This window comes from Schistocerca cancellata, chromosome 3 (genome assembly GCF_023864275.1).
Source record: "Schistocerca cancellata isolate TAMUIC-IGC-003103 chromosome 3, iqSchCanc2.1, whole genome shotgun sequence".
NCBI lineage: Eukaryota > Metazoa > Arthropoda > Insecta > Orthoptera > Acrididae > Schistocerca > Schistocerca cancellata.
Genome location: NC_064628.1, coordinates 28,789,009 through 28,861,097, shown reverse-complemented (window position 1 = coordinate 28,861,097; position 72,089 = coordinate 28,789,009).

Genomic DNA, 72,089 nt, shown 5'->3' with positions numbered 1-72,089 from the left:
ATCAGCACGACGAGAGCAGCAGACTTACCGTCGAATCCTCCTTAAAATACTTATAACTACGGTCGCCAGCTCTGAAGGAGCAAAAGAATAAATCAATTTTTGGCTCGTGAAATGGCTTGAGTTGAATTTAAACTTAATTCTGAATATTACTATTTCTGATCATTCTAGATGATTCTACAAAGCAAATACTCTCTCAATTTCTGTGAGTTGGCTTGGTAATTACTACCAAGACAGTTTATGCAACTTGGGTTAAAAAAATTCTATCCTTCAACTTATTTAATGATTTTGGATATTACTCTTTGGACAATTGATACAGAATTAGTTAAGTGACTTTACTGGAAAGGTTACTCAGAAAAATTTAAATAACTATAAATAGGCGACTCATTCTGGTGTGACCATTGCTCTTTTCAACATTCTTATACGCTAAAGTATTCTACAAGCAAAAGAATTGTAAATGAAAGAGGCGATGGTGGCCTCAGTCTGATTTCACTATACTATGTTTGAGGTTACTACACTTTACAATGAACAACATGCGTCGTAATTTTACTCATTACTATATTCTGTCCTCTGCACTTGCATAAAAGAAAACTGGTATTCTCCTTTTACATGTATACAAAGTTCGACTTAACAATTGCAAGCAGTCTTGCCTTGGATAGACGTGTCGGTGCTGGTGGTGAGATGCATGTGGCTAACGCAGCTCTTCACGCCTCATGCCCTTAATGGCGGCTGGAACTACGAGCTGTAGCACTCGTATAAGCTACTGCACGTCCGCCATAAAATCTGGGCGCAGGAACTCTTACAATCAGCCCCAGTGGCATAGAGGCGGCTTCAACAACCATTCGTCGCGTTTCACTCCAAAAACGGCGACGATATTCGCCTCTACTCTGTTGCACAATCACTTTTGCGTGAGCACAGTTACGCACGTCCGATCACGTCAACACTCCCCAGGCCATTCCATTGTTCAGTCCCTGTGTCTCCAGCTACCCCTAGCTACACTCGTATCACCAAGATTGGGGGCGTTCCCCTACCACCTTTTTACCGAAATCATTTGGTATTTAAGAATATTTGTATTTATTACCCTGGAGTTCATACCAGTCATAATGATTTACTACTAGCGCTTTACAACATTAAATTATACAGTAATAACTTATAATTACCAAGAAAAAGAATACATTTGACTCCGAGAGCTTAGTGCATTGTCTGACAGGTAGCGTTAATTCCCAGTTTCGCCAATAGATGGCATCAGGGTGCACTCCCTGGCAGTCTCACACAAGTGCGCCCGTTTCTGACGCGCGGGCTCCAAATTACTGTCAGCCCACCATCATTTCAGTTCCGTTACAAACACTGGAAATAAGAGGTACCAAGAGAACTGTATCAAAATTTTGACGATACAGACGTCAAGAAGACACTTTATGAACTGTGGGAGCGGAGGTGGCCGGGAGCGCGAAGTTTGTTATGCTTTTGTGTGACGGTTGTCGGCGCGCCATCTCACGTTTCACAGATACGAGGGGGTGGTAGCGGGTAACGTGGTGGCCGAGCGTGGTCGGCCGCAGCGGCAACAGCTTTGTACTTCGTTCGCTAGATATCGGCTCTCCATGAGCTCTGCTGTTTGAGCGAACACCATGTATGAGATATTCTGATGCCAGCTGACGACTAACTCACTCTGAAAGGACGTGGCCGGTATTCACAGTGCTCGAAAGCCGTTGGGGAGAAAAAAAAATGTTGGAAAAGGGCGCCATGAGAGACTAAAGGATCTTTATAACGACTGAAAAAGCGGATATGTTCTAGTAATATGTGAACTCAAGTCAGATAATCGAAAGGCAGTACCACAGAAGTAAGGGGAAAATTATATCAATTACGAGGGTACCAGTATAAGTGCGCCCTCGGTGTGATGAATAGTTTTTAACTTATTCTGTGTTAAAGAGCTAACAAACTGTATGAACTTGAAAAATTGTGATTCGGTGATAAGTATACTGATTCTCATAAATGAAGTGTCAATGGACAGGTCTCGTAGAAGCCTGTCAGAGAATTAAACCAAAATTGTGATAAAGATTTTGAAATTGTAGGCCGGATTGAGTGTTCAGCTGCGAAAAAATAGGCAAATGGGCAGCGAGATCGTTCTCTCGTGAAAGTATTAAGATTTTTCTAAGTGCAGAGTTATTTTACATTTAGTAATATTTTCGAGCAGTTGTCTTTGAGTACTTTTTCTTCAGGGGACAATTCCGTAATGTGAAATTTTACTGGCGATCTGGAGTGTTGATTCGAAGTTGTCATCTTTGCCGGTCGTCATCTGAGAACTTGATTCCGATCCAAGTTGGTCTTAGAATTTTTCAAGGCTTTGGAGCAAGTGCAAGACCTAGCTGAGACAGCACCTGGTTATTTACGTTCTCGTATAGGAAAAGAGTTTATCCCTGGAAGTTGCAGGTCATAAAGAAAACAAATGTAACGATTTCGCCGGCCACGGTGGCCGAGCGGTTCTAGGCGATTTAGCCCGGAAACGCGCTACTGCTATGGTCGCAGGTTCGAATCCTGCCTCGGGCATGGATATTGTAGTGCAACGACGTAAGTTCTTTATAAATGATTTTCTTTCGACATATGACCATGTGTAGACTTCGTCACCTACGTCAGTTACAACCCACTTCAAAATTATTTGTATTCTTTTTAACTTGTCACAGAATGGTTCTTGAACGAAACTGTAAAACATCATTTGAGTCGTATGCACAGAATTACGTCACTCGGGTCAATTGGTTTTTCGTAAACTTTTTCAATTTTAGATGTCGTTTGTTTCTCCTCAGAAATTATATTGATACACGTTATCTGATTTAATCGATCTTAGAACCACATTGAATAAACTATTTGAGATTCAAAGTTGCGATGAACGCTGTCAAAATTCAATAATCTTGTCGAATATATTATTAATCCATTCACATAATTCTTCATAAATAAATCCTCAGAACACGTATTTCAACTTTAGTTGCATCCACTAGTTTATTATCTTCCTACATACAGACGTGAACCTGAGCCTTGACAAGATAGGACTAACATTTTCAATAAGATTAAACTTCCTATGATATCATTGTTGTACAAAACATTAAAAAATCTCTTTTTTTTATTTTTTAGAAGCACGACGCAACAACTCTGTTCCAGGATATTCTGTCGCTCTTTGGCTGTCGACCCGCGACGTATAGTGGCACGCAATTTTCTCTCTGGTCCCGGCAGCGAAGATGCTGTCTCCGTTCGTTGCGCCGCCCTCTCCGTACATGAAACATATAAAAAAATACAAAAACTTTAGACAACTCACAACCATTACAAAATATTACAAAAAATACATAAACAAAACACTAAATTAACTTACATTCACCTGCAAACTGGGCTGACACTGGTGGATGGGTGACGCTTCAATTTCGCGTCCCACTACAATATGTGTGATGTCCTTAGGTTAATTAGGTTTACGTAGTTCTGAATTCTAGGGGATTGATGACCTCAGATGTTATGTCCCATAGTGCTCAGAGCCATTTTAACCATTTGTAACGATTTTGTGAAACTCAAAGCGTTGTGAGTTGAAAGAGAGAGGTGGAGCATTGGTTAGTAGATGCATTCGAGAGGACAACAGTTCAAACCAGCGTCCGGCCATCCAGATTTCATATTTGTTCAGCACATTATTTCAATTTTACGTTTACATTTTAAACTTACCTTGTGCATAGAGGAATTAGTGGACACTGCAGTACAGTCGCAACATCAACTGACACCAAAGCCTTAATGCATTGCCCGCATCTCGTGGTCGTGCGGTAGCGTTCTCGCTTCCCACTCCCGGGTTCCTGGGTTCGATTCCCGGCGGGGTCAGGGATTTTCTCTGCTTCGTGATGGCTGGGTGTTGTGTGCTGTCCTTAGGTTAGTTAGGTTTAAGTAGTTCTAAGTTCTAGGGGACTTATGACCACAGCAGTTGAGTCCCATAGTGCTCAGAGCCATTTGAACCTTAATGCATTCGTATACAATCATGCCGACTGTTAATCTGTATGGTAAATTGGCTTGAAAGTTATTTATTGTGATGCGACAATATGTAGGTGCCCTGCCCCTACGATTCTTTTTCGTGTGCGTGACCTTGCAAGAGCGGTAGGGAATATACAGGGCTATTACAAATGATTGAAGCGATTTCATAAATTCACTGTAGCTCCATTCATTGACATATGGTCACGACACACTACAGATACGTAGAAAAACTCATAAAGTTTTGTTCGGCTGAAGCCGCACTTCAGGTTTCTCCCGTCAGAGCGCTCGAGAGCGCAGTGAGACAAAATGGCGACAGGAGCCGAGAAAGCGTATGTCGTGCTTCAAATGCACTCACATCAGTCAGTCATAACAGTGCAACGACACTTCAGGACAAATTTCAACAAAGATCCACCAACTGCTAACTCCATTCGGCGATGGTATGCGCAGTTTAAAGCTTCTGGATGCCTCTGTAAGGGGAAATCAACGGGTCGGCCTGCAGTGAGCGAAGAAACGATTGAACGCGTGCAGGCAAGTTTCACGCGTAGCCCACGTAAAATTGGCTCATGCCACAACTGGAGACCGACAGCGCCGACTTCATCTTTCAACAGGATGGTGCTCCACCGCACTTCCATCATGATGTTCGGCATTTCTTAAACAGGAGATTGGAAAACCGATGGATAGGTCGTGGTGGAGATCATGATCAGCAATTCATGTCATGGCCTCCACGCTCTCCCGACTTAACCCCATGCGATTTCTTTCTGTGGGGTTATGTGAAAGATTCAGTGTTTAAACCTCCTCTACCAAGAAACTTGATAGAACTGCGAGCTCGCATCAACGATGCTTTCGAACTCATTGATGGGGACATGCTGCGCCGAGTGTGGGAGGAACTTGATTATCGGCTTGATGTCTGCCGAATCTCTAAAGGGGCACATATCGAACATTTGTGAATGCCTAAAAAAACTTTTTGAGTTTTTGTATGTGTGTGCAAAGCATTGTGAAAATATCTCAAATAATAAAGTTATTGTAGAGCTGTGAAATCGCTTCAATCATTTGCAATAACCCTGTATGCGTCACGGCAAGTAAGAGTGGGGAAATGAGTGTTAGAGAACTACAACTACGGTATGAGCACTGCTTTTGGGCAATAGCTGGTCAAAATAACTTTTTCTTGCTTGATTTCTGGCCTGCTTATAAAAATCACACTCCCTAGAGCAAACTATGCGTCCTGAAAAGTGTGTTACATTGCAATTTTGCAGTTCATACCACCTGGAACCGCTGGACAAATTCAGCCTCTGGATGTTTGTTTTTCCGTACCTATAAAACAGGTAACAGAACTGTCTGCAGCTATGCCTTAAAGGATTGTCAGTTACACGATAAGCTCCACTACAGACTGTATTGCATTTGGTTGCATGCCATCTCATTTCATCAGCTTTCATCAGCCCATTACATCAATATGAATTTATATGTATTCTTTAAGAGTGGATATCTAGCTAAACGCCCTGCTCGGTTTGTAACTCCCGAGGATTTCGCCTTCGATCTTGGTGGTGCAAACACTCGTGTTCACTGTGGTACGACTTTTTTCATTCGGTGTGCATGGTGCAAGTTAATGGTTTGTTTTGAACATTTCTCGGTTTGTAACTCCCAAGGATTTCGCCTTCGATATTGGTGGTGCAAACACTCGTGTTCACTGTGGTACGACGTTTTTCATTCGGTGTGCATGGTGCAAGTTAATGGTTTGTTTTGAACATTTCTTAAACATGCACGAAGTGCGATTTGTGAAGTGCAAAACACACATCCCATAGAAGGTTGATCTCTGCAATTCTCGGACACTCATTTTTGTCGCCCTTCTGATGCACGTGGTGAGTTATTAGCAGCTAATATTTTGCTTGTCATAACTGTTACTAAAGATTGAACTTGGGACCTCGCACTCCAGAGGTTCCTTGTGAGGTTCAAATGGTTCATATGGCTCTGAGCACTATGGGACTTAATATCTGAGGTCATCAGTCCTCTAGCCTTAGAACTACTTAAACCTAACTGACCTAAGGATATCAGACACATGCTTGCCCGAGGCAGGATTCGAACCTGCGACCATAGCAGCAGCGCGTTTCCGGACTGAAGCGCCTAGAACCGCTCGGCCACAACGGCCGGCTCTTTGTAAGGGTTCAGCGAACCTAACACAAGGCTGCTTTTTATTTAAGAAAAGAAGGCTGCAGTTATTAGAAAACTAGGGCCCACCATCTTATAAATTTTGTGCGGGCCGTAGTGCTCCAGCCAATTCTCATAGCCGCTATCAACGGCGCACACCACGTACAGAAATTCAACTATGCAGCTGATGTCGCTGGCGCTGTTGTCCATGCGGCATCACATGGAGGTGGGGCTGCCCGCAGATTTTTTGAGCTTTCTGAATGAGATGCAGCTGTGATTAGTTCTGTAAATAATAATACATGACAATTCGAGATGGAAAATTATAAAATAAAATAGTTTTTAAGAAAAGTAAAAAGAGACAGGATAAATTAATGTTTAGAAAAAGTTTTCTTTTCACTGGCTGTGATTAAGGACTTGGTCTCGGACTGTCATCGAGCCCGACATGCCTGGGCAGCGCATCCCATTCTTAGTTTGTTACACGAGATGATTCACGTCTCGGATGTCACAAACCGATCGATATCTCGGATAACTGTTCTAATGTCTACTTTTTGTTAGCAGTTCTATGCTGTATGTGTAATAATTAACTAGATTCCTTACGACACAATTTTTCTAATGTTAATGTAATCTAATTACAGGTTTTACTTGGCGCCTGGTGAAATATCTGGCCACGACCTATCTTACCGCGGGTTTACAGGTTTCTATTCGAATTTCTTATATGATACTGTTTAGTCATTTAATATCATGTATGTATCATGCACATATTATTCTTCTTTACTCGCTGTGCTGGAGTCTTCTTCTGAACTAATCCATTCTTCCCATTGTCGTCTAACTCCATGTCGATATGGTTTCATTTATTTATGGATAGTGTGTTCCATTGTGCAGATTTGATATGTGTGTTAGTTTAATAGTGGCCATTTGTCTGCAATCCTCAGTGTTTCTCGTAACGTCTCTGTAGCAATTCCTGACATTTTTTTATCCCAGTGGCTGTACCGCTCATAGTACAGAGCCAACTGTTCTGGAGATCCTTATTCCCCATAATGACAGTCACCACTGTCAGGAAGTTAAACGCGTTGCAGATGCGCTGGATAGTTATTACTTCACAGTGCAACGCATTCTTAATTAAGATAGTGAACTTGTGCGTCGAGGCTGATAACAATTTTCCGGTACAACCACATTTTACGCATCTTCTCATTCTTTGGAACACTCAGAAACAACTTTTCAGGAGTTTTTATAGATGTTTTTGTACAGCATGGAATTACACACCATTTGTAACCCATTTTCCGAAACATTAGCATTATGACCGTAGAAGAAAGGAGCTAGCCAATGACGTCACGGGCATCACATGTCTCGAATGGAGCGCTTTAGCGGGCTTTCAAATTATCTGCATTTCATTTCCATTTTTATAATAGTATACTGAAATTCATAATGAAAAAAGCAAGTTAGGAACATAAAATGACATAATTAACCATTCAAGACAATTACCAGATAATAGTCAAATATTCTTTAGATCTGTGTGATTTATCATATAGCCGAAATTTAACGGATTCGTTTTTCGTACTCATGAGGATGACTACACAATTTTGGGGCTTTAGAGTCAATTGCTGCTTGTCGCACCATTCAGATACCTTGTCTAAATCATTTTGCAGCTCGGTTTGGTCATCTGAGGGCTTTACATGACGGTGAATGACAGTATCATCTGCAAACAATCTAAGCGGGCTGCTCGGATTGCCTCCTAAAGCGTTAATGTAAATCAGGAACAGCATAGGGCCTATAAAACTTCCTTGGGGAGCGCCAGATATTACATCTGTTTTATTTTATGGCTTTCCGTCAGTTATTACGAACTATGACCTTTATGACAAGAAATTAGGAATATAGTCGCTCAACTGAGACGACACATGCTTCAAAGACACGCAATTTCATCAGAGATCGTTTCCTAGGAACGGTGTCAAAAGCCTTCTGCACATCTAAAATTATGGAATCACTTTGATATCCCTTGTCGATAACATTTATTACTTAGTGAGAATTAAGAGGTAGTTGTCTTTCACAAGAAAGATATTTTCTAAATCCGCGTTGGCTATTTATCAATACATCGTTTTCCTTGAGGTTATTTACAGTGTTCGAATACGATAAACGTTCCAAAATCGTACTGAAAGTCGACGTAAGCGATATGGTTCTCTAATTCAGCGGATTACACCTGTTTCCTTTCGTGTGTGTTGGTGTGACTTGCGCAACTTTTTAGTCTTTGGGATCGGATCTTTCGGGTCTATCTGTTACAAATATTCTAGGTACTAGGTGCCTATTAAAAATACTAGCATTAGTTTATTAATAGCACAGTTTTACATTAGTTCTGAATTAAATTATAGGAAATTGTGCTTCGTCTCCTTCACCACTCCCCTTTCGCAAAATAAACATGAGTTGTGTATTCTGTCGCTTTGTCTGCTATTAAAATGGTGAAACTCTGATGAGCAACTCAACAATGTGCAATAAACGAATAAAATCAGCAGTTACTTACTACTACTACCGACAATAAGGCTGCGAAACTAGCTTCTCTACGAACAACAGCCACAAACAGAATGTAGGAGCGTAAGGCAATGTACAACATTAGATACCACCTCAACACAATAAAAACAGTGCACTTTCCTTCTGTACAATAGTGCCACAGCGTTAAATGAAACACATTACCGAAAGAGTACGAGGAGCTGGGAGCGGAAGTTGCCAGGCCAAAAACCGCTGTAGCATCGAGTGGAGCAGGCGCCAACAGCAACCCGCACAACTTACAATACGGCTATGGGACTCCAGTGGCGCTAGTTTGAAATTCAAACCAGCCAGCTTGCTAGCATATCAACAGAGGGCGTCGCCAGTGGCCGGACCAGCGGCAGTCCCGATCAGCTCGTACAGGCCGGACTATTCCCGCTTCCGTGGAAACTGAGTTTGAGCTAGACAAACAGAGGTGTTACTCCGCGAGACGCCTATTTAGACCCTCGCCGCAACGGTAGCCAGCCGTTCCAGCGTAGACAATCTTCTCTGTCATTGTGAATTGGGACTGGCCAAAGAGGACGCCACCGGGAGGGGAGCATTTGATGTTCTATTTTCCTACACCTCCCACACTTGAGAATTGTCGGACTTAGTGACACTATTACCAATTTAATTCCTACCAACTTCTATGGAGTCATCCTGTAACTGTCGCCTTGTGGAACTTATTTGTGCATTCACTCACTCAAGTAAGTATTTATTTTTTGTCTTCATAAGTTAGTTATTGTGTTCACCCCAAATCTGTGAGTTTATTTCTTGTGTTATAAATAAATTTGTTAAATTCGTGCTGGCCGCGGTGGTCTAGCGGTTCTGGCGCTGCAGTCCGGAACCGCGGTACTGCTACGGTCGCAGGTTAGAATCCTGCCTCGGGCATGGGTGTGTGTGATGTCCTTAGGTTAGTTAGGTTTAAGTAGTTCTAAGTTCTAGGGGACTTATGACCTAAATGTTGAGTCCCATAGTGCTCAGAGCCATTTGAACATTTGAACAATTTGTTAAATTCGTATACCTAGCGAACGATTCATGTGATACAAGCGAGTGAACGGTATTATAAAAAAGAAACCAAAATCCAATACGCTCAGGCCAGCACTGGATTAATCAAATAATGATCAGTTGCTAGAAGGCTTACAAAGAGACAGCGAAATACTTATACAAAAGGCTTGATAATCCACAAAACCAGTAGCCGACTCCAGTCGCCAGGACTTGACATGTACTCTACCTGACTCCTTGCCTAAGTACCTGCAGTAGTGTGCCGTACTATAAAATTTAAGAAATTAATTAATACCTACTCATAACAGTCCGAAAAATATCTAAAAATGAAAACATTAATAAAATCACATTAACTAATAGTATCAGTCTTTATATATATATATATATATATATATATATATATATATATATATATATATATATATATTAAGACACAGAAATGTCATATCTTCAGGTAACAAAATAAGGAAAAAATTTATAGTACAGTAGATGGAAATAGGAGGATATGCATTTCCGGTGTTACAGGTGGTTTAGACCCTGGCAAACTGAATGACTCACATTGTGTTTTCCTGAACTCATAATGTGCAGTGTATCAATTTTGCTGGGTGTTTTGGAGCTTAAATACTGATTTACTGTCTCTTGTGTTCCTCTCCAGTGTCAAAATTATAGTCTTGTTAATGTTGGTGAGTCGTTTCAGCGGATAATGTCCCTACTGCTAAGACACAGAAATGTCATATCTTCAGGTAACAAAATAAGGAAAAAATTTATAGTACAGTAGATATATATATATATATATATATATATATATATATATATATATATATGCATTTATGTCGATGTATAATTGGTTTGTTTTGTAAACATTATTTGTATTTTTACGCTGGGTGTGGCCTAGGGAGAACTATGCTATCGAACGATTACATCGATAGGTCGTGTGGAGAACCAAAGTGTTTAGGATCTTTGGTAGTGTTAACTCTGCCGCATGGAGCGCGGGCAGAGAGACTCTGGCTGGACTAGGGCGGTAGTGCAGGTGTGTTGTGTGAAGCTCCCGCGACTTGCCACGCTTTCGGGGTTTGGCAGCATGTAATTGCGCTCGACTTGCTATGATAGTTCCTTACACGGTATCGCGGACGGGAAGCATTAGCTGGCGCACATCAAGAGCCCGTTTCGGCTGGAGACCGTGTCGAGAAGAAGGCGCCCCAACATCCAGCTTCTGCAACAGCGACGGCCGACAATGAGTGACTGTCGCCACCTCCTCGATCGACGGCTTCAAACCTTCAATCAATCAACAAGGAATACTGGAAGCACGTAACGTTTTAGAACTGTATGGCAGACCTCAGCTTTGAAAATTGTTCCATTTGCCTCACAGAATTACAGCAACTTAGCATGAACATTTGTTGCTCATTATCCCAATTGCATTACCAAGCAGGGTCCCTTCCTTTTCCGAAATGAACCCGAGTGTCGTTGAAATTCAAACGCCAGCATTAAAGTAATATCATTCCATTTCACTGCTTTAATTTCAAAGTTCAGTTAAAGTATTCATAGCTGGCTACAGTATTCAGATTACATAAGCACAAATTGAGAGTGCGAGTTTTGTTAGCATATTTAGCTTACCTGTGACTGCAGCTCAGCTTGGTACGTACTAAATTTTACTATTGTTAATTGTTGAGAATCATTTAATTCAAGTTCAAAGTTAAATCTCTTATTTCTAAATTGCGTAGATTCAAGTAGCTTTTGAAACGATTGTTGAGGTAGTCCATGACTAACCGTATTTTACTGAATTTCGATGTGCTTCAGAAAGAAATCTCACTATTAACTTCAGTCACAAAATTAACTTTCGATTATCCGGTTTTATTAATTCTTTTGCTAAATTAAGTCAGAGTGTAGCGAAATTTATTACTTCTGACAAACTTTCAGTTTTCACACTACACATGTCAACCTTCAGTTGCCACGCTTCTAGTGCTAATTATATGTGTAATAACCTTTCTCTTTCAGTTACTATAGTAATTGTCCTTAGGACTGGCGACCGTAATTTTCCCCAAATGTCAAATATCTTATTACCGCTAGTTAATTGTTAACGTAACGGCCGCACATTTACTTTATTTATTAACTTTACCCCTTTTCAAAATTAATTTCCACCAGTTTCATTTGCATTTTTCCTTTCATTTAGATGTAACCCTTTCCTTCCTCTTTACCGACAGATTAACTTCAGTGACGATTGCTTTTCCCAAATTTCCATTAGGTACACGCGGTTTAATTTTTCACTGTCATTAAGGTCGATAAGTGAGGGGGAGGTTACACACTGCTTTGTAAACATGTTTCGATATCTGTGACTCGTTAGTAGGTACCCTTGGAATGATCTCGGGCTGAGTTACTGTGGAGGAGGAGACCAGACAGCGAAGTCATAGGTCCCATCGGATTAGGGAAGGAAGTCGGTCGTGTCCTTTCAAAGGAACCTTCCCGCCATTTGCCTCGAGCGATTCAGGGAAATCACGGAAAACCTAACTCAGAATGGCCGAGCGTCCTCCGGAATGCGAGTCCAGTGTGCTAGCCACTGCGCCACCTTGCTAGGTGCTTACTGCTTATGTTGGTACAGAATTAGTATATTTTTTGTTAAATTTATGATTAACTGCATCTTGAATATGGCAGTCAGGTTCCCTTTCTCCATCTGAATGATTCATTGCTGCTGTTGAATATATGAATGTTCGTGTTTACAATCTCTCGCTGGAAGTTGACAACGTCTGTCTTAAAGAGGTATTACTAAAGTATGGCGATGTTAAAAATAATCGCCTACAACGTTTGTCTAGCGAACACCGGCTACAGCGTTATAGTGACATTCGGTCTATAGAAATGCAAGTGAAACAGAAAATTTCATCTCACCTTCAGATAGGTGGCTGTCGGACCTTGAAGCAAAGATTTTGCCCCCTTGTAAAGCAGATTTTCCAGATGCCAGTACGAAATGGTTCAAATGGCTCTGAGCACTATGCGACTTAACTTTTGAGGTCATCAGTCGCCTAGAACTTAGAACTAATTAAACCTAACTAACCTAGGGACATCACACACATCCGTGACCGAGGCAGGATTCGAACCTGCGACCGTAGCGGTCGCTCGACTCCAGACTGTAGCGTCTAGAACCGCACGGCCACTCCGGCTGGTGATGCCAGTACTCATGTGGGCCAGTTGGTTACATGGGACGACACCTCGGCGACGCCAAACCCCGACTACGGACCGGCACGAATGGTATCAAACTTTGAAACTGATCCTCCCACATCTCCGGCGGGTGAAACTTCTTTGCCTACCAAGAAGCGCAAATTACTCTCAGATCTGATCGTCTGTGCTGTATCTAAGAAAATGAACTGTACGGATTCCGCGGAACGGGGGGCCAGCCCTCCTCCCAAACTTCTCCATGGCACTTGCTATTTATTCTAACGTTGTGCGATAGAATAGGCAGTGTTGTTCTTAATTTTTTCGATCAATGGTTTAGGCATGAACATTTATTACTTTAAATGTTAAACGCACTGAGTCTGATTTTCGTCTTGTCTCTTTAGAGCAGTTTATTTACGATTACTGCGCAGACAAAGTATTTATCTGTGCGTATTGTTTTCCGGTATCTCTCTCTCTGGATTTCAAACTGTTTCTATAGTGGCCCCAGAATACTCGCCTAGTCCTGCCCTTTTCTATCGTGAGAGTACTCCGATTACCAGTGTTGAATTTGTTGACTCTCGACCGGGGACTGGCTATCGCCTTTTCGACCTCGCCTCACTTGGCTTTTATGCCCCGTTTCATTGGAATCATGCTGTGGTCGATCGTCATCCAACAAATAAGAGATTATCTATCTTTTGCGTAAGAGCCCTCGGTGTCTTACGTTGGGAGCAACTTTAATTGTGTTTTACGCCCTGAGAACAAGTTCCCAGTTTTAATTATTGCCGGGACTTACATGAATTGGTCCTGTCGATATAGCAGCTGGACGTTTGGGAACACAAATACCCGATCTTGGTGAAATTTACGTTTTACGTTTTCGAATCGATTTTCAGCGTAACAATCAAAAAAATAAAAATACACAAAGGCGGAAGGTCTTTGCAGTAAGAGCTGCAACGCAAAGGCAACCTGGTTGATGCACTTTCAGTGTTGAGCAGCAAGCTGACGGCCAATGGTGACAGATAAGCCGATCGAGATGGACGTGGAGTATGTTACGTCGTTTTTGTCGTGATAAAGGCAAAGTCACTTAATTGATATTCACTTTAACGTATTTACAAACATTATTTTTCCGTTGTTTTACTTGCCTTTTGCGATACGGATTACAAGTTCACTTGGACACAGTAGATGTTGGAGCATTCTGAAAATATATCGATTTATCTATTTTTAAGCCACCAATTTTGTATGAAACACTCTTTTAGTAATAACTTACGAACATCGGGGAAAAGCCTCATACCAAACAATGAAGTACTGGTGCTGGATGTCATTGTCGGAGATGAGGCATTTTATTTGAAAATGTAATGTGTCCTTGTAGAAGAAGGAAGGAATTTAACAAACAATAGATTCTTTAAGTACTGACTGTCTCACACTTAGCACTCTGGCAAATAAATTGAGTACTTCTCATCGCCCAAAGGACGTGCAATAAGTATTTGCAATTTCCTTAAAAAAAACGTGGTATGTTTTACAAAATTACGTGCCAGAAAGAGGTGGCTATAAATATGTATAATCAATCCCCCTGGTCCTACAAGCTGTCCAGAGTCATCTCGAATTCTATTTCAGGATGTAAGCGAGGCCAGTCTGCTTTGGAAAGTGCACGGTACTGACGTCGGCCACATACGCTCTCCATGACACACCCTGCTCACAGCTGACTACGCAGAGCCAGCTGGCTGCCGTTCAGTCCGACGTGTTGCGATGGCCGCCACAGCCAGCAGATCACAGCTGCGCGGTGTGCGGGCCGCAGTGCACCGTTCTGTTTTATTGGCTGCCGCAGCCTGGCTGTCGCAGACAGGCTTCCGAGTGTGCTACAGCCCCAGCCCTGTGTCAACACCACCGACTTAAGTTACGTTGAGCAAGACGCGACAGTTGGCTGCGACTGCGACGCTGCCCCCTCCTCTTTTCCCACCCTGGCAGACGGCGACACGGCCGCAACACGACAGGAGTCGTAGCCGTTTCCCAAGCTCCGGTCGGCGGCGCCGGATTCAAATACATAAGAAAAATAAGAATTCCGATTTTCTTGCTGTAAAAAATACTGTATGTTAATGCAACAAAGTTACATCGGCTCCCAGAGTTAGTTTCTCGATACAGATTCTCCTTTCACTTTAAAAAATTGAAAAGTATCTCTTCCGGTTTTGCGTGTTTTTTTCGCTGTATATTACTTCTCTGTCAATTGTGAGGAAAGTAAAAGGCACAAAAAATTGATGTTTGCGTATCTTACAGTTTCACCTCACAGCTTGATAATGAGGTGTCTATTTTTCCGATATTCGTCACAGTTATCCAGATACTTAATTTACAAGTAACCTACTGCATAAAATTTGAATTGTGTACAGTGAAAAATGTGGTCGCTGGCTACTTTACGTATGGTTTACGTTAGGTCATACATCGTTGCCGATGAAAAGAAGCTAACATATCGAAATTATTTTTAAAGTTGAGATCAGAATGATATCGAACTCCGTTACCGAGACTTGGGCTCATATATCTCTGGGAGCGTCGCGACTAGCCGCGCAACAAGAATCGTGTGGTCATCACATGATAGAGAATGCATTTGTTTTGTTTCGCTGACACATTTGGACCTAATGAAACCATTTTATGTCATATTTCTCCGGTATGAGTTACTAATATTTCTCCATATGCTCTTGACAATTTCATTTAAAATGCCACGAAATGTAGGTTTCTTAAACCCAAGTAATCAAGCAGAACACATTTTCGTGGTTTTGCTGAGGCATCTGAACCTGTTCCAAGCTTTCTTTCTCGTTCATTTCTCTGATACGAGTCCCGAATATTCCTCCATCTGTTTTTGCACATTTCACCTAAAATTCCAATGAAAGATAAGTTTATTAACAATAAGCGCATGCTTGCGTCATTGCATTGTTTCAAGTTCTTGACAACAAGATAGGGTTACACCTTAAACATCTCTAGAATTTTCATTCTGAACGTCTACAGTATACACTGGCAGAAATGTGGAAGAAATAATGTCCGTGCTTGTTCACAAAATTTCCCCAAATTATACTTGTCAGTTTCTCCCATGCAGAAACTTTTGGAACAAGCTAAGGCAACTTTCCTAGCCGACTGAGTCTTTATTCCCATCCAAATGAACTCCCATATTCTTATATTCTGACAGCATACATCGTTATGTATGACATGAACGTTTAATCTTGCCAAGCTGCACTCAAAAGATGACTCCAGGATGTACAAAAGACGAATTTCAATTGTGAACTGTGTCAGACCAGAAGGGCCTTGTAAAACAGTAGTGCACTTTTGGCACAAGTTTTTTGAGCACCATCTTCTACCAATGAATTGAAGTGAATGTGACAAATTACTTATTGCAGCATACTGTTTGCGCAATCTGTTGAGAAACGCCTTCCTCAAAAACGAGCATCTATTGATTACAGAAAGCTGTACAACAATCTGGTGGTGGTTTTTCACAACTAGAAGGTATCATCAAGACACCAATCTACCATTTACTTTCAAAGTGAAGGTATTGTAAAATGTAACTTTCTCGTTGTACTTTAGATTGTTCATTTTATAATGTACTTGTCGTTTTCAATTTTTATCGTCACAAAAAAGAGTAATGCGAAAATTGACCTTCGAGTTCATTTTCATCATTCTAATTCTACATCTGCATGGATTATACTGATTTTCAGAACAGGCCTGAAAAATTTGCATTAATGGGAAAATATTATATATTTCACTCACCTGCCAGTTTCAACTGTGCACCAATTTCTTCCTAAATTCTGTCTCTGAACATAGTGTCTCTATATTTAGGGTTCTTCAAATCGTAAAGGCAAGGATGTTGCGAGACCAGCTCACAGAGAATCACATCCTATGAGTGGCTCATTTCAGTTTTCCTTGACTGGCTCGACATCTTTCTGGCAGCCGTACGTCTTTGTGTCGTGCGACTTCCGTCGCAACAGTCGCGCGTCGCATCCCAAACTCGAACTGCGCATGCGCCAGCAAGCAACTTCTGACGTCACGTAGCGACCCGTCGCAGTCGCTAGTGTGCGTCGCGTCTTGGACAATGTACCTTTAGGCTCATTCACATGCCTCCGCACCTGCCAGTACGCCTCCCCTCCCAGTGATAACATGTGCAAGAACTCTACGTAAGAAGTCAACAAAGAGAAAGCAGCCGGGAAAGCCTTTTAGTCTTCAACACCTTTCTTAGGTTGCTAACACTGTCCGATATGCACGCATCATCGATATAATTACGCAGTTCGTTCGTCTTTGTAGTATTACAAAAACGAGCGAACCATGCAAGAACTCAATGGTTCCTAACGCATAACCAGATTTTTAATCTAGACTCCTAAACGTTTACGGAATATTGCTGGACGTCCGAAGTTATCCAAAGTGTTTTGAGATTAACTCTGTTTAAGCTTACCGATAGAATATGGGGTACTTTTTCGATCTTACATGGGTCTATGTAACTACATAGAGATTTGACATTCAAAAATTTCGGAAGAGCCACTGTATTCGCGTAGAAAATAGTTTGTAATATTGCATCGCGGTTGCAACTCGTGGATCTTGAAAGCGCCAGGAGACGATTGTAAGACTTTTTCCACCATTGTACGCCAACGCGGAGTGGCCCCGTGGTTTGAGGCACCATGTAACGGATTGCGCGGCCCTCCCGCCGAAGTTTCGGGTCCTCCCGCGGGCATGGGTGTGTGTCAGCAACTGCGACATAATCGCGTACACAAACAGTGATCCAATACTGTCAAATGTTTTTTTTATTCCAGTCTCTGATCACAATATCAATTCTTTACACGATGACCGGTTTCAGTCCGTAATAAACATCCTTAGATCTTTTTTACACCAAGTCCTAAAGTGATAAGGCCATAATCGCATCGTCAAAACATATAAATATAATCAGCACAGCATCGTCACATGGATCTAAAATAAGGTGTAGAATAGGCCACATCGTCCAGATAGTCCATAGGCCTATTCTACGCATTATTTTAGATCCATGCGACGATGCTGTGCTGATTATATTTATAAGTTTTGACGCTGCGATTATGGCCTTATCACTTTAGGACATGGTGCAAAAAAGATCCGAGGATGGTCATTACGGACTGAAACCGGTCATCGTCTAAAAAATTTATATTGTGATCAGAGACTGGAATAAAAATCATGTGATGGGTGTGTGTGTTGTTCTTAGCATAAGTTAGTTTAAGATAGTTTAAGTATTGTGTAAGACTAGGGACTGATAACCTCAGCAGTTTGGTCCCTTAGGAATTCACACACATTTTAACATTTGAAAGAAATTCAAAGAAACCCTATCACGCGTTTCGAAATACATTATGATGTAAAAAGAAGATTTTATCTGTAATGTGATTTGAGATGTGAAGTTGAAGTGGAATAACAGTAAATTATTTTTCAAAACCAGTAGCGGAATTGACGGTTTCCCAATTTTTGCTGCCAAATATTGCGAACTGCAGAGTCATGTGTCTTTACCATGATTAAATACGAAATTAGGAGTGCATTACATATGTAGAACGCATTTCCTTTAGTGTCACAACGGTAAATCTCTGAAAATCAATTAAAGTATCTATTGACATGTGGGAGACGCTGATAGAACACGTGCTCGCAGGGCTCTGGTGTAGGTCCAGTTCCTGAAATACGGTACAGATACTTATTGTCGTGTCTCTGGAGCGACGCTCAACTAGGGTAAATGTATTTTTCTTGACATCCGGGGATATAAAGAGATTTTGATATTCCGTGGCCCACTTTCGTCGACCGCTGTCTATCGTTGAGGATTATCTTTGACCGATAACCTCTTACAATACACTCCTGGAAATTGAAATAAGAACACCGTGAATTCATTGTCCCAGGAAGGGGAAACTTTATTGACACATTCCTGGGGTCAGATACATCACATGATCACACTGACAGAACCACAGGCACATAGACACAGGCAACAGAGCATGTACAATGTCGGCACCAGTACAGTGTATATCCAACTTTCGCAGCAATGCAGGCTGCTATTCTCCCATGGAGACGATCGTAGAGATGCTGGATGTAGTCCTGTGGAACGGCTTGCCATGCCATTTCCACCTGGCGCCTCAGTTGGACCAGCGTTCGTGCTGGACGTGCAGACCGCGTGAGACGACGCTTCATCCAGTCCCAAACATGCTCAATGGGGGACACATCCGGAGATCTTGCTGGCCAGGGTAGTTGACTTACACCTTCTAGAGCACATTGGGTGGCACGGGATACATGCGGACGTGCATTGTCCTGTTGGAACAGCAAGTTCCCTTGCCGGTCTAGGAATGGTAGAACGATGGGTTCGATGACGGTTTGGATGTACCGTGCACTATTCAGTGTCCCCTCGACGATCACCAGAGGTGTACGGCCAGTGTAGGAGATCGCTCCCCACACCATGATGCCGGGTGTTGGCCCTGTGTGCCTCGGTCGTATGCAGTCCTGATTGTGGCGCTCACCTGCACGGCGCCAAACACGCATACGACCATCATTGGCACCAAGGCAGAAGCGACTCTCATCGCTGAAGACGACACGTCTCCATTCGCCCCTCCATTCACGCCTGTCGCGACACCACTGGAGGCGGGCTGCACGATGTTGGGGCGTGAGCGGAAGACGGCCTAACGGTGTGCAGGACCGTAGCCCAGCTTCATGGAGACAGTTGCGAGGTGTCCTCGCCGATACCCCAGGAGCAACAGTGTTCCTAATTTGCTGGGAAGTGGCGGTGCGATCCCCTACGGCACTGCGTAGGATCCTACGGTCTTGGCGTGCATCCGTGCGTCGCTGCGGTCCGGTCCCAGGTCGACGGGCACGTGCACCTTCCGCCGACCACTGGCGACAACATCGATGTACTGTGGAGACCTCACGCCCCACGTGTTGAGCAATGCGGCGGTACGTCCACCCGGCCTCCCGCATGCCCACTATACGCCCTCGCTCAAAGTCCGTCAACTGCACATACGGTTCACGTCCACGCTGTCGCGGCATGCTACCAGTGTTAAAGACTGCGATGGAGCTCCGTATGTCACGGCAAACTGGCTGACACTGACGGCGGCGGTGCACAAATGCTGCGCAGCTAGCGCCATTCGACGGCCAACACCGCGGTTCCTGGTGTGTCCGCTGTGCCGTGCGTGTGATCATTGCTTGTACAGCTCTCTCGCAGTGTCCGGAGCAAGTATGGTGGGTCTGACACACCGGTGTCAATGTGTTCTTTTTTCCATTTCAGGAGTGTAGATGCACTTAATAGGAAGTGTGTCACTGGTAAGACTCAGGGGGCTGTAAGACAACGACAGGAGCGCTCTGCTACGAGCCAGGACAGATACGTGTGTTCTGCTTCGGGACTATTACGTTGCTCCACTGTTCCCCGTCCAGTTCATGGTGGCGAAATAATTGCGCCAGGTGTCGAGAATGGTTCAAATGGCTCTGAGCACTATGGGACTTAACTGCTATGGTCATCAGTCCCCTAGAACTTAGAACTACTTAAACCTGACTAACCTAAGGACATCACACACATCCATGCCCGAGGCAAGATTCGAACCTGCTACCGTAGCGGTCAAAGGGATATATTTGACAATTGCGCTGCGAGATTATGACGAAACTACGCTACTCAGGGCTTTAGCCCTCTCTGCTATTAAAGTGCGCGTCATTTACGACGGCGGCAGAGTTTAGGTTAGTTCTGCGCATCAGACGTCACAAAAAACAGTCAGCCAATGAACAGGGAACGACGTTGCCAGAGCTCGACTGCAGTGCAGAGCACGGACGAGTGTCTTCAGTTTTAGGAACGTTCAGTCATAAATAAAGTAATTCAACAAATGCAATGTCTTGATAGCAGACTTTCTTTTATAGAAAGTTTGGAAAAAGCATTCTTTATACCAACTGCTTCATATTCTATTAATTAATTAAACCAAACAAGCAATACGTCTCTTAATTCAGGCGATAGCAAGGAAAGGTGTTTGTATCATTCTCACTAACCGCTCTTTCGCGACGAAGAACAGTGATAATTGTTTCTTTCCTATTGTACTTCGACGAAACGTGAGTAATTCATAGTCATACCAACGGTGTTTTTCTGTATTTTGCGTGCTTCAGAACTCCTTCAGAAAATCCATTAAAATACAAGTTGCGTTAGCGTAATGGGTAATGTGTTTGGCTGCTAAGCAAAAGAATCTCAGTTCAAACATTCTTTGGTGCTTAATATTTTCTTTATTTTAAAACAATATCGAAGTGTCTTACTTCATGAATTTTATTCGTTTGAATGTAATTTTTTGAAAATTTCTAGTGGCAACTAAAATCGACCATACGGAAAGCATGCGCTAAGGACTTTTACCTCTGAAAACTTCAAAATTTCGTGCAATGGTTTACTACATCTAATGGTGCACAATAACAGCGTTGAACGTCGAAACAAAATTAAGTCATTTATGGGGGCAAGGTATCAGTCAAGAAGATGTGTAAAAATCAGTTTATTGGGCCAAATAGTTTTTGTGAAATCGAATGATAAAGTGTGTCAGAGCAGTCGAAACACCATGTGTCTGCACAGGCGAGCAGTGCAGTGATGACAAAATCGCGCACAGCACGGTATGCGGGCAGCACGTGTCTGTAGCAGCGAAAGGAATAATGCGGCCGTGGTGGCTTTACTTCATAAACTGCGCGCTCCCTAAACGTAAGTTTGCGAACTATACTATACTATGGCGCTGCTTCTCTTGGCGCGTACAACTGGCAACGCAGCAATCTCCCGCGTCTGAGGGGCATGCGCTAACCAACAAGATAAAAGAATTGAACTATAGTCTCAAGGCATCTGCCATATAAGTTAGGCGGACATCTCTCATTGTTACCCAAGAATTGAACTCTATAATGTCGAGGTTTTGCACCGCCACGCGCCCGGAAAATCCCGTTCCATCTGTCGACGTCGGTCGGTTAATTTTAAACCGAGACACCTTCGGCAATTGTATCTACAATGGCTGGTGCCGACGACCAGTTGCTTGATTGCTCGATGGAAGAGGGTGAAAACTCCGAATGCAACTGAACTGTCATCTCCAACCGTATCCTTAAAGACTGTGTGGACAAATTTTAGTCTGCCGACCCACCCTATGAAAGTGACTGCCATGTGGGATAGGGTGGTTAATAATTTAGTCCTCATCAATGATCGGCTACATCGCATCGGCATTTATGAAACTGATAAACGTTGTCCATGTACTCTCCTGGATACACTTCACCGTCGATCTACCTGCTGTGGCCACCTTGATGATTGGCGCTGGCTTCTGAAATAGTGGTTCTTTTTAACCAGGAATTCTGAAACTTCTTAAACTTTTGATAATACCTTGCGTCCTTCCTCTTCGTATGTTCCACAAAAGAAGAACGACATTGCAGTGTGGTTGAATGGCCACTTTGTGCATTTTTTGTCAATGCTGATGGCATGGATGGTATCTGGCTTTTAGACAATACATGCTTACTGCTTACTGGCACCAGCTGAGGTTGCCTCATCTTCGGAATGAATTCCCCAACAAGCTCCAGCTCACTTTGATGGAAAAGCGTTGGCTAAGGCCGAATGTGTGGTACACCTGTTGTCTTTTGTTTTGTCGGGCTTACTGACTTCTGGAAATTGAAATAAGAACACCGTGAATTCATTGTCCCAGGAAGGGGAAACTTTATTGACACATTCCTGGGGTCAGATACATCACATGATCACACTGACAGAACCACAGGCACATAGACACAGGCAACAGAGCATGCGCAATGTCGGCACTAGTACAGTGTATATCCACCTTTCGCAGCAATGCAGGCTGCTATTCTCCCATGGAGACGATCGTAGAGATGCTGGATGTAGTCCTGTGGAACGGCTTGCCATGCCATTTCCACCTGGCGCCTCAGTTGGACCAGCGTTCGTGCTGGACGTGCAGACCGCGTGAGACGACGCTTCATCCAGTCCCAAACATGCTCAATGGCGGACAGATCCGGAGATCTTGCTGGCCAGGGTAGTTGACTTACACCTTCTAGAGCACGTTGGGTGGCACGGGATACATGCGGACGTGCAATGTCCTGTTGGAACAGCAAGTTCCCTTCCCGGTCTAGGAATGGTAGAACGATGGGTTCGATGACGGTTTGGATGTACCATGCACTATTCAGTGTCCCCTCGACGATCACCAGTGGTGTACGGCCAGTGTAGGAGATCGCTCCCCACACCATGATGCCGGGTGTTGGCCCTGTGTGCCTCGGTCGTATGCAGTCCTGATTGTGGCGCTCACCTGCACGGCGCCAAACACGCATACGGCCATCATTGGCACCAAGGCAGAAGCGACTCTCATCGCTGAAGACGACACGTCTCCATTCGTCCCTCCATTCACGCCTGTCGCGACACCACTGGAGGCGGGCTGCACGATGTTGGGGCGTGAGCGGAAGACGGCCTAACGGTGTGCGGGACCGTAGCCCAGCTTCATGGAGACGGTTGCGAATGGTCCTCGCCGATACCCCAGGAGCAACAGTGTCCCTAATTTGCTGGGAAGTGGCGGTGCGGTCCCCTACGGCACTGCGTAGGATCCTACGGTCTTGGCGTGCATCCGTGCGTCGCTGCGGTCCGGTCCCAGGTCGACGGGCACGTGCACCTTCCGCCGACCACTGGCGACAACATCGATGTACGGTGGAGACCTCACGCCCCACGTGTTGAGCAATTCGGCGGTACGTCCACCCGGCCTCCCGCATGCCCACTATACGCCCTCGCTCAAAGTCCGTCAACTGCACATACGGTTCACGTCCACGCTGTTGCGGCATGCTACCAGTGTTAAAGACTGCGATGGAGCTTCGTATGCCACGGCAAACTGGCTGACACTGAAGGCGGCGGTGCACAAATGCTGCGCAGCTAGCGCCATTCGACGGCCAACACCGCGGTTCCTGGTGTGTCCGCTGTGCCGTGCGTGTGATCATTGCTTGGACAGCCCTCTCGCAGTGTCCGGAGCAAGTATGGTGGGTCTGACACACCGGTGTCAATGTGTTCTTTTTTCCATTTCCAGGAGTGTAGTAATAGTACTGAGAAAGTAGTTACTTAGCGACCAAGTCGCACGTCCATAAGTGCTTCACCTCAGTCCATCGTCAACCCAACACAGCTTTTTTATGGCGTAGCGTCCAGGTGGGCACAATGACCAGTCAGTAGCTAATGTACAAGGCTGGAATTAAAATTTTTCTTCCGTTTTATCGAGAGTTCGCTATTTTTACTTCAAAAAAAAAAAAAAAAAAAAAAAAAGAAACAGAAACTAATGAGAGGTGCTGGAGACAAGACTTTTTGGCATGACAGTTAAGGATTTGCGACTTGCGGCATTTGAACCGTATGAAAGGTGTAACCTTCCGTATAATTGTAATAAGTGGACCAGAATGTCCAGACAGGGGTGCACTGCTGGTTTCTGCAAAATGTTTCCAACACTGAGTGCACAGGATATGTAACGTGGGACCACGAGTAAGAACGAAAGTGACTTTTTTGTTGTTGTAATTAGTCTTCTGACATGTTTGATACGGCCCGCGGCTTATTCCTTTCCTGCGCTTAACTCTTCCTCTCGGAGTTGCACGTGACCCTACGTCCTAAATTATTTGCAGGATGTATTCGATTCTGGCAGCCTCTACAGCTCTTAATCTTTAGTATCTTAGAAGTTATTCCCTGATGTCTTAACGTATGTTCTCTCACCTTATTCCTTCTTATTATCAGTGTTTCCCTTATGTCCCTTACCTCACCTATGCTGCAAAGAACCTTCTTATCCCTTATATTACCTTTTGCATGACATCTCAAACGCTTCGACTCTCTTCTGCTCCTGTTTTGACAACATATATGCTATGATCCAAATATATGTTCTCAGAAATTTCTTCCTCACATTAAAGCCTATGTCTGATGCGACTTTTCTTCACCAGTAGTCCAGAGGTACAATCCTTGATTCGTAATCAAAACGTCTTTGATTTTGAGGTCGAATCGCGCCAGCACACAGATTCTAAATCAAAATCATCAGCATTGCGGGTGCAGACTTCCGGAATAAGAGGATGTCAAATCAAACACCTTCCAGCAATCAGTTTTCTACCTTATTTTGTTAGGCAACCAGTTTCGGCGCTTTATTACGCCATCTTCAGGCCCCTGACTGACCTGTAGGAATATTCTGTCTCGCTTGTGATCGAAGCAGGGGCCAGCAATAATGGTACTGGTAGATACCTACATCCTACAATGACCACTTCAAACATCAAGCAGATATCTACTAATACGAGTATTGCTGGCCCATGCATCGATCACAAGCGCGGTAGATTATTCCTCCACATCGGTCAGGTGCCTGAAGATGGCGTAATAAAGTGCCGAAACTGGTTGCCTAATAAAATAAGATTGTAAATTGACGGCTGAAAGGTATTTAATTTCACACCTCAATCGAACAGCCGAGTCCCGCGACCTTAGAAAAAAAAGATGGACATACAGAGTCCGGCATAAAAAGTCACCATCATTCTGCCAACGACTTGTCCAAGAGGTTGGAGGAGTGGACAGAGGTTCTGGCTCTCTTGCCTTTGGGGCAGGACACTGCCCCTAAAGCTGGAAGAATCACCAATGACCAACGGTATGAGGATGCAGAAGGTAAAGGATACCACTGCATTAAAGATACGTCAAGTATATCCACGGGACATTGCCCTGTAACTGAAAAAGTATCATGATGATCTCTTTATTGGCAAAAGATTCCGGAATGGTCCTCCATTCGAATCTCCAGGAGGGGACCGCCAAGAGGAATGTGACAATGAGAAAAAGATACCAACGAAAGGATAACGTTCAACAAGTTGGTGCGTGGAATGCCAGAATTTTGAAGGTTGTAGGGAAGCTGGGAAATCAGAAAAGGGAAATGCTAAGGCATAATGTAAATATTGGGAGGGGGAGGGAGTGAAATGGAAAGAAGACAAAGATTTCTGTTCAGACGAGTATAGGGCAATATCTGCAGGTGCAGAAAATAATGTAAGGGGAGTACGTCATATTATGAATAGAAAGATAGGTGACAGAGTGAGTTATTGTGAATAGTTTAGTGATACGGCTGTTCTTATCAGAATCGACAGCAAACCAACACGGACAACGATAGTTCAGCTATACAGGCCGACGACGCAAGCTGAAGATGAAGGGATAGTGAAAGTATTTGAGGTTACTGAACGGGTATTCAGTACATAAAGGGAGATGAAGATCTAATAGTCATGGTGGACTGGAATACGGTTGTTGGGTGACGAGTACAAGAAAGTGTTACGGGAGAATATGGGCAAGGTACTAGGAAAAGGACAGTAGATGGATGAATTGAGTTCTGCAGTAAATTTTAGCTGGTAATAGTGAATACTGTGTTCTAGAATCACGTGAGGAGGAGGTATATTTGGAAAAGCCGAAAGCTACGGGAAGACTTCAGCTATATTACATTATGATCAGACAGAGATTTCGAAATCAGATACTGGATTGTAAGGCGTACACAGGAGCCGATATAGACTCAGATCACAATATAGTATTGATGAAGAGTCGGCTGAAGTTGAAGACATTAGCCAGGAAGAATCAATGCGCAAAGAAGTGGGATACAGAAGTACTAAGGAATGAAGAGATACGGTTGAAGGTCTCTAAGGCTATTTTTATGGTCATCAATAAAAATAGTTCAGTAGGCAGTACATTTGAAGAGGGATGAACCTCTATAAAAAGAGCAAAGAAGTTGGAAAGGAAATCATAGTTACAAAGAAAGTAATTGCAAAGAAACCATGGTTAACAGAAGAATTGCTTCAGTTGACTGATGGAGGAAGGAAGTACAAAAACGTTAAGGGAAATTTGGGAATACAAAAATTCAAGTCGCTTAGGAATGAAATCAATAGGAAGTGCATTGAAACCAACACGAAACGGTTACATGAAAAATGTGAAAAAATCGAAAAAGAAATGATTGTCAGAAGGACTTACTCAGCATACAGAAGAGTCAAAACGAATTTCGGTGACATTAAATGCATGGGTGGTAACAAGAAGAGTAAAATGGGAATTCCGCTGTGAAATGCAGAGTAGGGAGCGGATAGGTGGAAATCGTACACCGAAGGCCTCTATGAGGGGTAGACTTGTCCCATGTGGTTGAAGAAGAAATATGAGTCGATATAGAAGTGATAGGGGATTCAGTATTAGAATTAGAATTTAGAAGAGCTTTGGGATACTTAAGATCAAATATGTCAGAAGCCATTGATACCATTCCGCAGAAACTTCCAAAATCATTGGGAGAAGTGGCAAATAAACGACTATTCCAGTAGGTGTGTAGAATGTATAGACAGGCGATGACCACCTGACGATAGGAAAAATGTCAGCCACACAATCCCAAAAACTGCAAGAACCGGTAAGTGGTTACGTATCCAAGTTGCTGACATGAATAATATATAGAAGAATTACAAAGAAAATTGGGGATGTGGTAGATGATGATCAATTTTGCTTTAGGAAAGCTAAAGGCACCAGAGAGGCAATGCTGCTGATGAAGGAGGCGTGACTACAAAGAAAAATCTAAACACATTCATAGGAAAAAGCGTTCGACAATCTAAAAGGGTGCAAGATGTTCGAATTTCTTAGGAAAATGTGGGTAAGCTGCAGGGAGTGGCGTGTAATTTGCAAGACATACCAAGCGCCAAGAGGGAATAATAAGAGTGGACGACCAAGAACGAAATGCTAGGATTAAGAAGTGTGTAAGACGGGGATGTAGTATTTCGCCCCAATTGTTCAATCTGTACATCGAACAAGCAATGATGAAAATAAAAGAAAGAGTGGAATTAAAATTCAAATGGAAGGGATATCGATAGTAACATTCGCTGATAGCATGGCTATCCTGAGTGAAGGTGGAGGAGGATTACAGGCTCTGGTGAATTGAATGAACAGTCTAATGATTACAGAGTATGGGTCGAGAAAATGATGGTAAGTACAGGGTGTTTCAAAAATGACCGGTATATTTGAAACGGCAATAAAAACTATACGAGCAGCGATAGAAATACACCGTTTGTTGCAATATTCTTGGGACAACAGTACATTTTCAGGCAGACAAACTTTCGAAATTACAGTAGTTACAATTTTCAACAACAGATGGCGCTGCGGTCTGGGAAACTCTATAGTACGATATTTTCCACATATCCACCATGCGTAGCAATAATATGGTGTAGTCTCTGAATGAAATTACCCGAAACCTTTGACAACGTGTCTGGCGGAATGGCTTCACATGCAGATGAGATGTACTGCTTCAGCTGTTCAATTGTTTCTGGATTCTGGCGGTACACCTGGTCTTTCAAGTGTCCCCACAGAAAGAAGTCACAGGGGTTCATGTCTGGCGAATAGGGAGGCCAATCCACGCCGCCTCCTGTATGTTTCGGATAGCCCAAAGCAATCACACGATCATCGAAATATTAATTCAGGAAATTAAAGACGTCGGCCGTGCGATGTGGCCGGACACCATCTTGCATAAACCACGAGGTGTTCGCAGTGTCGTCTAAGGCAATTTGTACCGCCACAAATTCACGAAGAATGTCCAGATAGCGAGATGCAGTAATCGTTTCGGATCTGAAAAATGGGCCAATGATTCCTTTGGAAGAAATGGCGGCCCAGACCAGTACTTTTTGAGGATGCAGGGACGATGGGACTGCAACATGGGGCTTCTCGGTTCCCCATATGCGCAAGTTCTGTTTATTGACGGAGCCGTCCAGGTAAAAATAAGCTTCGTCAGTAAACCAAATGCTGCCCACATGCATATCGCCGTCATCAATCCTGTGCTCTGTATCGTTAGCGAATGTCTCTCGTGCAGCGATGGTAGCGGCGCTGAGGGGTTGCCGCGTTTGAATTTTGTATGGATAGAGGTTTAAACTCTGGCGCATGAGACGATACGTGGACGTTGGCGTCATTTGGACCGCAGCTGCAACACGGCGAACGGAAACCCGAGGCCGCTGTCGGATCACCTGCTGCACTAGCTGCGCGTTGCCCTCTGTGGTTGCCGTACGCTGTCGCCCTACCTTTCCAGCACGTTCATCCGTCACGTTCCCAATCCGTTGAAATTTTTCAAACAGATCCTTTATTGTATCGCTTTTCGGTCCTTTGGTTACATTAAACCTCAGTTGAAAACTTCGTCTTGTTGCAACAACACTGTGTTCTAGGCGGTGGAAAAACCAACACCAGAAGAATCCTCTGTTCTAAGGAATAAACCACGTTGTCTACAGCACACTTGCACGTTGTGAATAGCACACGCTTACAGCAGAAAGACGATGTACAGAATGGCGCACCCACAGACTGCGTTGTCTTCTATATCTTTCACATCACTTGCAGCGCCATCTGTTGTTGAAAATAGTAACTACTGTAATTTCGAAAGTTTGTCCGCCTGAAAATGTACTGTTGTCCCAAGAATATTGCAACAAACGGTGTATTTCTATCGCTGCTCGTTTAGTTTTTATTGCCGTTTCAAATATACCGGTCATTTTTGAAACACCCTGTAGCAGAAATGAGAACATCGAGAAACTTAAAATCAGGGTTGATGATCGGGTAGTAGATGCAGCTAAGGAATTCTGCTACCTAAGCAACAAAATAACCAATGGCGGACGAAGCAACGTGGACGTCCAAAGCAGCCCTAGCCCTGGCAAATATGCATTCGTGGCCAAGAGAAGTCTACTGTTATAGCACAGCATTGTATGGTATCGAAACAGTGAAAAGAGGAAAAGTAAAGAATCGACGCATGGTGCTACAGAAGCACGTTGGAAATGGACTGGTAAGGTGTGGAATGAGGAGGTTCTGCGCAGAATCGGAGAGGAAAGGAATATATGGAAAACACTGGCAAGAAGAAGGGACAGGATGATTGGACATCTGTTAAGACGTCAGGAAATAACTTCTATGGCACCAGAGGGAGCTGTAGAGGGTAAAAACTCTAGGGGAAGACAGAGATTGGAACACATCCGGTAAGTAATTGAGAACATATGTTGCAAGTGGTACTCTGAGATGAAGATATTAGAAGAAAGAATACATTTCCAGCATTTATAGAAAAGAAACATAGCTACTGATACGGTAATCCGAGCTAGCTCACAGCATGCATACAGCCACAAATAAGCGATTTCCAGGTCAGTGGTGCAGCGAGTCATATCTGTTGAAGTGTCTGAATCAACCTTTCGTTCAGAACCACACCCCATCAAACATATCGCTCCAAGCAATGGCTATAGCTCTTCCCTGATTAGAACATACTTAGAAAAAAAGGAAATACATAAACTTACACCACTTCTGTAAGCTGTCCAACAGCAGTCGCACAGTGTTTACAAACCCTGGAGCAAAATCCAATATATTGGCCACGTTTTGCACAACCTTGTTAAAGAATTAAAGTCTTGCAACTACAAACTTGCCATTTATAATACCAACAGCGTATGAAAATTTTTATTCAATAATAAAGACAAACTGTAACCCCTGGCACAGTTTGCTACGTATAAAATGACATGCATGTAGTGTGAAAAAGGTACATTGGTCAGTCAGGCAGACCTGCGGCAGTTAGGCTACGTAATCATGGAAGAAGCTGGAGATTAACGAGGAAAGTTTAACATTTGCCCATCACGTTTTAGCAGCAAACCATTCATATGATGTAGAACGTGAAGCTTTAAGGTCTGTCAATAAAAGCAGAAAGATGATACCACTGGAAGTAAACACAAAGCGCGGAAAGCCGGCCTAGCGTTAAATAATCAGACTGAGTTTCCTCTTGTTTACTAAATTTTTGTTACAAATACTAGATTCAAGCTGTAAATTCATCTTCTTTGTCATCCTTTGTTAAATACTGTATCTCCATATAAGACCTTTGCTTAGCGCTTTTTAGTTAATGTAATATCATTTTATGTTAACACTATTATCATTTTTGTTTCTTCATTACATATAACATCTGTGTAAGTCACACATCATGTTTATCTGTGTTTGCAACGTTGGGTTGACACCTGATGAGAACCCGAAAACAGGTTCGCTTTCCTTTTTAATAACATCTACAATAGCCGATGTACCAGTCAGAATCATACAGGACTGAAAAGAATTACGATTGCTGACTTTGTGAGAGTGGTCTTTAACTTCCATTACAAACAAGAAAAGTCTCAGCAAAATTCGATACCTCTGAAATTAAACGTTTTTCTTTCTTACTTCCTCTTTCGCATTTTTAACTCATTTTCTCTTCTATTTTCCTCTTTTCGATTTTATATTTCTCTTCTCTACTTTGTATCACTCCTATTACTATGGATTCCTTCGTATTTTTCCTTTTTCTTCTCTTCAGCCTTCCTTTTATGCTGTTTCGTGTTACTTGGAGACTACCACTGTCTTGCATGATCTAATTAACATGAGTGTTTGTACGTTGAGGCACTTTCTAGCTGTGAACTTCCAGCTCCTTTGATTTTTCTTTACTGTTTAGCCATTACTCAGTTCACCATTTAATGAGATGGCGATTGCAAAGACCAAAAGCAGCCACAAAAATGCCCTTTTCCGTAGCAGACACGTTCTACAAAAATAGCTCAACGATTACGTAACCCGAAAATACACCTCTTTTATCTATTGACAGTTACAGTCACCATAAAATAACATGTAAATCGCTGCAAATGATACGATGTAAGAGCATGCAGAAGTTATTTATTTTCTCGTACCAAAGAATGACATTTTTGTCTTGCAAAAGAGCATTTCTTTAGTTACACATCGTTTTTCTGAGTAAATCGACCTTTAATAGGATCCTTCGTAAAATTTACAGTGGAAATATAAAATCTTAATACCGACTTGCATTTGAAGTGGTAGAGGACGGGGTATTTACGAATAGTATTTGCACCCAACTTTATATTTCAGAAGATTCGGAGATTTCAGCCTTGTTGATGGAATATATAGTAAACTAAAATTCCTTTCGTTAATTCTGTATTATGAATTTGTTGCTTTGCTGTAATTTAACATGTGCCCTCTCAACAAGATTTTATGATATTAATGTATTGCTCCTGCTCTATTTACAGGATTCCAATTACCCTGTAGCAAATGTTTCAAACAACGGAAGAAATCACATTAAAATTAATTACATATAAATCCTTAAATAGGATTTTGTAAAATCCATTTATTGACCAAAGTTAACTGCGATGTGTACACCAATAGCAATACACTGAACTGTGCATCAAAAACGTGTTAGTAATTACAGCTGTTTAAAAGGCCTTTGTAATGGCCCATGTAGCACGTGACTATTATCACGGTTATTTAGGCAACAGTTGCATTACGTACGCGCACACACACACACACACACACACACACACACACACACACACACACTCACACGCAGACACATTTTCGGCTGGCGGAGGAAACAGCACTGTGGAAACAGTTTTGTATATCCTCAACGCTGCTGGGAAAATAAATGTACTATGACACAGGCGACGTAGTTGTCGCTACGAAACTCGTTATAGAGCTCCTTGGCTAAGCTACCACGGCCATCTCCCACAGGAGCACCATTATTTATATTTTTTTTATTTTTTCATTTCTTTTCTTTTTTTTGTTACTGTGGAGAATAGCCATTGCCTTATTTTGTATCCAGTCAGCTGTGGTTATTGCTTCTTGTCTAGCTGCGAGAGATTTCGAAGATCTATGGCTTCATCGTAAGGCGCTGTAGCTTGGCATAGTGATTATTTTACTCCAAAAACATTGGATTATCATAATATTGCATAAATTTTGGATGAAAATAGCTTTCATTGTAGAGCAGTCGACATTGTCAATTCTTCTAAGACTACAGGAGCCAAAGCGTTCTAATCCTTCTCTTTCGTGCCATATACAGATTTACACTCATCCAGCTAATCCACTAGAGGCAAATGACAGTGTGAGGTCCTGCCCACTAGTCTCGTATGGGGCGCCTAAAGGATGCTGCCTTCTTGGAATGCTGTACAACAGTTCAAGCAAATCACATTAATAGTGACATCCTGGGTTGTCGGGTGTTCTGCCGGATATCAGCGTCGTACTTGCACGATATTTCGGTCACGTAGCTCGTGACCTTCATCAGGTGCGACCTGAGACTACTCCTCGAGTGGACCTGGTCCAGTATTTATGCCTATGGCCTTCCCCCTCCACCAACGGCTGCAGGCGCTTCCTCTGTGGTCCGCGCCCATTCCCTTCGACCTGCTGGAGCGTTGCTGCTCCGTTTTCCGTCCGCTGCGGTTCCAGGTGTTCCCTCTGCGGTCCGCGCCCACCAAACCCGCTCCTGGGGGTTTCATCTACAGTCTGGGGTACCAAGCATTCCCCCTGCGGTCCGCGCCCGCTCACCACGGCCTGTCGGAGCGTTGCCGCTCCGTTTTTCGTCCGCTGCGGCTCTGGATGTTCCCTCTGCAGTCCGCGCCCACCAGTCCCATTTCTGGGTGTTCCATCTTCGGTCTGGTGCGCCTGGCAGTCCGTCAGGGGCTCGTTTTCCCATCTCCATGTCTCTGGTTCTTCTGCTTGTGTAGTGTTGCAGCTGGCCCCGTTGCTCCTTTAACAATTCCAGAGCCGGAATTCTTCTCCAGTTCCATGGTGAACTTGATATTAGGGTGGCATGAGTTAAGATGTTCAAGAAACTCATTGAGCCTGTCCATCCTATGTGGCCAGATCACGAATGTGTCATCCACATACCTAAAGAAGCATGTGGGTATAAATGTGGCTGTCTCCAATGCCCTCTCTTCAAAACTCTCCATAAACATGTTGGCAACCACAGGGGACAGTGGGCTGCCCATACCTACACCTTCAGTTTGCTCGTAATATTGGTTTCTGTACAGGAAATACGTGGATGTCAGTGTATGACTGAGCAGGTCCAACAGAGCACCGTCAAATTTCTCTGCAATCAGTTCTAGTGAGTCCTTCAGTGGGACCCTGGTGAACAGCGATACCACATCAAAACTAACCATGATGTCCGAATCTGTGATGTGCAGTTGCTTGAGGCGTTGCAGGAAATCTTCTGAGTTGCGGATGTGGTGAATACATTTCCCCACATATGGAGACAGGAGACGTTTCAAGTACTTGGCTGTTGTGTACGTAGGTGCCCCAATATTACTGACAATAGGCCGTAGGGGCACGCCCTCCTTGAGTATTTTAGGTAGACCATACAGTCTAGGTGGCACTGGTGCTTTTTCCCGTAGTTGTCTGATGATCTTATCGCGCAGCCCTGTTTCCTTCAAGAGAGCACTAGTCTTCTTGGCCACCTTGTCCGTGGGGTCACACTCCAGAAATCTGTATGCAGGGTCCTCCAGAAGTTGGCGTACTTTCTCATCATAATCCACCCGCTGCAAGATGACAGTGGAGTTCCCTTTGTCTGCTGGCAGTACCACAAAGCCTGAAGAGGTACACATTAATAGTTTTTATTACAATAAGAAGATTGACAATATTTAAATTTCAATTCACAACGGTGTCGCAAGCGATGGACGACATGCAGTAAGTCAGAATCCTTTGCTATACACAATGTTTATGCTAGTTAGTCACACAGTTTGTGGATCACTTCCGGTATAAGAAGCCACCCCTCATTCTGACAAGGGCCTCATAAAAAAGATCGGAGGAGCGGACAGAGGTTCAGGGCACTCTCTTATCCTAGGAATGGGAAAAACTGCCCCTAAAGGCGGAAGAATCAGCAATGATCAACGCATGAGGATGCAAAAGGCAATGGAACCCACAACATTAAACACACATAACGTGTATCCACAGGACATGCGGCCTGTAATTGAAGAAGTGTCATTATGATTTCTCCATTGGCAAAAGATACCGGAATAGGCCTCCAGTCGGAATTCCGGATGGGGACTGCCAAGGGGAAGGTTACCACGAGGAAAAGATTGAATAATCAACGGAAGGATAAAATGCTACGAGTCGGGTCGCGGAATGTCAGAAGCCTGAACGTTGTAGGGAAACATGAAAATCTGAAAACAGAAATGCAAAGCCACAATCTAGATATAGTAGGGGTCAATGAAGGGAGGTGGAAAGAAGACAAGGATTTCTGGCCAGATAAGTATAGGGTAATATCAACAGCAGCAGCAGAAAATGGTATAACAGGAATAGGATTTGAGACCTTAACTTTTCCGGGCGAATTGAATGTTCAAATAACTTACGGGTTTGCTGCCGGGTGACGTCATCAAACACCGCCGATATTTCGACAGGAGCACACCCTGCCATTCTCAAGGCACAAATGCAAGGAGGAATCAATGTGCAAGGGAATATAATACCTCGGTTCACAGAGGAGAAACAAGGAAGATACCACACACAGAACAAGTGTCAACACAAACAAAGACAACCAACATCAGAAATATCGATAGTGACCATTAATCAACAGGTGAGGTAGCACTAATTCTGTCCCTCTGTTTTTTGATGGGAGACAGAGCCGGATTCCAAGCACCATTCAAACAAAATCCACCATCTCTGTTTATAAGGTTGCTTGATAGTTTGATTTCAACAGCTTCCTTAATAACACTATCCCAATAGCTGGACGTGCAAGCCAGAATCTCCGTGTTGTTGTACTCCATAGGATGACCGGTGTCAAGGCAATGTTCTGCAACAGCGGATTTGTTCGGCTGTTGTAAGCGTGTGTGACGCTTATGTTCAATACACCGTTCTTCCACAGTCCTGATTGTCTGACCAATATATGACATGCCACAACTGCAAGGAATACGATAGACACCAGCCTTACGCAAACCGAGATCGTCTTTTACGTACACCAACAGGGCCTTAATCTTAGAAGGTGGTCAAAAAGCACATTTCACATCATATTTCCGCAAAATACGGCCAATACTGTTGGAAATGCTTCCTGCGTAAGGCAAAAGGCCGTAGACTTAGCTGCCACTTCGTTGCTATCGTCACTCAGCCGTTGCACAGAAGGCTGATGGCGCAACGCACCTTTGATCTGCCTCTGACTATAACCATTCTGACGAAAGGTGACTTCGAGATGTGCTAGCTCAGCTGCCAAACTTTCAGGGTCTGAGATAACGTGGGCCCTGTGAACCAAGGTGCGAAGTACTCCTTCACACTGAGCTGGATGGTGAAAACTATCAGCTCGCAGATATAAATCAGTGTGAGTAGGCTTACTATAAACAGAATGTCCCAACGTACCACCAGTCTTCCTTCTGACCAACACATCAAGGAAGGGAAGGCATCCATTTTTTTCCACCTCCATAGTGAACTGAATATTCGGGTGGATTGAATTCAGGAGTTCTAAAAACCGGTTTAAATTCTCACTACCATGAGGCCAAACAACAAAAGTATCGTCCACATATCTGAAAAAAAACACGAAGTTTTCAAGGTCGCTGATTTCAATGCACGTTCCTCAAAGTCCTCCATAAACAAATTGGCCACAATAGGTGACAACGGGCTTCCCATTGCAACTCCATCAGTCTGTTCGTAGTACTGACCACTGAATAAAAAGTAAGTGGAAGTCAGCACATGTCGAAACAAATTTGTTAACTCGACACCAAACTTAACCTAAATTAGCTGCAACGAATCAGAGAGAGGAACGCGAGTTAAAAGAGAAACCATATCAAAACTGACTAAAATATCAGAGTCATTCAAACGCAATCCCTGCAATCGAAGTAAGAAATCTGCAGAGTTCTTAATGTGGTGTTCACACTTACCTACTAGTGGGCTCAAAAAACTAGCAAGATGTTTAGCTACACGATATGTCGGAGCACCAATATTAGAAACAATAGGCCTCAACGGGACAGCCTCTTTATGGACCTTAGGGAGGGCGTATAATCTAGGTGGTACAGCACAGTAAGAATTAAGACTCTTGATAGTCTCCTGTGACAAAGAACGTTTCTTCAGTAGGTTATTAGTCTTTCTGTCAACAGGTTTTGACTTGCCTGTATGCTGAGTCTATTCATCCAACAGTCATTTCTTTTTCGATGTCTTTACAATTTTCCTGCAGCCATTTCGTCTTAGCTTCCCTGCTCTTCCCATTTATTTCATTCCTCAGCGACTTGTATTTCTGTATTCCTGAGTTTCCCGGAACGTTTTTGTACTTCCTCTTTTCATCAATCAACTGATGTATTTACTCAGCTTCCCATTATTTCTTCGCAGTGAGCTTCTTTGTACCTATGTTTCCCTTCCCAACTTCTGTGATGGCCCTTTATAGAGACGTCCATTACACTTCAACTGTAATGCCGATCAAGCTATTCCTTATTGCTGTATCTATAGCCTTAGCAGGCGTATCTCGTCATACCTTAGTACTTGCGTATCCCACTTCTTTGCGTATTGATTCTTCCTGACTAATGTCTTGAACTTCAGCCTACTCTGCATCGCTACTATATTGTGACTGTATGTCTATTCTTGGGTATACCATACAATCCAGAATCTGATTTCTGTATCTCTGTCTGACCATGATGTAATCTAACTGAAATCTTACCGTATCACCCGGCCTTTTCCAAGTATATCTCCTCCTCTTGTGATTCTTGAACAGGGTATTCGCTATTAGTAGCTGAAAATTTTTACAGACCTCAATTAGTCTTTCTCCTCTTCCATTCCTTGTCCAAAGCCAATATTCTCCTGTAAAATTTTCTTCTGGTCCTTCCCCTACAACTCTATTCCAGTTCCCCTTGAATATTAGATTTTCATCCCCCTTTAAATATCCTCATACACTTTTTCTTTTCTTCTTCATTCCGACGTCGGAATGTACACCTGAACTATCGTTGTCGGTGTTGGTTTGCTGTCGATTCTAATAAGAACGACCCTATCACTGAACTGTTTACAGAAACACACTCTCTGCCCTACTTTGCTATTCATAGCGAATCCTAGTACCAACCATTTTCTGCTGCTGTTGATATTACCCTAGACTCATCTGACCATAAATCCTTGCCTTTTTTCCACTTCACTGACCCCTGCTATATCTCGATTGAGCCTTTGCATTTCCCTTTTCAGATTTACTAGTTTCCCTATCACGTTCAAGCTTCTGACATTCCACGCCCCGACTCGTGGGACGTTATCCTTCCGTTGATTATTCAATCTCTTTTTCACAGTAACCTCCTCTTTCGTATTCCCCTCCCGGAGATCCGAATAGGGGACTATTCTTGAATCTATTTCCAATGGTGAGATCATCCTAACACTTCTTCAATTACAGGCCACAAGTCCTGTGGATACACGCTATGTGTGTTTAATGCAGTGGTTTCCATTGCCTTCTGCATCCTCAGGCCGACAATCATTGCCTATTCTTCCGCGTTTAGGGACAGTTTCCCACCCCTAGAACAAGAGAGTGCCCTGAACCTCTGTCCGCTCCTCCACCCTCTTTGACAAGGCCATTGGCTGAATGAGGGTGACTTCTTACGCCGGAAGTCTTCGTCCGCCAATGCTGATTATTAATCAAAATTTAAGCAACGGCGGGAGTCGAACCAGTGGCGGAAAACGTTTCAATGATGAATCAAAGACGTTACCCCTACAACATGTCTACTCCAGCAATATCAACTGTGAAATTCATATAGTCTCCTGGTTGGTAGTCCGTATGACGTTAAGTAGAAACAACAATCCTGAAACCTCATCGAACTACCGTTGCACTGAGAGAACTACAAGAATACCGCATGCAGTAAGTATATTGTCGCATTTAATAATGATAATTTCACTAGTACACGTCCTGTTAGTGTACAAATTGAAACGTGTACTTTGTCTTAAGGCGGTGATAGTGCTGGCACTGACGTCCAATACTGTTCCACCTCACACAACCGATTCAAACACAGCTAGGATTTGTTCACAGTACCCAGTAGCGCTACAGACAACGGCGCTGCGGCCGATACTGCGTTCTTTGACTTCAGGGGGGCATCTGACACTGTTCCGTCGCAGTGTTACTGGGGAAAGAAAAACAGAAGGAAAAAAAAGAAAGAAAAACAGTATCGGACAAAATTTGCGACTGGATTCAAGACTTCCTTACAGATAGAACTCAAACTGTCACTCTCAATGGGAAAGACTCGAAAGAAATTTAGGGGTTGAAACGTTGGACTTAGGGAAAGCAGGAAAGTTGTGGACGGGGTCTAATCAGTTACCGTTGGTTACGCAGAAAACACATACACTTTATTGTTAAAAAACAAAACTCTCAGAAATCATTTTAAAAGACATTACTACACTGGTGGCTGAAAACCTTATTAGAAGAATTGCAAGTTATTGTGGGCTGAAGCAATGTTACAAACAATTAACGGATGAAGACGTTAAGAAAGGATTCAAAATTAGTGGGGACTGGAGGCCACAAGCAGTTTTCGAAATACTCTACGGATGAAGGCCTGAATTACAAGTAAGGAAGGTAGTTAGTGTTAAAATACTAAAACCTTTATTTAAAACAGTCCTAACGAACTGCAACATGCAAAAGTGACGGCTGCAGGCCTTAGTAAGAGAAAGCTGAAAATAAATTGTCCAAATGGCTCTGAGCACTATGGGACTTAACATCTATGGTCATCAGTCCCCTAGAACTTAGAACTACTTAAACCTAACTAACCTAAGGACAACACACAACACCCAGCCATCACGAAGCAGTGAAAATCCCTGACCCCGCCGGGAATCGAACCCGGGAACCCGGGCGTAGGAAGCGAGAACGCTACCGCACGACCACGGGATGCGGGCATAAAGTGTCTACTGGAAGCCACAAGCAGTGTTACAAACAATTAACGGCTGAAGGTCGGAACGACAAATGGGGAAGGCAATAACATATTTAAACATTAAGGTAAATTTAAAACAATTATGACAACTTGTCCAAATAAGACGTAGTGATCCACAGACAGTGCTTCCTGGATTGACCTGAGGAAGGTGACTACAGCTGTGTAAGCTGTGAGACAGGCAGCCAAGAGTTGTACTCACCTAACAGGATGGCAACTGACACAGGGGGCAGTTTACGCGCCGACCGACCGACTAACCAATCAAACTAACGTCCGGTCACCGGTACAACGATGCAATATTTTTATGGAACGGAGACGAGACGGACAGCTCCACGTCTTCAGAAACACACCCAAGGCCGAAGGAAACACTTGACCAAATTAGACCTCCCAAAAACATATGCCGAGTACGATTCATGAGGCTGTCGAACTACACTCCATGTCGGACAGCATCAACACGACGAGGAAAGGTACACTGCCAGTAAAGTATGCACGGCAGGTAACTGGGGCGTTAGCACCCACAAGAGAGAAAACACCGCTGATTGCATTTCACTAATAAGAATAATACTAAATCCAAACTTTGAAACGTCCCCTTTGAACAATTATACACGACTGTGCTTAACCTGACACACAATATTACTTAGCGCAACGCAATCTGACTTTCAAAAATCCCTACAAAAGAATGGCCCTGACTAACATTGACCTATACCTTTCACAAATCACTTACCTCACAAAAATCTTGGTTACTCGAACTACTGCAATACAGCGAGCGCCACTACTGCCAGCTAAATAAAAGATTCAAACTACGGAAGGCACTAACTACTAGTAGCCATAGTTAGCAAATGAAAGATTTTAATAGAGAACAAACAATGTATTTACCTTAACAGTCATAATGTATACAGCAGTTCATGACATCCAGTTTTACAAATATCAAACCTCCGCCATTTCTCTCCCCACATCCACCACTGCTGGAGGCTCACCTCCAACTGCGCAACGCTACGCGCTGTTCACATCCAGCTGCCGCTGCCAAACACTACAATGGCAGACAACAATGCAAACTAGCCACAGACTGCACACAGCACAGCCAGTGATTTTCGTACAGAGCGCTACGTAACGTTGCCAATAAGAAAACATAAACAGCCTACTTACAAAATGACCACGACAAGAAATTCCGGGACATTAGAGCTAATACAGAAGCTTACCGACAGTCATTCTACCCATGTGCCATTCGCGACTGGATCAGGGAATGGGAGATCGGTTAGTGGTACCAGAAGTAACCCTCTTCCATATACCCGTGGGTGGCTTGTGGAGTGTTGCTGTAAATAGGAGGGTTGTTCAGAAAGTAAGGACTGATCGGTTGGGAAATGGAAAGCACAGTGAAAATCAAAACTGTGTTCTTTGCACATTTAGCTACACCTTGCAGGTACTTCCCTACATAGTAGGCGCTCCGACTTGGCCATTTGTCGGAGGCTTATACCAAGGTTCCAACACTATCGTCATAGAAGACAGCCGCCTGTGTTTTCCGATAATTCTCTAGCTGGTCTGTAACGCGCAACCTGCGCCCAAGTGTTGTCTTCGTATCCAGCGTTTCATGTGAACATAAATGATACTCAGGACCAGCAAATTGGGGCTGTGTTGTGGGTGATCGAACACTTCCCACCGAAAAGGCTGCAGGAGCGTCTTCACTGCCCCTGCAGAGTGCGGCTGAGAATTGCCATGAAAAATGAGGTGTGTAGCAGTGGTGTTAGGCGGGCTGCATTCATTAAGGCGAAGATTCTCAGCAGGCTCTCCTACTTGGTGGGAGACATTGTTGTTCTAGGCACCTTTACTCACTCACAGTGCGCTCACAACTGGAAAGAGCGACTTGATGCGATCGACGGGCACACTAGAGACACTGTCCAAAACGCCTGTGAAAAGCCTCGTGGATTTTCACAGTGGTTTCCATTTCGCGACAGGTCGTTCCTCACTTTCCGAATAGCCCTCGTATAAACGTAGATGTATAACTGGTTTAGACGAAGCCAGCCTGCCTCTTCAAGGCCGAGAAACGTTGCAGGTATATTGCTGTCCACTACATACGCAAAACCTCGCGGAATCCGAGGCGCTGTCTTGTCCGACTGCTCGTACTGGACTCTTGCTACGAGTGCGCCCTCTTTGTCAGTGAGAATTGAGCAGCCGCTGGTGAAGTATCAGTGCAGCAGCAGTGAAGTAGCGAGTCGCATGTTTAGCTTTCATATTTGTTTTGTAGTTTGATTCTTAATTTCTTTCCGACTATTTGTCCGCTTGCATATTTATTTACTTAAAATCCTTATGTTTTCTCGTACGTCAGAGGAGTAATATTGCTTTTTCATACAGGGTGTTTCAAAAATGACCGGTATATTTGAAACGGCAATAAAAACTAAACGAGCAGCGATAGAAATACACCGTTTGTTGCAATATGCTTGGGACAACAGTACATTTTCAGGCGGACAAACTTTCGAAATTACAGTAGTTACAATTTTCAACACAGATGGCGCTGCAAGTGATGTGAAAGATATAGAAGACAACGCAGTCTGTGGGTGCGCCATTCTGTACGTCGTCTTTCTGCTGTAAGAGTGTGCTGTTCACAACGTGCAAGTGTGCTGTAGACAACATGGTTTATTCCTTAGAACAGAGGATTTTTCTGGTGTTGGAATTCCACCGCCTAGAAGACAGTGTTGTTGCAAAAAGACGAAGTTTTCAACGGAGGTTTAATGTAACCAAAGGACCGAAAAGCGATACAATAAAGGATCTGTTTGAAAAATTTCAACGGACTGGGAACGTGACGGATGAACGTGCCGGAAAGGTAAGGCGACCGCGTACGGCAACCACAGAGGGCAACGCGCAGCTAGTGCAGCAGGTGATCCGACAGCGGCCTCGGGTTTCCGTTCGCCGTGTTGCAGCTGCGGTCCAAATGACGCCAACGTCCACGTATCGTCTCATGCGCCAGAGTTTACACCTCTTCCTTACAAAATTCAAATGCGGCAACCCCTCAGCGCCGCTACCATTGCTACACGAGAGACATTCGCTAACGATATAGTGCACAGGATTGATGACGGCGATATGCATGTGGGCAGCATTTGGTTTACTGACGAAGCTTATTTTTACCTGGACGGCTTCGTCAATAAACAGAACTGGCGCATATGGGGAACCGAAAAGCCCCATGTTGCAGTCCCATCGTCCCTGCATCCTCAAAAAGTACTGGTCTGGGCCGCCATTTCTTCCAAAGGAATCATTGGCCCATTTTTCAGATCCGAAACGATTACTGCATCTCGCTATCTGGACATTCTTCGTGAATTTGTGGCGGTACAAACTGCCTTAGACGACACTGCGAACACCTCGTGGTTTATGCAAGATGGTGCCCGGCCACATCGCACGGCCGACGTCTTTAATTTCCTGAATGAATATTTCGATGATCGTGTGATTGCTTTGGGCTATCCGAAACATACAGGAGGCGGCGTGGATTGGCCTCCCTATTCGCCAGACATGAACCCCTGTGACTTCTTTCTGTGGGGACACTTGAAAGACCAGGTGTACCGCCAGAACCCAGAAACATTTGAACAGCTGAAGCAGTACATCTCATCTGCATGTGAAGCCATTCCGCCAGACACATTGTCAAAGGTTTCGGGTAATTTCATTCAGATACTACGCCATATTATTGCTACGCATGGTGTATACGTGGAAAATATCGTAATATAGAGTTTCCCAGACCGCAGCGCCATCTGTTGTTGACAATTGTAACTACTGTAATTTCGAAAGTTTGTCTGCCTGAAAATGTACTGTTGTTCCAAGCATATTGCAACAAACGGTGTATTTCTATCGCTGCTCCTTTAGTTTTTATTGCCGTTTCAAATATACCGGTCATTTTTTAAACACCCTGTAGCTGTAGAGTATAAATTCGCGGAGTCGTTAGATATTAGCAGTAGGATGGATAGGGTTTGTGCGTGCTGTGTGCGGGCGCAGGAGGAGCTGGCCGCGGTTCGGGAGCAGCTGAGCGTGCTGCTGGCCACTGTCAGCCGCCTTCAGGCTGCTGCCTCGAGCTGCAGCGACGGCGGAGGGTCTGGCGCGTCGCTTGAGACACCCCAGGTGTCGCTTGCTGCGTCCGCTGACTCAGCCGCCGAGGGAGCTTCTAGTGTACCCGGCGCGTTGGGGCCGCCCTCACCTCAGGGTGAGTGGCGGACTGCAACGCGTTCGCGTCGCTCGAGGCGGAGGGCCAATGAGGAGGCTGTCCGGCTGGCCTCGCCCGTTCGTCCTGTCAGTGGGCAGGTGGCCGCTCCTTCAGCAGGGCCCGAGCAGGCACGCGGGGGCAAAGGCTTGCTGGTTGTTGGGAGCTCCAACGTTAGGCGGCTGATGGAGCCCCTTAGGGAAATAGCGTACAGGGCTGGAAAGAAATCCATCGTGCACTCGGCCTGTCTGCCGGGGGGCGTCATCCCAGATGTGGAGGCGGCCTTGCCTGCGAGCATACGGGGTGCAGTCGTCTGCAAGTAGTTGCTCACGTTGGCACCGATGATGCCTGTCACTTGGGTTCAGAGGCGGTCCTCAGTTCGTCCAGGCGGCTGGCGGATTTGGTGAAAACCGCAGGCCTCGCACGCGGGGTGCAAGCAGAGCTCTCTATTTGCAGCATCGTTCCCAGAGTGGATCGGGGTCCTTTGGCTTGGAGACGAGTGGAGGGTCTCAACCAGAGGCTTCGTAGACTCTGTGACGGCCTTGGCTGCAGATTTCTAGACTTGCGCTATTGGGTGGGGAATTGTAGGACGCCTCTAGGTAAGTCAGGGGTGCACCACACAAAGAAAGCGGCTACTCGGGTAGCAGAGTACTTGTGGCGTGCACGTGGGGGTGTTTTAGGCTAGGCAGTAGTGCGAGGTGTCCTGCCGAACACTCACCAGTCGACGTGCAGGCCGGGGAATCATGACGCGCTCAGTGCAAAGACACTTCAGCTATCAAGATATTAGCAGTAAATATTCAGAGTGTTCGGAATAAAGTTCCTGAATTTACTGCCCTCCAGGAAGCGTCTGGCGCGAAAATTATTCTCGGGACTGAGACCTGGCTGAACCCTGAGGCAGGAAGTTCTGAAACATTTAGTGAGGGTTGGAACGTGTGTCGGAAAGACAGATTAGACACCGTAGGAGGTGGTGTCTTCATTGCAGTAGACAAAAATATTGTGTCTACTGAGTGTGATTGTGAAGTTATCTGAACACGTTTAACAGGGATAGGGGAAATAAAGTTAATTGTGGGGTGTTATTACCGGCCACCAGGTTCCACTGTGACAGTTCTAGAATCATTCAAAGGGAGTCTACATTCTGTATCGCAGAAGTACCCGGATCATGCTATATTAGTCGGAGGCGACTTCAACCTACCTACTATAGACTGGGATGTCTATGGATTCATTACAGGTGGTACAGACAAGCCGTCGTGTGTATTACTTTTGAACACATTATCCGAAAACTGTCTTGAGCAGCTAAGTCGACAGCCAACGCGTAATGGAAATATTTGAGATCTGGTATCCACGAACAGACCAGACCTCATCGACGGTGTCAGTGTTGAGACAGGGATTAGTGGTCATGATGTTGTCATTACGACTATGGTTACGAAAGTCGGTCAAGAAGGCTAGGAGAGTATTCTTAATAGAAAGAGCAGATAAGCAGTCGTTAGCATCCCACTTAGTAAATGAATCGACTTCACTTACTTCCGGTACGACGGACGTGTAAGAATTATGGGCAAATTTTAAACACTTTGTAAATCACGCATCGGACAAGTATGTGCCGAAAAAGTGGGTTACGGACGGAAAAGACCCACCGTGGTTTAACAGCTCAATTCGGAGGATGCTCAGGAAGCAAAGGCAGTTGCACTCACGGTACAAGAAAGATCGGGAGAATGAGGACAGGCAAAAGTTAGTAGAGATTCGTGTAGCTGTAAAAAGAGCGATGCGCGAAACATTCAACCACTACCACCGTCATACCTTAGCAAAAGATCTTGCTGAAAACCCAAGGAAATTCTGGTCTTACGTAAAATCGGTAAGTGGGTCGAAGGCTTCCATCCAGTCACTCACTGATCAGTCTGGCCTGGCAACGGAAGACAGCAAAACGAAAGCTGAAATTTAAAATTTAGCATTTGAGAAATCTTTCACGCAGGAGGATCGTACAAACATACCGTCATTTGAGTCTCGTACAGATTCCCTTATGGAGGACATAGTGATAGACATCCCTATAGTTGTGAAGCAGCTGAATGGGTTGAAAATAAATAAATCGCCAGGTCCTGGTGGGATTCCAGTTCGGTTTTACAGAGAGTACTCTACTGCATTGGCTCCTTACTTAGCTTGCATTTATCGCGAATCTCTTGCCCAACGTAAAGTCCCGAGCGACTGGAAAAAAGCGCAGGTGACTCCTGTATATAAGAAGGATAGAAGGACGGATCCTCAAAATTACAGACCAATATCCCTAACATCGGTTTGTTTCAGTATTCTCGAACATATTCTCAGTTCGAATATAATGAATTTCCTTGAGAGAGAGAAGTTGCTGTCCATGCATCAGCACGGCTTTAGAAAGCATCGCTCCTGCGAAACGCAACTCGCCCATTTTTTCACACAATATCTTGCGAACCATGGACGAAGGGCATCAGACGGATGCCATATTCCTTGACTTTCGGAAAGCATTTGACTGGGTGCCCCATTGCAGACTCCTAACTAAGGTACGAGCATATGGGATTGGTTCCCAAGTAAGTGAGTGACTCGAAGACTTTTTAAGTAAAAGAACCCATTACGTTGTCCTCGATGGTAAGTGTTCATCGGAGGTGAGGGTATCATCTGGAGTACCCCAGGGAAGTGTTGTTTTCTATCTACATAAGTGATCTTCTGGATAGGGTGGACAGCAATGTGCGGCTATTCGCTGGTGATGCTGTGGTGTACGGGAAGGTGTCGTCGTTGAGTGACTGTAGGAGGATACAAGATGACTTGGACAGGATTTGTGATTGGTGTAAAGAATGACAGCTAACTCTAAATATAGATAAATGTAAATTAATGCAGATTAATACGAAAAAGAATCCTATAATATTTGAATACTCCATCAGTAGTGTAGCGCTTGACACAGTCACGTCGATTAAATATTTGGGCGTAACATTGCAGAGCGATATGAAGTGGGACAAGCACGTAATGGCAGTTGTGAGGAAGGCGGATAGTCGTCTTGGTAGAATTTTGGGAAGATGTGGTTCATCTGTAGAGGAGGCCACTTAGAAAACACTAATACGACCTATTCTTGAGTACTGCTCGTGCGTTTGGGATCCCTATCAGGTCGGATTGAGGGAGGACATAGAAGCAATTCAGTGGCGGGCTGCTAGATTTGTTACTGGTAGGTTTGATCATCACGAGTGTTACGGAAATGCTTCAGGAACTCGGGTGGGAGTCTCTAGAGGAAAGGAGGCGTTCTTTTCGTGAATCGATACTGAGGAAAATTAGAGAACCAGTATTTGAGGCTGACTGCAGTACAATTTTACTGCCGCCAATTTATATTTCGCGGAAAGACCACAAAGATAAGATAAGAGAGATTAGGGCTCGTACAGAGGCGTTTAGGCAGTCATTTTTCCCTCTTTCTGTTTGGGAGTGGAACAGGGAGAGAAGATGCTAGTTGTGGTACGAGGTATCCTCCGCCACACACCGTATGGTGGATTGCGGCGTATGTATGTAGACGTAGATTTCACTCGCCACTTCCTGCCAACTGGATGTTTCTCAGTACACAAGGTCGACGCGCTTGTCCATATACACCGTCATTTAAGAAACACGCTACTCTAAATGCGCACCACGCCGCGCAAGTAGGCCGTTAGTAACACTGTTATTCCCTGGAGGACATTCAGCTGGTCTTACATGGGAACTGCACTAGTAGCAGAAATCGCCGTGACAGCTGTGGACGGCATGAGCATTATTGCAGATCGCCTCCATGCTGGGGTATCTTCTCTGACACCGATAAGGGCCCATGTGACAAGGCCTTAATAGAGATACTGTCCGTCCCCCGTAACTGAGTGGTTAGCGCGATAGACTGTAAATCCTAAGGGCCCGGGTTCGATTCCCGGCTCGGTCGGAGATTTTCTCCGCTCAGGGACTGGGTGTTGTGTTGTCCCAACCCGACGGATACCTATGGTAGATCGGGGAAAACCACCGTTCAGGCTGTGTTGCTGGCGGGGCCGGAAGGTGCTAACTGCCACACCACGTATCAATGTAAGTCTCATTGGTTCAGCGTGAACTGTTTGTACAACCAACCTACACAGCCTATACCTCAACCTCCACTACACTAATAACTTCTGATCTGAAGCTTAAAGTTAGGCACCTCTTCAAGGGACCTACGCCCCATGGTAAGAGGCGGCGCACGTCCTGGATGGAAGGATCTTAATTGTGGTTCCTCTCTTTTGAGCCCAACCCGACGGATACCTATGGTAGATCGGGGAAAACCACCGTTCAGGTCGTGTTGTCGGCGGGGCCGGGAGGTGCTTGCGTCTGATGTACTCTACTGGGAACCTTGTAGGCTCACCACAAACCGTTAGCGTCATTAGCTTTATTACTTTTACTACAAGTACCCTTTAATTAGCAACTTTGAGCCAAGCACAAAATCAGTTACCTCTCTATTGTATATCGTAAATAGTTTAGCAGGCTGGACATGGAGGTCTTAGTCTTAGTTTCTAGCTTCAACGTACTATTATCTCTTCTAGTTAAGTTAGTTTTTAGGATGGTAGATGTTAAAGGCATGGTGAGCGACGGCCAGCGTCTTGAGGGTCATTCCAAGACCCGGGCCGCCGCCCACAACCAGGTGACGGGCAATATTATACCTATCCCTTCTCTATTCAGTTCTCTTCTTTCCTTCTTTCTAAATATTTAATTTCGTTTTGTTTATTAATATCTTACTTGATTTTGTATTAGTTATAAGTTTTTCTAATGCTGCACACACACCAAAAAAAAGATATCAAATAGATCTAAACAAATAGAGCTCGCCTCCACGTGGCGGGACACGGGCAACGGTGTGAGTGGGGACGGGAGCCGGTGTGGTGTTCCTTTCAGTCACTCCGGACCCCGGACGCAGTCACAGCGGCTAAGTGGCAACATACGACCCACCGTAGGAAATTAAATATAAGCAGCTAGTGAAAAAAAAGTGTCCTAATCATCACCATTTCATCCCCCATCGACCCGCAGATCGCCGAAGTGGCGTCAACTCGAAAGACCTGCATCCGGCGAACGGTCTACCCGACGGGAGGCCCTAGCCACACGACATTATTGTATAATAGAGATACTGTGGTTTTAGGAGCAAGACGGTGAATCCACACCAGATTCGATTGATCTGACCTGATGGGATACATGTGGGATTCTATCAGGTGCGAGCTCAGCGCCCGCAAACCACCGACCCATATGTAATGCGAATTGTGTAAATCGCCTCCGTTCCTCCACAGACCTACCAAGATTCCCTTACACGCTTAGTTGTATTGCTCTCCGAAAGTGATCAAAGACGCTATTAACCATGTTGTCACGATGGTTTGGCTCATAAGTGTGTCTTCTGTGCGTCTTTAATATGTCGTGTCTGTTAGAATCGGTAGCGAAACCACGCGTTCATATTGAAGGTGTTGGCTGGAGTATGACCTCTTCTCCAAAGAAGAACGAGCAGAAAACTTTATTGCAAGGAACAGCAAAATGGTTCAAATGGCTCTGAGCACTATGGGACTCAACTGCTGAGGTCATTAGTCCCCTAGAACCTAGAACGAGTTAAACCTAACTAACCTAAGGACATCACAAACATCCATGCCCGAGGCAGGATTCGAACCTGCGACCGTAGCGGTCTTGCGGTTCCAGACTGCAGCGCCTTTAACTGCACGGCCACTTCGGCCGGCCAAGGTACAGCAAGTTGCAGCGGAAGGCCTCATTGTTTTGTGGGACATGACTAGAAGCATGTCGGTGGAAAGCAGTGTGCACAGCAGAGGTCCATACGGCTGGTCCTGTTGACGCAGCATCATCGGCGGCTGTTGTAGAGCCCACGGAACAGGGTGGACGGACCGTGGAACAATGGACGCTTGTTGTGGCGCTACCAATACAGGGGTGGCATGTACCGTGCGGTGACGGCACCATTGTTTTGTTCTGTTACGAGACAGCGGGCGGAGATAAACGACGACCAGCGCATATGAATACCAGAGAAGCAACGGTAGCGTTTCATATTCGTTATTCGTCGTCTTCACGAAGAAGGAGTAAGGAGCTCGAGTCGGCCAGTCTACCACGCAGATAGGGCACGATAATGATCACGAAGTAATGAAAAACGGGTAAATATCTTGAGTAAATCGGCACTTCCAATGCCATATTTATAACGTATCTGTAAAATTTGTGTAATTAATGTTCGGGTTGAGGCTGTGTGGAAATTTAAAATTTTAATGTGACCGCGATTAGAATCCCAACGCTACCTATCGCGAGCAAAGCTTGTAACGTCTCAGCTGTTTAGGCACACTAGGCTTCTTAGTGCTGAGGGAATTAGATTAGGAAATGAGACACTTAAAGTAGTAAAGGAATTTTGCTATTTGGGGAGCAAAATAACTGATGATCGTCGAAGTAGACAGGATATAAAATGTAGACTGGCAATGGCAAGGAAAGCGTTTCTGAAGAAGAGAAATTTGTTAACATCGAGTATAGATTTAAGTGTCAGGAAGTCGTTTCTGAAAGGGATCACATATTTAGCTTTGGAAGGCAGCGTGGAGGGTAAAAATCGTAGAGGGAGACCAAGAGATGAATATACTAAGCAGATTCAGAAGGATGTAGATTGCAGTAAGTACTGGGAGATGAAGAAGCTTGCACAGGATAGAGTAGCATGGAGAGCTGCATCAAACCAGTCTCAGGACTGAAGACAACAACAACAAAAACAACATCAACAGGCTTCTTCGCCACACTTCGCTAGCGCTCGGGTCTCTGCAGGGCCCTCAGAAAATCACTATGTAATTGGAAAGGTAGCTACTAAACACCTGACTTTGTGGTGTGATATCTAGAGCTTGTATGCATTTGAAAACGTAGTCAGGAATTATTAAACTCGTCTCAAACAGTTGCTCGCTCCCCATCGGAAATAGCAGCCGGCACTCGTAAGACCTGCAGTATCACGCGCTGAGACGCACGCGCCACGCCTGTATTTCTCTTGGCCATCGCTCACAGTTTCACTTCCGCCAGCATCTCTCCTACATTGCAAACTTCGCATTCCTTACTGTACTAGCACTACTGGAAGAAAGAGAAGTGTGAAGAAACCATTCATCCCTGAGGTACCGGCTGTTCCCAGAGTGAAACTATCAATTTCATGCAGAATATGGCAGGTTTAAACTGTGCGCCGGAAGTGGATCGAACCCAGAGATTTGTCCGCCAAGGGCAAGGTTCCGGCTTCGACAACTGGCGTAGTAGAGAGGTTTACCCTGGCAGTAGGTTTCAAAACTGCGTGTACCACACTCTAGAGTTAGTGCCATTAAGTTAGTCGGACTCTGACCACTGATACATATGGCTGTCTCTCTAATGCTCCGAGGTCATAGAGATGCTGCACCTTGTACTAACGGTCTGGAAACAAATTAAATTACCATGATAACTAATGAAAAATGTTTGTGTAATCATAAAGTACTGACAGTTTCAGTAAGAGCAAGACAAATAAGGGCTGTTGAGGAGCACGATGGTGAATAGACACACTGTTCATATGCAGAGATTAGAAGCTAAAGAAAAATTACGTTTTCACTCTCAGGGCAGAAAAAGGTTCCATTCAGAGGCCAAACTGACTAACTCCAATGCAACGGGAACTGAGAAAACTGAGATTAAATTTAGATGCAGTTTGAAAATTCAGCTTTAATATAACCCAAATTTCGATTCATCATAACAGTAGTATGGTATTTAAAATTGTGTTTAATGCACAGATTTTAAAAACACAACAAGACGACACATACAGTCGCTGAAGCAAATATGAATGAAATATTTATGTTGCTTCAGGGATTAATAACAATGGGAACTGAAAAAGCTCACTTTTAACTTCACTATAACTTGCAGTGTGGCTAATCGTCACTATAAATGACATCAGTTCTCTGACACTTGAACGATGTGTTTCTTACGAGTGGCCACTAGCTTCTTGTAGTAGTCTACACTCTACGAGGGACATGGGATCTGCCTTCTTTCCCTTGCTAATCAGATGAATAGCTGAGTATACGTAGAGCGTCCTGGCTTCACAAGTTCTGGATGGTGACCTGTTGTAGGTTTCTTAAGATTCACCGTAAGAAATGGAAACTCTTCGCAAATAGTGGTCTTGTGGTGTATAGTGTGGGGTAGGTAACCTTTCCAATCGAATACATCGTACGTCAAGACAGGTTACTGGTAAGGCATCGACGGCGTTTTTGCGGTTTCTTATGGCGTCCTCAAGAATCTTTGTAGACAAAAAATCATTGTGTTTCATTTAAGATACCACAATGCAGTCCTTTGCTTTGCAGTAACGAGTTACATTGTCTTTACCAGTCTTCTGGTGAGACGGTATTTCGTGTCTTTTTGCTTTTAATTAAGTTACACCGAAGGTGGAGTCGTTCGGCAGATAGCCGTGTGCAGATATTAAAAATTTTAAGTCAGTAATATCTGCCTTGACTGAAAAATTCCTTGAAGCTTCATCATCGTTAACACAGTTTCTGTTTCGATTGTGACCTATACATGAATATGAGTAAGTAATAATATGGTTTGGTCTTTTATACTGCCTGTTACGCACTGTTTCAGGCTTGTAGGTACTTCTTGTGTTTCCCTCTCCCCGCCCCCACAACCTTCTGTTTGTGGCTATACGAATACTATTCGTTGTTATTGAAACCATGACAACCAAAGTTCGGTACATACAAGCTTCTTTTACAACACGAATTTGATGATGTTATCTTTACGTACAAATTTTGAGAGCAATACTAAGAGGCGACATAATATGAGACTCTCACTTAAAATCGGTATTAAGGAGTGCGAATAGATTACTTGCATTCAAAACTATGAACAAATGCTGTAAAAATACAAATAATAACATTGCAGTTTGTCACTTCAGCCTCCGAAAGCTGTAACGAAATGTTAAGTTGCTATGTAAAGAATTGACACTCATTGTTGCAAGAATTATAGAGTGAAGTTAAACATATTGGCCACTGAATATATACACTCCTGGAAATGGAAAAAAGAACACATTGACACCGGTGTGTCAGACCCACCATACTTGCTGCGGACACTGCGAGAGGGCTGTACAAGCAATGATCACACGCACAGCACAGCGGACACACCAGGAACCGCGGTCTTGGCCGTCGAATGGCGCTAGCTGCGCAGCATTTGTGCACCGCCGCCGTCAGTGTCAGCCAGTTTGCCGTAGCATGCCGCGACAGCGTGGACGTGAACCGTATGTGCAGTTGACGGACTTTGAGCGAGGGCGTATAGTGGGCATGCGGGAGGCCGGGTGGACGTACCGCCGAATTGCTCAACACGTGGGGCGTGAGGTCTCCACAGTACATCGATGTTGTCGCCAGTGGTCGGCGGAAGGTGCACGTGCCCGTCGACCTTGGACCGGACCGCAGCGACGCACGGATGCACGCCAAGACCGTAGGATCCTACGCAGTGCCGTAGGGGACCGCACCGCCACTTCCCAGCAAATTAGTGACACTGTTGCTCTTGGGTTATCGGCGAGGACCATTCGCAACCGTCTCCATGAAGCTGGGCTGCGGTTCCGCACACCGTTAGTCCGTCTTCCGCTCACGCCCCAACATCGTGCAGCCCGCCTCCAGTGGTGTCGTGACAGGAGTGAATGCAGCGACGAATGGAGACGTGTCGTCTTCAGCGATGAGAGTCGCTTCTGCCTTGGTGCCAATGATGGTCGTATGCGTGTTTGGCGCCGTGCAGTTGTGCGCCACAATCAGGACTGCATACGACCGAGGCACACAGGGCCAACTCCCGGCATCATGGTGTGGGGAGCGATCTCCTACACTGGCCGTACACCACTGGTGATCGTCGAGGGGACACTGAATAGTGCACGGTACATCCAAACCGTCATCGAACCCATCGTTCTACCATTCCTAGACCGGCAAGGGAACTTGCTGTTCCAACAGGACAATGCACGTCCGCATGTATCCCGTGCCACCCAACGTGCTCTAGAAGGTGTAAGTCAACTACCCTGGCCAGCAAGGTCTCCGGATCTGTCCCCCATTGAGCATGTTTGGGACTGGATGAAGCGTCGTCTCACGCGGTCTGCACGTCCAGCACGAACGCTGGTCCAACTGAGGCGCCAGGTGGAAATGGCATGGCAAGCCGTTCCACAGGACTACATCCAGCATCTCTACGATCGTCTCCATGGGAGAATAGCAGCCTGCATTGCTGCGAAAGGTGGATATACACTGTACTAGTGCCGACATTGTGCATGCTCTGTTGCCTGTGTCTATGTGCCTGTGGTTCTGTCAGTGTGATCATGTGATGTATCTGACCCCAGGAATGTGTCAATAAAGTTTCCCCTTCCTGGGACAATGAATTCACGGTGTTCTTATTTCAATTTCCAGGAGTGTATACACACACACACACATGTATATAATTATACTAACGGTCTGGAAACTGAGAGCTGTATATATATATATATATATATATATATATATATATATATATATATATATTTTTCTGCTAGAAAAATTATAAAAAATGAAGTTAGGCGGTTTGGCCTCTGAGTGGCAAAATTCAGATGGTACAAAAAATTAAAACACAATACGGTAGTGACACAGTATTGACTGCTTCTTTTAGCAATCCCTGTTAATCTTGGAGTTACAGTCAGGTCTTCGAATAAAGCGCTTGGAAAATGGTTCTGAATTCACGATATCCAGGAACATTTGGTACTGAATGACGATATCGTTTATTTTTGAGAGATGCATATGGGGCCTGAAGATGGCATGGTGGAATGCAAAAACTGGTAGTCAGAATAAAATAAAATAACACCTCAATTACACAGCGGTTGGCGATTTCTTTGATAGTTACTTGATCAGCTGATGTCCCCTGTCCATGGTGGATGAACAGAGACTTAAAATAACTTCTCTGATGTGGATACGTTGTTTAGGAACGAAGCTTCTGGCCACAATATCCTAGCATGAGATATTCTTTGCTTCCTGCCACGGGAAAATTTCGGCTTGTTTACTTCAGTTGTGTTTATTGGAAATAGGTTGTCCTCGTAGCTGCTGCTATGCCATACACTCTATCGATGTCTGCAATCGCATTGGAGCTACCGCTACCGCTCAAACGCTAACAAATCAGCGAACATCTCTGTAGTCTCTCAAAACACTTCGCCCCTTTAGTATGCAACAAACCAACAATGTGGTCTCTGACTGGCAGTGCTAACAGGTACATATGAGATTAGTTTCCTTAGGCCCATCATATTCTACCAAAGAACATTCACAAACGTTTTACAAAAATTACAAGCTTGTTGCAACTTGAAAACCCCTAGCAGACTAAAGCTGTGTGCACACACTTTTAATCTGCTAGAAAGTTTTATATCAGGCACATTCCACTGTAGAGTGAGAATCTCATTCTGGAATGTTCCGACTTTTATAAACGATATCGCGAAAGTACCTAAGTACACCGTCACAGATTTTACTACATGTCCTTTATGAAAAGACTTCCACAAAGTTTCTTTTACATAACGTGATACAGGCCTTAAGATTATGAAACTGGATTTCGAGCTAAGGAAAAAAATGATTTAAATGGCTCTAAGCACTACAGGACTTAACATCTGAGGTCGCCAGTCTTCTAGACTTAGAACTACTTAAACCCTGACTAACCTAAGGACATCACACACATCCATACCCGAGGCAGGATTCGAACCTGCGACCGTAGCAGCCGCGCGGCCCCGGACTGGAGCGCCTAGAACCGCTCGACCACAGCGGCCGGCAGCTAAGGAAAAGTGTATGTCTTTTGGTTACACGATTTTTGTAATGTAATGCATTGAGTAGTGTATATGTAATTCTTATCTGATGAAACCATTTTAATGTACCGGGTGATCAAAAAATCAGTATAAACTTGAAAACTTAATAAACCACGGAATAATGTAGCTAGAGAGGTAAAAATTGACACACATGCTTGGAATGACATGGGGTTATTAGAAAAAAAAAAGTTCACAAAATGTCCGACAGATGGCGTTGGACAGCGAAACGTCAGTGCTACCGTGATGGGTGAGAGGTACGCCGATACGTTACAGAATCGCATCATCCCCAGCCTGGCTGATAAACACCTGCTGGAACGTACGATGTTTATGCAGGTGGCGCTCCACCCCATATTGCTAGAAGCATGAAAGATCTCTTGCGCGCGTCGTTTGGTGATGATCGTGTGCTCAGCCGCCACTTCCGTCATGCTTGGCCAAGCAGGTCCCCAGACCTCAGTCCGTGCGATTATTGGCTTTGGGGTTACCTGAAGTCGCAAGTGTATCGTGATTGAACGACATCTCTAGGGATGCTGAAAGACAAGAACCGACGCCAATGCCTCACCATAAGTCCGGACATGCTTTACGGTGCTGGTCACAACATTATTCCTCGACTACAGCTATTGTTGAGGAATGATGGTGGACATATTGAGCATTTCCTGTAAAGAACATCATCTTTGCTTTGTCTTACTTTGTTATGCTAATTATTGCTATTCTGATCAGATGAAGTGCCTTCTGTCGGACATTTTTTGAACTTTTGTATTTTTTTTGTTCTAATAAAATCCCATGTCATTCCAAGCATGTGTGTCAATTTGTACATCTCTATCTACATTATTCCGTGATTTATTTAGTTTTCAAATTTGTACTGACTTTTTAATCACCCGGTACAAGGAAATTTCAGTAAGTAATGGATTTTTTTCTGAAGGCAGGTTACTTTTATTGAGGATTTCTATGTACAGTATTATTAGTCACTCCTTTGGCTACAAATCTGTTTTTTCATATAATCTCCCTTCAATGCGAGTGGCTGACGCCACCTTACTGGAAGAGCTGAGACGCATTCATTATACCACTCCACGGGTGGGCGTCAAAACCAAACTCCTGTTGCATCAGTAACCTTCTAATCATTCACGTACTGCTTCCAAAGGAATGTATCTTTCATTGGGCGAACCAGATGGAAGTTGGAAGATGCGAGATCCGGGTTGGAGCTTGGATAAGGAAGAACAGTCGAATGAAATTTTGTGAGCTCCTTTCGGCTGACGATTTCGACAAAAAATTGTCACTATCAGCCCCGAACGTGCAAGCAGTCCCATACAGATAATCCTCCGTTGTTATTTGTGCTCTTCTGTTGGGCAGTGAGGTACCCAATGGGCGCACAACTTCGAGTACACCAACTGGTGGACGAATACGTCAGCACTACTATCAGAAACGCCCAGTTGTTCAGTGAGGTGTTTGAGTGAGCCGTCCATCACATATTGCCGGTGAGACGGGTATTACGATTAATCAAGGAAAACCCCCAGTTGGGAAACGGGGCCAAAATTAGTTGGTTACTGTCGAGTTGCAAGTTGCAATTTACAATTTCTTTATTGATTACTTCAACCATTAAAAGTCATTTCTTTACCACTTGACCAGGAACAGATCTACAAAAAGCTAGCAGGCACGAGTGCCTTTTCAAAACAATTTACTTTACAGTTAATGGCCAAGCCATTTTACTTAAACCCGGCTTTGATAAAACATTTGATAACAAATCAAAATTTTCCAAGTAATGAAATTAAAAACTTTATAAAAGTCTGTTTTAAGTAAAATGGCTTGGCTATTAACGGTAGAGTAAACCATTTAATAACAAAATTAAAACATTCCAAATATTGAAACAAAAAAAAAATTGCATACAATTTCGCTACCGAACATGTAGGGAGCCACTTCTTTTAAATTTTGCCACGACAATACATTAAATTACAAGGGCTCGCTAACAGGCAGGCAGAACTAGCTTTTTCAAAGAATGCCAAGTAGACTAAAACAATCAAAGTAAAGATAGAGTCATTCACCTTTTACAATAACTAACAATTTTAAAGCCACGTAATTTTATAAAACCCACCAATGAAAGGCAAACTTAAACTTTTTAAAGAGTGGCCAAAAACACTCTGAGTAAAATACAACCATTTAACATTTTACAATAACTAACAACTTCAATACCATGTCCTGCCACCAAAATGTCCTGGGATAGAAATAATTAACCGACCGGGTGTAAGGGCGGCCACAATTGTCTCCCGAAGGATGCTCAGGCTAGAAGCGGACTAACAGACCCACAACGCCTCACATTCAGCAATCACATCGACTTTACGCGAGGCCAGGGGAGGAGGAGGAATCAAATCAGGAACCATAATCCCTGCCCAAAAATACACTTCCTCCCAGGCAGTACTAACAAGAAGTCAAAAGATCACTGTCTATAATTACACCGGCGACAGGGACAGGAAATCCGAACGCAGGAGGCCACAAGGGAGAAAAATGTAATCTAAAACAATAATACCTGCCCAAGAATACACTTCCTACCGGGCAGTACTAATAAGAAGCGGATAAAGATGACTGTCCTTAAATACACCGGTGGCAAGGACAGGAAACCCGAACGCACGAGGCCACAAGGCAGAAAAGACGCTGGTTACACAAATAAAAATTCTTTAATTAACAACTAAACCTTTAACCAACTTAACTTGCAGTTTATCAGAGAAACAGCAGGTGAACTCCGATGCAAAGGTTCCTCACACCCGACCGTGTCCACTTCGCCAGCGTACCCAACTGGGAACAGTCACGCAGCCACGCGCTCTGTCACCGGAACCCTAGTCTTCGCTGCACCCACGGCGGCGAAAACCCACTCCTCAGGTTAGGCGAGTCACTAGTCCATCATTCCCGCCTCCAGACGGAAAATTTAAAGACATCCGTTGCCGCTCCCACCAAGTAGTGACTCGGAACCACAGCCGTGGCCGCCGGGTGTTCACAGCAAGAGGTTACACAGCCATGTCCGGTCGACTTGTCCCACACGTCTAGCACCGCCAGGATATACCACGCGGCTTCTCGGAACAACAGCCAACTCTCCACCGCCACGCCACGCCGCGGTCTCGTCTCACGACATTCTCTAATTCCCGATTTTAAAAACCGACCGACCGACTCGTCACCGCTAGGCAACCAACCGGCCACCCCCCAAAGATATTATTCCCTTACACAAGGCTAACAGGGAGCAACGACTCGAAGATGGATAAGACCAGACACGCCGCCAGAGGGGAATCTCAACAGAATCGTACGCAGCATAACTATAAATATGAAAGAATCTATTAACGATGGAATGGAAGGACTCAGAACACTCTTAGCAGCGCGATATATGTTGAGAGCCGACACGCAACTCAGCAGGTGTCACACCTGTGTGCGGCCAGCAGGTACGTGGGATATCAGACGTGTTTGAGCGATCGTTTTGCGAAGATGATCGACGCCTCGCCCAACGACTTACCGTGTTTTTGTTCACTGACAAGTCTCGGTAGACATTCTGCGAACGCCTTTGGATAACAGCCAAGAGAAACGCAATGACAGCTCTGCTAGGAACGTACCTCCGTTACCGCCATTTTTACGGCTACGTAAAGCGTCACCACCTATTGAAACTTTATGGAGCTGTAGGATCTAAAACAGAAACATTTCACTATGTCCCACAGCATATTCTCCATTTCTTCAACCGAAACTGACCGAGAAAGGAAATGCGCTGCATTATTTCTTGAGCACCCCTCGTACGTAAGTACGCTAGTTTGGCACCATTAGTAAGTATGGAGCGCCACCGCATTTTGGCTGTTGAGAGAGAGACATTTCTGACAATGTTGACTCGCATACGCTCTTTGGAATTCTGAAGGGTGCAAGGGTAAAGTATAAGGATAGAAAACTTATTCACAGTTTGTACAGAAACCAGACAGCAATTGTCAGAGTCGAAGGGAAGCGATCCCAGCTTTATTCAGTCTGTACATTGAGAAAGCAGTGTATTAAATCAAGGAGACATTTAGAAAGGGAGTTAAAGTTCAAAGAGAGCAAGTAAGAACTTTGACGTTCGCCGACGACATTGTATTGAGAGCTAAGCACTTGCAGGAACAGTTAAATAGAGTGGGAACTGTCTTGAAAATGTGTTAGAAGCTGAACACCAACAAAAGTGAAACTACCGTAACAGACTGCTGAATTAAATCAGGCTACGCTGAGATACTACGATTAGTAAATGACACACAAATAGTAGATTAGTTTTGCTATTTGGGCAGCAAAATACCCGAAGATCCAGAAAGTAGAGAGGATATATAACTGGGATCAAAATTCATTGGCCACCTCATAATAACATGTAGGAACTCTTTTTCTCCAGCGTAGTGCACTAACACGACATGGCATGGATTCTACAAGTCGTTGGAAGTCCTAGCCGACCGAAGTGGCCGTCCGGTTCTAGGCGCTGCAGTCTGGAACCGCGAGACCGCTACGGTCGCAGGTTCGAATCCTGCCTCGGGCATGGATGTGTGTGATGTCCTTGGTTAGTCAGGTTTAACTAGTTCTAAGTTCTAGGGGACTGATGACTTCAGAAGTTGAGTCCCATAGTGCTCAGAGCCATTTGAATCATTTGAAGCCATTTGGAAGTCCCTTGCCGAAATATTGAGCCACACTGCCTCTATAGCCGTTCATAACTGCGAAATTGTTGCCGGTACAGGATTTTGTGCACAAATCGATCTCTCGACTATGTCCCGTAAATGTTCGATGGGGTTCGTGTCAGGCGATCTGGGTGGACATATCGTTCGCTCGAACTGTCCAGAACGTTCTTCAAACCAATGGCGAAAACCTGTGGTCCGGTGACATAGTGCATTGTCGTCCATAAAACTTGCATCGTAGTTTGGGAAAATGAAGTCCATGAATGGCTGAAAATGGTCTCCCAGTAGCCGAACATAACCAGTTCCAGTTAATGATCGGTTCAGTCGGACCAGAGGACCCAGTCCATTCCCTGTAAACACAGCCCACGCCGTTATGGAGTCACCACCTGGTTGCACAGTGCCTTGTTTACAACCTGGTGCATGGACTCGTGGGGTCTGCACCACACTCGCATCCTACCGTCAGCGCTTACTATCTGAAATCAAAACTCATCTAACCTGTCTACAGTATTCCAGTCCTCTATAGCCCAACCGGTACGGCTTCCAGCCCAGGAGAGGCACTGCAGGCTATGTCTTGCTTTTAGCGAAGGTACTTGCGTCGGTCGTCTGCTGCTATTAAAGCCACTTTCTCATTCGAAACAGTCTAAATTAGATTTTCTAGTTCTTTCATTTTTTGGAAAGTATACGTGTCTAGAATGTTAAGAAAAAAGGGTTTTTAATCAGTGCGTCACAATTTCTACAGCCCACTGTTCAAAGCAGAAAAGCAGAAAAGTGGGGGGAGGACCGAGCCAAATGGAGAGGACTCGTCAGCTCTACAGTAACAGCTTGATGCGTGGAAGGAAATAATGAAAAGGTATGGATTAAAAATAAATAAAGATAAGAGTGAAGTAATGGTATTTGGAAGGGAGAAAGGAATCAACGGAAATATTACCTTGAATGGAGAACCCCTCAAAGTGGTAGAAAGTTTCACTTATTTAGGGAGTGAAATATCTAGGGATGGAAGAATAACTAACGAAATTAATAGGAGGTTACAGAAGGGAGGCAATTTCTACCAAACAATAAAACATCTGATTTGGAACAATGAAGTTTCAGAAAGAGCAAAACTCCTTATGTATAAGAATTATTACATCCCTATTGTCACCTATGGTGGAGAAACATGGACAATGACAGAAAGCGACTGGAGCAGGCTGCAAGCAGGGGAAATGAAATTTCTCAGAGCAGTTAAGGGAAAAACAAGAATGGACAGAGTAAGGAATGTAGAGATTAGAAAGGACCTCAAACAAAAAAGTATGAGAGAAGAAATTGAAAGAAAGAGATTAAGATGGTATGGGCAAGTTAAGAGGATTCATGGGCAGAGACTCCCCAAAATTATGGAAGAACTAAAGATGGATGGGAAAAGACCTAGAGGGCGCCCAAGAACACGGTGGAAAATGGCAGTGAGAATATCTGTTGAAAGGAGAGGTGTGACCTGCCAGCAAGTGGAGGAAGAAAAGTGGTGGGAGGACCGAGCCAAATGGAGAGGACTCGTGAGCACCCAGACCCGGCAGTAGCTGGAGCGGGATTCGGGTATAGATAGATTGTTCAAAGCAGTGTCAAGGCCGCCGTGAGACGCTCTCAGTCGGAGAAACCCTGCTCATGTAGAAAACTTCTCGTGCCGTGACGCAAATTCACAAAGTGATTTATGATGCAGTACGCATGCAAACGCATTCTACGAAAATTTGACGAGCAACGTGTGCAGGCTGCGAAGGACAGCATGTCCAGCTCAGCCAGGTAGGCTTCTCTCGCCAAGAAGAACTGCTCTTCGGGAACCATTAGAATTAGAGGAAGGGTTGATATACATCTACGTCTACATGGTTACACGGCAATTCACATCTAAGTGCCTGGCGGAGGGTTCATCGAACCATTTTCACACTACTTCTCTACCATTCCACCCTCGAATGGCGCGTGGGAAAAAGGAACACCTAAATCTTTCCGTTCGAACTCTGATTTCTCTTATTTTATTATGCTGATCATTTCTCCCTACGTAGGTGGGTGTCAACAAAATATTTCGGAAGAGAAAGTTGGCGATTGAAATTTCGTAAATAGATCTCGCCGCTAAGAAAACCGCCTCCGTTTCAGTGACTGCCACCCCAACTCACGCATTTTACCAATGACACTCTCACCCCTATTGCACGATAACACGAAACGAGCTGCCTTTCTTTGCACTTTTTCGATATCCTCCGTCAATCCTACCTGGTAAGGATCCCATACCGCGCAGCAATATTCCAGCAGAGACGGACAAGTGTAATGAAGGCTGTCTCTCTACTGAGTTTGTCGCATCTCCTAAGTGTTCTGCCAACAAAGCGCAGCCTTTGTTTCTCCTTCCCCACAATATTATCTATCAATTTCAGTTGCTCGTAATTGTAATTCCTAGGCATTTAGTCGAATTGACACCTCTTAAATTTGTGCGATTTATCGTGTACCCAAAATTTATCGGATTTTTTTTTTTAGTACCCATGTGGATGACCTCGCACTTTTCTTTGTTTAGTGCCAATTGCCACTCTTAGCACCATACAGAAATTCTCTCTAGATCATTTTGTAATTGGAATTGATGGTCTGATGATTTGACTAGACGGTAAATTACAGCGTCATCTGAAACAATCTAAGGGGGCTGCTGAGATTATCACACAGACCATTCATGTAAATCAGGAACAGCAGAAGCCCCATGACACTACCTTGTGGAACGCCAGATAGCACTTACATGGTTTACCGTCTATCACTACGAACTGTGACCTCTCTGAGAGGAAATCACGAATCCAGTCACACAACTGAGACGATACTCCATAGGCACTCAATTTGATTAATAGTCGCTTGTGAGGAACGGTATGAAAAGCCTTCTGAAAATCTAGGAATATGGAATCGATCTGAGATCCCTTGCCGACAGCTCTCATTACTTCATGGGAATAAAGAGCTAGCTGTGTTGCACAAGAATGATATTTTCTGAATCCTTGTTGGTTATGTATCAATATGTCATTTTCTCCAAGGTGATTCATAATGTTCGAGTACGGTATATGCTCCAAAATCCTAATGCAAATTGGGGTCAGTGATATGGGTCTGTAATTAAATGGGTTACTCCAATTCCTTTCTTGAATATTGGTGTGACCGGTACTAATTTCCAGTCTTTAGGAATAGACCTGTCGTCGAGTGAGCGGTTGTATACGATTGCTAAGAAAGGCGCTATTGTGTTTGCATACTCTGAAAGGAAGCTGATTGTATAGCATCTGGACCGAAAGACTTGCCTTTCTTAAGTGATTTGAGTTGTTTCGCAACACCTAAGATATCTACTTTTATGTCATTCTTGCTAACAGCTGTTCTGGTTTCGAATTCTGGAATATTTACTTCGTCTTCTTTCGTGAGGGAATTACGGAAGACTGTATTTAGTAACTCCGCTTTAGTGGCACCATCATCGGTAAAATTTCCATCGCTGTCGCGCAGCGACTGTATTGACTGTTTTTTGCCACTGGTGTACTTTACACACAACCAGAATCTCTTTGGGTTTTCTACCATATGTTGAGAAAATGTTTCACTGTGGAAACTATTAAAAGCACCTCGCATTGATGTCCACACTAAATTTCGAACTTCCGTGAAACTTAACCAGTCTTGGGGATTTTGCGTTCTTCTGAATTTGGCATGCAACAGTATTCTGCATTTTTTGTGTACCATGGTGGATCAGTCCTGGGTTGAACACTGAATGTAAGTAACAAAAACACTTTTTTGTTCACATTTTTGTCTAAATGTAACATTTCTTCCGCCTCATTGTATTAGCCACATTGAATTTTGAAAATCTAACTTCAGATTTGTGTTCAGGGACGTCAAGATCATACACGTTTGTATGCGAATCGAACTAATAATACAAATAAAGATTTCCCTAAACTTTAAACAGACCTTATACCTACAATATATGAAATTTGTTAATATTAACTATTTTCTAAAGTCAAAAAGAGTGAAACAAACCAGCAAAAATCTAACTCAAGTTCGAATTAGCAGCATATCAATAAATGTAATGTTATTTCATTGTGGTTAGGTATAAGCTGCCATAAATTTAATCTTGTATCGACGGAAGTTATCCATTTTTGATTACGGATCATTCCTGAGGGTCTACGCGGTATGGGTACTCAAAATCGCAAACCCTGCATCAAACCATAATTAAAGGTGCCATTTTGGTTTTCTTTTTGTATTGAAAATCTAAAATGAAGTTCAAAGTATGATCAGTCGTAGTCCCCAAATTGATGCTTTGTATGTCTTTTCGTTCCATACTTTGCCTACTTTTTGCTAATTTGAATGAGAACGTGGCCTTAACCCAAGATTCACTGTCATAACAGGTAAGTTCCTCGTAAGTCTAACATTAATTTCGCGTACTGTGGCTTGTCTGTTAGTACTATAGTTCAATTCTTTTATCTTGGCGGTTTGCGCATGCCCGCCCAGACGCGGGAGATTGCTGCGTTGCCAGTTGTACGCGCCAAGAGAAGCAGCGCCATAGTATAGCTCGCACACACGTTTAGGGGGGAGCGCGCAGTTTATGAAGTAAAGCCACCACGGCCGCATTAACCCTTTCGCTGCTACAGAAACGTGCTCCCCACATTCCGCGATGTGCGCGATTTTGTCATCACTGCACTGCTCGCCTGTGCAGACACATGGTGTTTCGACTGCTTTGACACACTTTATCATTCGATTTCACAAAAACTATTTGGCCCAAAAATTTGATTTTTTACACATCTTCTTGACTGATACCTTGCCCCTATAAAAGACTTAATTTTGTCTCAAAGTTCAACGCAGTTATTGTGCAGCATTAAATGTAGTAAACCATTGCACGAAATTTTGAAGAGTTTGCAGAGGTAAAAGTCCACAGCGTATACTTTCCGTATGGTCGATTTTAGTTGCCACTAGAAATTTCAAAAAATTACATTCAAACGAATAAAATTCATGAAGTAAGACACTTCGATATTGTTTTCAAATAAAGAAAATAATAAGCACCAAACAAGGTTTGAACTCAGAACTTTTTGCTTACCAGTCATACACTTTAACCATTATGCTAACGCAACTCGTTGTTCAATAGCTCTCCTGGCAAAGGACTTTAAAAAATCACGCAAAATACCGACAAACAATGTTGGTATGACTATGAATTACTCACGTTTAGTCGAAGTACAATAGGAAATAAACTATTACCGCTGTTCTTTATTGCGAAAAAGCGGTTAGTGAGAATGATACAAACGCCTTTCCTTGCTATCACCTGAATTAGGAGGCTTATTGCTTGTTTGGTTTAATTAATTAATAGAATATGAAGCAATTGGTATAAAGAATGCTTTTTCCAAACTTTCTATAAAAGAAGAAAGTCTGCTATCAAGACATTGCTTTTGTTCAATTACTTTATTTATGACTGAACGTTTCTAAAACTGAAGACACTCGTACATGCTCTGCACTTCAGTCGTGCTCTGGCAACATCGTTCTCTGTTCATTGGCTGACTGTGCTTTGTGACGTCAGATGCGCAGAACGAACCTAAACTCGGCCGCCGTCATAAATGACGCGCACTTTAACATCTCTGCGCGAACGCCACTGTTCTTGGTCATTAAGTGAAGGCCGTCGTCTGTGGTGAGAGATAATGCTGGAAATATGATATTCTTGGCACACTGTGGATCTCGGAATATTGAATTTTCAAAATGGAATATCCAATGCGTCTAGCTTCAAATACCGTTCCACTTTCAAAGCTTGCTAACTCCTGTGGTGCGGCCATAATCACTTCGGAAACCTTTTCACATAAATCACCTGAGCACAAGTGACAGCTCAGCTAATACACTGCCCTGTTATACCTAGTGTACGTGATACTGTCGCAATCTCAGTATGTGACTATTGCTATCCCATGACTATTGTCACCTCCGTGTAAAATGCAAGCTGGCTGTAGTAAGAAAGAGTTTCCTGAATACTAGGAACTCCTGACTGTGAGGAAGTGTGTAGGGCGTAGTGTAGTACGGAAATGTAACATGGGCGACAAGCAGGTCAGATAAGGAAGGATCAGAAGATTTAGAAATGTAGTGATGCAGAAGACTGCCGAAGAATAGATGTACAAAGTCCATTCAAGTTCTAAGGCCTCCGATTTTTTTTCTCCGGACCGGAAAGAGATAGAAACATGCACATTCATTGTCAATACGTCCCAGAGACGGCAGCACCGTACGGCAGATGGAATTTTACCGCCAGCGGCGAGAATGAGAACTGTTTTAAATACTTAAAATGGCGACGTTTTCCTTACTTGAACAGCGTGCAGTCATTCGTTTTCTGGTGTGAAACCAATTGAAATTCATCGACAGTTGAAGGAGTCATGTGGTGATGGAGTTATGGATGTGTCAAAAGTGCGTTCGTGGGTGCGACAGTTTAATGAAGGCAGAACATCGTGTGACAACAAACCGAAACAACCTCGGGCTCACACAAGCCGGTCTGACGACATGATCAAGAAGGTGGAGAGAATTATTTTGGGGGATCGCCGAATAACTGTTGAACAGATCGCCTCCAGAGTTGGCAGTTCTGTGGGTTCTGTGCACACAATCCTGCATGACGACCTGAAAATGCGAAAAGTGTCATCCAGGTGGGTGCCACGAATGCTGACACACGACCACATGGCTGCCCGTGTGGCATGTTGCCAAGTAATGTTGACGCGCAATGACAGCACGAATGGGACTTTCTTTTCGTTGGTTGTGACAATGGATGAGACGTGGATGTCATTTTTCAATCCAGAAACAAAGCACCAGTCAGCTCAATGGAAGCACACAGATTAACCGCCACCAAAAAAATTTCGGGTAACCGCCAGTGCTGAAAAAATGATGGTGTCCATGTTCTGGGACAGCGAGGGCGTAATCCTTACCCATTGCGTTCCAAAGGGCACTACGGTAACAGCTGCATCCTACGAAAATGTTTTGAAGAACAAATTCCTTCCTGCACTGCAACAAAAACGTCCGGGAAGGGCTGCGCGTGTGCTGATTCACCAAGACAACGCACCCGCACATCGAGCTAACGTTACGCAACAGTTTCTTCGTGATAACAACTTTGAAGTGATTCCTCATGCTCCCTACTCACCTGACCTGGCTCCTAGTGACTTTTGGCTTTTTCCAACAACGAAAGACAATCTCCGTGGCCGCACATTCACCAGCCGTGCTGCTATTGCCTCAGCGACTTTCCAGTGGTCAAAACAGACTCCTAAAGAAGCCTTCGCCACTGCCATGGAATCATGGCGTCAGCGTTGTGAAAAATGTGTACGTCTGCAGGGCGATTACGTCGAGAAGTAACGCCAGTTTCGTCGATTTCGGGTGAGTAGTTAATTAGAAAAAAATCGGAGACCTTAGAACTTGAATGCACCTCGTATGGATGGGGAGGTACTGAATCGAATTGGGGTAGAAGATATTTTGGGGACAATTTGACAGAAAGAAGGAATCAGTTGATAGGAAATAATCTGAACCATCAATAAATGTTTAATTGCATAATGGATCGGAGTGTAGGAGGTAAGAGTTGCAGATGGAGAGCATGACGTGAATACAGTAAGCTGGTTGAAGTGGGTATAGGCTGCAGTAATGACACGGATATATAATGGATAACGCCGTAATGACTAGCCTGGAGAGTTAATCAAACCAGTCCTCAAACTGAAGACAACAGTTTGTTGTGGATTTTCGTGTGCCGCTTACTGCTTGCTGCCAGTAGGTATCCAATCTGCCTCATCGATCATTTTATAGTTAAATTTTTACTAATATTTAAAATCCATGGCTGCTTGACAACGACCATCGAAAAGAAATCCAGACAGCCTTGGATTGTGATTGAACTGCTTCCTTACCCTATTCAGTATAGAACATGGAGTAACATTTATCACTGTTTACAGAAAAGATGCCTGTTGCTTTCCTATGACTGTGACATTTCAGCAGTGTACGTCTGTGTTACTTAATCTGATCACCAGTCAAAATGCATAACATTACTCCTTGCGAATGGCGGCGTTCAAACCGTCCTCATTTATGTTCAGTTTATACATCTCAGGGAGAGACAACTATTTCATTTCGGTACTTGTGCCTCCTTGTTCTGTCTTACTATGTTGGTTGTTGGCTGATCTGTAAGTAGCTGAACACCTAGTTTCTCTTTCTATCCCAATGCATTTGAACCAGCTGTAGACAAATTTTCACTACAGCTACTTAGCAAGTAGTGGGACTCTTTGTTTATTACTCTTTGTTTATTATAACATCTTCAGATAACAGCTTCAGATAACACACCTTGAGAGATTGAAACGTCCCCTTAGAACAATTATACATGACTGCTTAAACTGACACACAATATTTTTTAGCGCAACGCAATCTGACTTTCAGAAATCCCTACAAAGGAATGGCCGTGACTAACATTAACCTGTACCTTTCACAAATCACTTACCTCACAAAAATCTTCGTTACTCAAGCTACTGAATTACAGCGAGCGCCACTACTGCCAGCTAAATAAAAGATTCAAACTACGGAAGGCACTAACTACTGATAGGCATAGTTAGCAAACGAAAGATTTTAATAGAGAACAAACAATGTATTTACCTTAATAGTGTTGAAAAATCGTAATATACGTAGCAGTTCATGACATCCAGTATTGGAAATTTCAACACTGCGCCATTTTTCTCCCCACATCCACCACTGCTGGCGGCTCACCTCCAACTGCGCAACGCTACGTGCTGTTCACATCCAGCTGCCCAACACTACAATGGCAGACAACAATGCAAACTAGCCACAGACTGCACACAGCACAGCCAGTGATTTTCATACAGAGCGCTACGTGGCGTTACCAATAAGAAAACCTAAACAGCCTACTTACATAGCCCCCATGCTCCCCACAAAAAATTTTACAAATTGTTTTGGGCAGTGGCCAAGAATCCAGGTTCGAATCCTGGCAGGGTCGCCATATGAAACGTCCCCTTAGAACAATTATACATGACTGTGCTTAAACTGACACACAATAATTTTTAGCGCACACAATCTGACTTTCAGAAATCCCTACAAAGGAATGGCCCTGACTAACATTAACCTGTCCATTTCACAAATCACTGACTTCACAAAAATCTTCGTTACTCAAGCTACTGAAATACAGCGGGCGCCACAACTGCCAGCTAAATAAAGGATTAAAACTACGGAAGGCACTAACTGCTGATAGGGATAGTTAGCAAATGAAAGATTTTAATAGAGAACAAACAATGTATTTACCTTAATAGTGTTGAAAAATCGTAATATACATAGCAGTTCATTTGTGAAATTTCAAAACTGCGCCATTTCTCTCCCCACATCCACCACTGCTGGCGGCTCACCTCCAACTGCGCAACGCTACGCGCTGTTCACATCCAGCTGCCCAACGCTACAATGGCAGACAACAATGCAAACTAGCCACAGACTGCACAAAGCACAGCCAGTGATTTTCATACAGAGCGCTACGTGGCGTTACCAATACGAAAACCTAAACAGCCTACTTACAAGATTGCAGGGCACTCACACTTCTCATTCGCTGTTATGCCGCTTCAAGTTCTTAAGTAATACGATCTTTACTGTGATTTGACTTCATACATCATGATGAAATCGTGGGCAGTAGTTAATGGTCTTGTTTGCGTGCTCTAGGGAAGGAATGACAGTAAGCTTTACCTGTGTTCAAAGGGATAGGGTGCTGATTTAAACGACTTCAGAAAAAGCTGCAGGTATGGTGCACCCAGCAAAGCACGGTTTTCCTGCGGAACGTGTGAAGACATTTCTAGACAGCCGAGTTCCGCCGTCTCATTGTGAAAACACTTTTAGTTGGCGCCGGACGGGAGGCAGGAGCGTCCAGGTATACAGACTAGCGCCGAGAAGTCGCCGCTGCAGTGGCCAGCGCATTGTAGACCGGCAATAAAGCAGAGGACGGGCCCTTGTTAGGGAGGAAGACGACAAAAGAACTGTGAACATTCGGCGAATTTCCGTGGGACAGGGCGACTGGCTTCCAGATATCCAGGCTCTGTTTGAAAACATATTTGTGAAAGCAGCGAGTTTATGGCTGTTCTTTAGAAACTTTGAAATGGGCACAAGAGGGGAGACAAGCTGTTTATGGAGGGCTGTGCTTCCATCCTGAGCAGTTTTTTAGCAAAAGACACATCAGACGCGAGGGAAAGAGGCTGTGAATCTTTTTTTTTCCTTTTCTTGCCATTAAATTTAGTCTCCGACTGGTCAAAACGGTGTTCAGAGCAAAGGCCGCTCTCTAAGCTAAGAATGGCGGGCGCCAGCTCGTGATTGGCTTGTGCGAAAGTGGGGGAATCTGAAATGTAAATATGCTTTTGGTACTGAGCTGAGGAGGAAGCGAGGAGAAAGGAAGAAGTCACTCTTGTATGGGCGCTTCGCTAGTAAAGAACTGCAGGTCTCTACCTAAGTGGTGATACTTGTGTCCTTTGCTAGTGTGCCATTTAGAGCCTGTGCCAGTCACCTTCTAACCATCAGAGGTACTGCTTAAATCAGGGCTTCACAACATACGTGCTCGCGGAGCAAGCTGTGAGCAGCAAGGCGCGAGCACGGAGCAGCGCGAGCACGCTACCCCCACTACCAGACCAGAGTGGAGAGTGGGGAGAGTCACGTGAGGCACACAACAGCTGCCGCCAGTGAATGTAAATCCGCGGCCACCTGCAGGGATATCACTCACGAATTATTACTGCTACAAATGAAACAAATAAAGGAGAATGTACATGTGCCAGATAATTTTATTAGCTTAGTGTATGCCTCAACATTCGTATTAATTTGTGAACTGTTACACAATGAAAGGTGTCACTGAAGTGTGGGATTCTCGGTTATCTTGTACTTTTTGCCCTTTACAATTGCGTCTATGTTCGGAGTAATTGTTCTTGTGCGTTGTAGGCCCAGCGCGCAGTTTAAATTTCGATCAGACAATGCGTTTCTCAGGCGCGTCTTGTTACATTTCATTGCAGAGAACAATTGTTCACAGACATACGTGGAACCGAACATTGATATTATTGTAGCCGCCAGTTTGTGCAAACGAGGAAATCTATCCTGAGGGAAGTGTCTGTAGAATTCCAAAATGTTTTTCTTGTTCTGAAAGTTGTCTCTGTAATCTCTGTCACACTGCAGGTCAATAATTTCTAGTTGCAGCTCAGGACGTATCTCTTCAATATTCGCTGAATATGGAGAGGAGAACAGATCAAAATCACTGTTTCGTACTGTCAGGTCTTGAAAGCGTTGAACAAATTCTTCCTTAAGGGCAACTGAACTATGTGAATAACGTTCACAGTCTTTGTGAACATCTTGCATGGATGATAATTTAGGAAAATGAGCTAGATTTCCTGTTTCCAGCTGACTCACCCAAAGTATCAATTTCATTTTAAAAGCTCGTATTCGATCTATGAAATGAGTAATTAGCAGATCTTTACCTTGTAGTGAAATGTTCAAAGCATTCAGATGGCTAGTTAAATCTGCTAAGAACGCGAGATTACATTTCCATGAAGGCTCTTTCAATTCAGGTTCAAATGGCTCTGAGCACTATGGGACTTAACGTCTATGGTCATCAGTCCCCTAGAACTTAGAACTACTTAAACCTAACTAACCTAAGGACAGCACACAACACCCAGTCATCACGAGGCAGAGAAGTCCCTGACCCCGCCGGGAATCGAACCCGGGAACCCGGGCGCGGGAAACGAGAACGGTACCGCACGACCACTAGCTGCGGACCTCAATTCAGGAACACACATGTTATTTATTTCCATGAACATATTTATCTCATCTAATAGGCAAAAAAAAATCGATTTAATAATTCGCCACGACTAAACCAGCGGACCTCGCTGTAATAAGGCAGGCTACCATACTGGCTTTCTACATCCTCGAGAAAGCTTTTAAATTGTCTGTGTTGTAGCCCATGCTGCCTTATATAATTGGTTGTACGAACAACAACACTCATCACATTTTTTAGAGTGATACTTTTCCTGGTGGATCACACAGTGAACGCCCCTTATTTCATTCGGCACGGTCAGTACTTGCATTTTCTCCTTCGACAGCGCAACGAAACCTGATTTTTTCTGTCATCGCTGGTGCACCGTCTGTAGACACTGCAACTAAAGAA